Source organism: Pseudochaenichthys georgianus, chromosome 22 (genome assembly GCF_902827115.2).
Source record: "Pseudochaenichthys georgianus chromosome 22, fPseGeo1.2, whole genome shotgun sequence".
In the NCBI taxonomy this organism is placed as follows: Eukaryota; Metazoa; Chordata; class Actinopteri; order Perciformes; family Channichthyidae; genus Pseudochaenichthys; species Pseudochaenichthys georgianus.
The window spans coordinates 34,420,988-34,493,076 of record NC_047524.1 but is presented as its reverse complement, the minus strand read 5'-3'; the positions used below and the strand labels follow the sequence as shown (position 1 = coordinate 34,493,076).

Below are 72,089 nucleotides of genomic sequence, written 5' to 3'. Positions count from 1 at the left end.
CGGCACATTAGCATCTGCGATCTTTTCTACGTAATGCTCAAATGGTTAACATTGAACATTAAAAGATCAGGCAGTTCAGGGAGAGTCGAAGGAAGGCAGGCAGGCAGGCAGCTTTGCATGACATTTATTTATTTATTTATAGAAGGACCATGCATACAAAAACATTAATCTCAGCAAAGAGAAGAGATGCAATATGCCAGATTATAGCTAATAGCTCATTTCCATCTGTGGTCCATTCTTCTGGACGTGTTTCATTGTGATGATAGTGAGTCAATCTGTTTGTTGGAAAGACAGTAGTTGAGTGATTACTGATAGAACATTATTAAAAGAGATAATTATTCAAAGTGTTGTTACTTTAAAGTGTTGTTACTGACCTTTTTCTCTTTTATTTCCTTTCCCTCACCTGTAACTGCTGAGACCCTGAGGAACATGCACACTGGACTGACCTGCTCTGGCAACCTGATTTCCACTGTACGTAATAGTATTTGGTTATGGTATATTATTTATATACATCAAAGGCACAATGCACCCCCCAGAGACACACATGTATTGAGTGTGATATGTTGCATAGGTCATGTGAAATCATCTTTACATACTAGAAAACTGTAGGAGCGGCAACTTGTTTTGAAATTGAATTTTTAATATTCGATAATAAAGTTGATCTGTTTTCTTTATTCTTCTCTCTTCCCAGCTCCATCCATCACCATGCTCTGTTCCTGCAGGTCCTGCTTGCTAATCAATGCTCATATTTCTTTACACAATTACAAATAAAGTCAATGTATTGTATGACATGAAGTTGTGCTTCATTCGGAGTCAATAATACATTCATTCTGCCTTCAACTGCACAATGACTGTGGACTGCACCGACATCCATGTAGCTGCCCCAAGTAAGATGAACCAAGCAAAGAGGGTCGCCATCATGCCTAAGGACATCCAGCTGGCCCGCTGCATCCGCAAGAGAGGGCTTAAACTGACCTGAGACCAGCACACCCAAACACAACGGCTCTTTTAAGAGCCACCTACAGTTTCAAAGAGTTGCAATCCTACGTTATTATAATTATTAAACTGGTTCATGTATCACTTAGTTTACTGAACCGTGATGAATGAAAGAAATTAGTGAGGTAGTGGTTTACTGAAGTTACAAAGACATTAATATATGAGTAACAGGTCAGTGTAAACACAAGCTTCTGTCAATTATGGATCATTCAAACTATTTATATAAAAATATGTAATAAAGTTCTAAAACAAGTATTCGGTATATTCCTTGATAGCTTTTGGAGAAGGTTGTTTTTAAGTTTACTAAAATCTATCGTTTCAACGGTTTCACTTTATAAAAAGGGAACAGGTGAGTAGAGCATCATTGAGTTTCTTATTCTGTCAGTAAATTATCCAAATGAAATGTTTATCATTATTTTATTCAACCCTAAACAAATTGATTGTACCTTTTTAATAATGACCTTACATGGTCGGCAAAGTTAAATTAACTTCAGAAAATCAAATCTGTTGAGAAAAAACTAATAAATGTTTAAAGATAGGAACTTGCCATCCCACTGAAAAACAGTCCGTAGAGATTTAAAGGCGTAGTTGTAGTTCAGTCCAACATTTAATTTGGATTCATTTCGCCAACAGGCAACTATTTTCATAAAGAATATATATATTTTTCAAAGTCAACTTTATTGTTGAGAGATCAAAAAGACGTTTAAATAAAATTATACAATTTACAGATATGTATACAAATATATATATATCCTATATACACCATCATGTATAATGATGGTGTATGATGCAGAAGAGAGTGTGGTAGATAACAAGTAAATATAGAGTTACATACAGATCCATGTTACAGCAAAAGATGGAATAACTAAGAAGCACGCAGTATAATAATAATGACATGCAACAATTAAATAACTGCTCAGCATCTCCACCACAATCCCAATCTGCTGTCTCCTGTTTTCCTCCCCTCTGCATAACACCCCATCACACATACGAAACACAACGCAGAGTCTGAGGGTGTTAAGAGTATGTTTATTTAAATGTCCTCCCCTCTACTGGCCAACACAGTTCTGCTGGGTGTAGAATTTTTCCAGGAGGAGGAGGAGATTTCCATGCCATGCAGGGTCTTTGGGGATGGGGATGATGATCGCCTCCTTCGTGGTCCACACAACAAAGTAGCAGAGACTCCGGTCTGTGATGTGCAGCTGCCCTTGGACTGGTGCCAGTATGGGTGATATATGACCCACCCTCCTCACGGAGACAGAAGGATGGTAACTGGACTGCCTCCGCGATGGTCATGTTCATGTCACCAAAATCCTTGAATCTACATACAGCAAATAAACTCAAATGACACAACGAGATGTAAAAGGAGATCACACATACAGTATAGACTATACTGTATAGTCGATATAAAACTGGCCGCTTCAATCTGAAGAGCAACTAAAACAAAACACGGGAGTGTACCTTGTTCTTGTGAACACTAATGTTATCCACAGCATACACAGAGACCACGAAGTTCTTAAGGAGAAAACTAGTTACTGAAACAAAACACGTTAGTGTACCTTGTTAGCTAATGTTAGCTAGTTGACATTAACGTTACACATTGCACTCATATTACTCACCGAAACCTTGTAAAGCCGGTCCCGCTGCTCTTACAGAACCGACTAACTCCGCTTTCGTGTATGTACAGCTCTCAACGTGTCCAGACTTGTAGTGATGTTCACCTCGTTTTATACTTTTATTCTCATTCTGAAAGAAACAGGTGAAATGTGCTAACGTGACGTGCCGTCTTTGTGATGGTGACGCGTATTGTGCGAGACCAGAGACCTGTAGTTCACTCAGCGGTTTCACACAAAAAAAATTGTAACTTCACAGTTTTACGACACATTTTTATTCTTTTAAATTGACAAACATCATATGTGTCATTCGTGGCACAATTCAAACGGGATCCAAAGATAACCTTTCTCTCTCCATTGACTTCAATGTATAATTTTACGCTTCCGGGGTCCCATGGAGGCTCCCGGAAAGGGAGGGACTTCGCCTCTCTATAGTTTGTGTCATGACTGTTGTTTGAGAGATGTGTTATCATCCAATTAGCCTACTTTATAGTTAGCTAACACTAGCTAGCTAGCTAGCTAACTAACTAACTAAGCTAGCTAACATTAGGACTACTGTATCTACAGTATAATGTGTGTGTGTGTGTGTGTGTGTGTGTGTGTGTGTGTGTGTGTGTGTGTGTGTGTGTGTGTGTGTGTGTGTGTGTGTGTGTGTGTGTGTGTGTGTGTGTGTGTGTGTGTGTGTGTGTGTGTGTGTGTGTGTGTGTGTGTGTGTGTGTGTGTGTGTGTGTGTGTGTGTGTGTGTGTGTGTGTGTGTGTGTGTGTGTGTGTGTTGTATCATGTGATGAATATGTGTTATTGTTTCTCAGACTTCTGATGTTCTCCCGATATTTGTTGTGGATCACATCGGCCCTACAATATCAGAGGTGTCATCCCAAGAAGATTATTGTACACAGCTTCTGATACATGTACAGTAAGTATTATCTTCTTTTTTACCTCAGAAAATATGTAATTGGCTAGATTTCAGCAACATACTTGCACATGTAAGTATTGCTACTGTAACTAAGCTAGCTAACATGAATTATAGTGTGTCATTCATGACTATTGTTTGAATGAGTAGCGTATTAATCATGTATCAATTTAGCCTGTCAACTAGCTTGACAATATTTTCTGTCTTTGCAGTTTCTAAGCATGAGTGGAGAGTCACAAGGTAGAGAAGCATCATGTCAAGCCAAGGAGTCCGTTAGCTGGAAGCAGTGCATTATCTGCCAGTCTGATGATGACAAGAAAGGAGTCCTGGTGCAACATCCTAAATTAGAGTCCTATGGACTCGTACTGCAGGCAGTTCAAGAGAGGGCCAGTTTGAATGATGGGGACTACGTCCAAGTCCAAAGGCGACTGCAAAACTGCACACTAGAAACAACGAACCAAATACAACGTGCAAGAGACCGCAATGCACACGCTCTAACTAGAGGACACTACACTGCCAAAAAGTGTGGACAGAAAAGAGGAAGCACAGAAATTGATGATCCAGACCTCTCAACATTTAGTTTTTTATCGCCATTCACACGATCCTATACAAGTCCACTGAATAAGGAACAGTGCTTCTTTTGTCAAAAGGACGATGGCCAACAACTGTACCAGGTCAGGACTGAGAATGCTGGTAAACATCTTAAAGAGGCTGTGGAAATGTCCCATAATACTGCACTGAAGACCAGGCTGAACACCTGCATCTCACCAGGTGATGCACATGCGATTGATGCCCAATACCACAAAGTTTGCTGGAGAAAAAATGTGTTCCATGCTCTTCGAGAACCTAGCACTAGCACTAGCAAAACTGCCAAAGAACCTTTCCTACAAAAGTCAAGTCTGCTTGAGCTGATTATCCTTATTGATGTAGAAACACAAAACCAAGCATACCTTAGCATGGATGACATTGAAACCACATATATCAATATGCTTGGTTCAGAAGTATTGGAAACTCATCTACCTGCATTCAGTAGAAAGTGGCTGAAAGAAAGAATCCTCACTGCTTTGCCACACCTGAAGTCTGTTCGTCAAAAAGACAGAAGGAAGCCAGCAATCCTCTACTCCCCATATGCATGTGAAGAGGACATGGTTAATACTATGACAACAACTGATAAGAAGAAGGAGGAGAACAGCATGAAGACAATCTACAAAGCAGCACAGGTGATAAGGAAAAGCATTGCAACCTTCACCAAGGAGAGAAATGTCTTACAGGTATCTAGTGACATTACCGATGTTCCAGCTGAACTATACACCATGATCCATTGGATAATGGTTGGGCCTGCTGAAAAGCTGGAAACTGAAAAGAGGACCAGAGTTGTTGACCGAGCCACACTGACGGTGAGCCAGAATATCATGTATGGGTTCAAATCCAGTGCACAGGTAAAGTACAAGCCAAGCAGTGAATCAGCATCATTTAGGTCACCCCATGCACGAGAGAACCCACAGGTTTTGGGACTGGCACTGACTATCCACCATGACACACGCAACAAGAAGCTGATGAATCTGCTCAATGCTCATGGCTACTCTGTTTCACATGGTCGTACCCTTCTCATGGAAACTGCTCTGGCCAATGTTGTTGTAGAAAACACCAGAGCGCACCAAGGCCTCTATGTACCACCATTCCTGAGGAAGGGGACCTTTGTATTTTTTGCAGCTGATAACACAGACTTTGCCGAGGACACTCGTGATGGGAAAGGAACCACCCACGGGACGATCACTGCAGTGTACCAGAAGATTGATCCTTCTAAATAACCTGTTGCAGAGCCTCTCATCATACTGTAGGTGATGCACAGAGTCTATCAGTCACTCCCTACCATGTAGACATACTTCACTGTGACAAGCCAACACCGCAGCATGCCAAGAGGTCAGAACAGTTTGCCATCAGCAGGGGGATCTCAGAATCCTATCAGCTGACACATCTAGGATGGGTTGTTGCATCTGCATTATCCAGAATGAAAGCAGGAGAAACTTCCAGCAATATTCCAGGCTGGGCAGGATACAACTCACTGTTGTCTGAAAGCCTTCCCTTGACACAGGTTGGAGCCTTGCCACTATTGCCAGAGGTGGCACATGAGTGGTCAACTCTGTTGACTATAATCATGCAAGCAAGCTGAGGAAGTTGGCAGTTGGGGAAGATCACCCCACAGTCATTACCTGTGACATGGCCCTCTATGAGAAGGTGGTGCAGCTCCTAGATGCCAGACCTGACCTGAAACAGATGGTTGTTCCCAGACTGGGTGAGCTGCATGTCGTCATGGCTGCCCTCAGAGCTCTTGGTGCCTCCATGGAGAACTCGGGTATAGATGATGCCTGGATGGAAGCAGATGTGTATGGTCCTGCTACAACAAGGCAAATCCTGAAATGCACACACTATAAGCGAGCTCTCCATGCCCACATATACTCGTATGTAGCACTCTATGAAATGGCTCTGGAGGAGTTCTTCAAGGACAACCCACAACTGAAATATGTGTGCCTGAAGGCAACAGAGGGAGTAGAAGCTGCCTGCTCGGAGGGTAAAGACATCAAGGCTGAATCTGTGTAGCAAGTCAACAGGACCCTCCTGGAAGCCACTGCTGAAGTCATCACAGCATTCCAAGAATGGGAGGAACAAAAATCCCAGCATGCAATGTTCAAGGCCATGATGAGCTACCTACATCGGGTGGAAACAATCCTGTTCTTCGTAGCAGCAACTCGGAATGCTGACCTTGTACTCCATCTGCAGGCTGGAGAAGCACTGAGCAAGCTGTTTTTTTCCATGGATCGCATCAAGTACAAAAGACTCTGGCCAAGATACATCGCAGACATGCATGACTTGAGGATCAATCACCCTCAGACCTGGGAGGAACTACACGCAGGTAATATATCCGTCACCAAGAGTGTCATTCCCTTTGTGTCTGTTGGGGCAGACCACGCATGCGAACATCTGAACAAGCTGATGAAGATTCGCTCTGGGATTATTGGCATCTCTAACAATGCCAATGCCAGACAGAGATTTTTCATGGTCACACCAGAACTTTCACATCTGTCGAAAGAGTTCAAGAGTCAATTTGACATGGAAGCTGACAGAAGCACAGAGCACCATGAGCTTGGGCCAAGTGCAGTCAACAGGGCACATGGTACAATCGACAAGATCAAGGCAGCCATACTCAGTCATGGAAACCCCTTTACCACTGAAGGTGACAAGCTGTACAATGTAATCACACTTGCCTACATACAAGATGAGTATGTACCACAGATCTTGAATGCTGATGTCACTGGCCAGAAGTTGTATGAAGACTACGTGTCAGAGCGGATCAATGAAGATGTCAGCCTCTGGGCCCCTGTGAAGAAAGTGAACAATAAGATGTTCCTGTCTGGGAACAAGAAGATTACAGTGAAACTCAGAGACAATACTGTGGATCTGAAGGAGACCAAGGACCTGTTTGCAAGGCTGATGGTACTTGCCAGGTCAAACCGAGACATAAACCAGAAAGAGGCCATAGGAAACTATGAATTTACTCTAACACCAAGGGCACTGTTTGCTTCTAATGGAACAATCCTGCCATGCCATGACAAGTCCAAGTTAATCAGTCTCCTTGAGAAGCTGACAAGAGAAGATGTGCCCCATGAAGACCATCAGCTGCCTCAAACTGGAAGTACTACCCACCAAGATGCAATGGATACAGGATTCATAGACACCACATCTACTGATCAGCCAAGTCGAAAGATAGCACTGGTGGATGGCATGGTGCTTGTGCAGAGGCTGAGCAAAAAACCAGCCACTGTAGTGACAGTCAATGATCTGAGTGGCTGCTTTAATGACAGACTGATGTCACTAACAAGAGACTATGATGAAATCATCCTTGTGTTCGACACATACAGGACATATTCTCTGAAGAGTGCAACCAGAGATAAACGAAGACAAGGAAAAGCTATCCAGTACCAAGTCAGAGATGACACCAACATCAAACACATCCCACTGAGCAGGTTCCTCTCTCATGACCAGACGAAGGCCGATCTGACTGATTATCTTGCAGCCAAAATTCTAGAATACAACAGGGGATCCTCCAAGCTGATCATCACGTCAGCTTCTGGGAACACTAGGAGCAACAAAGACCTGCTCTTTGAAGAAAATAACCACGAAGAAGCAGACACGCTGCTGATCCACCAGGCTGTGCTGGCATCACACCGAAACCCAGCTGATGCACAGTTCTTCTCACCAGATACAGACATGCTAGTGCTAGTCACAGCAAACTATGATCTCTTGCTGAAGAACTCATCGATTTCGATGGCCTCTGGTGTTGTGCAGATTGAACCACTGTGGCGAGCTCTAGGTAAAGAAAGAGCAAAGGCATTGCCAGCTTTCCATGCATTCACTGGGGCCGACAACACAGGCAGATTCTCCCGCATAGGCAAGGCAACCTGGCTGCAGATCTATTTAAAAGCAGACGAAGATATTATCAATGCTCTGCAGATGCTTTTGGATGAAGCAGAAGTGGCGGAAGGAATGCTGTCCACTCTGGCTTCCTTTGTATGGGTATCAACATAAAGACAATCCCTGAACTACAATGGCATCTCTTCTGCAAACACAGGGCAGAGAGTGACAAGCTCCCTCCAACACTTGGAGCGCTGAAGCAGCATATTTTGAGGGTCCATGTCCAAACCAGGGTATGGGCACAGGCAGCCATTGCTCTTCAGGATCCGCAACTGGACCCCCTGCACAATGGGTACTTCAGAGACTGGGATGGCATGAAACTAACAACCACAGAGGTCCTCCCAGCCCCAAAGGCCATCATTGAGATGGTCCAATGCAGATGTAAATCTAATTGTTCTTCTGGAAGATGTTCGTGCAGAGCTAATGACTTAGCCTGTACTGATATGTGTCATTGCAGTAGCCAGTGCCAGAACGACGATGATTCCCAATTTGTTTCGTAGATTATTCGGGACAAGTACAATAACTTCAGTTTTGGTCATGTTTAACATCAAAAAGTTTAAGGTCATCCACGTTTTTAAGTCCTTAAGGCAGTCTTGAATTTTATTTAGATGATTAATGTCATCAGGCTTGATTGATAAATATAGTTGAGTATCATCCGCATAACAATGAAAGTTTACAGAATGATTCCTTATAATATTGCCTAACGGAAGCATATATAATGTGAACAAAATAGGTCCGAGCACTGAACCCTGTGGTACTCCATGGCTAACTTTGGTTTACGTGGAAGATTCATCGTTAACACGTACAAACTGAGAGCGTTCGGATAGATAGGACCTAAAGCAGCCTAAAGCAGTTCCCTGTATGCCAACTAAATGCTCTAGTCTTTGCAAAAGGATATCATGGTCGATAGTATCAAATGCAGCACTGACAAGTCCCTTGTCTGAGGCTATTAGAATGCCATGTGTGACTTTAACCAGAGCTGTCTCTGTGCTATGATGTGTTCTAAAGCCAGACTGAAAATCTTCAAATAAATCATTGTTTTTTAAGTAATCACACAGCTGTTTTGCGACCGCTTTCTCAAGAATTTTTGAGAGGAACGGAAGATTAGAAATAGGTCTATAGTTGGCTAAAACCTCTGGATCGAGGTTGTGCTTTTTAAGAAGCGGTTTTACCACGGGTACTTTGAATGATTGTGGAACATAGCCTGATAATAAAGACATATTCATAATATTTAATAAAGAAGCGTTAATTAATGGAAAAACTTCCTTCAACAGCTTAGTTGGAATTGGGTCTAACATGCACGTTGTTAAGAATGTCACGAGGCTCAGGACCCAAACGCACAACACCAGAAACAGATCAGAACAAGGTCTTTTAATTAAGGTCAAAACACAAAACGCTCACTTGGAGGATCAAAAACTCTAAACCAAAAAACATCTACATGGACTATCAAAAATATACTTCACACGATCAAGGGATGACTGGCAGGCTTGACGAGACAAGACGAACTGACACAAGACAAAGGAAGACGCAGACTATATATACACACTAGGTAAGGGGACACAGGTGGCAACACTTAAGGGAGGGGCTGACAATCACACTGGCGGGAAAAACACACCAGGGCAGGAATGCTCTGAAACGAGAGGGAAAGGTTACTACAAAATAAAACAGGAAATCACAAGACAAGGCAAAAGACAAAAGGACTGAACTAAATAAATTAACTTAACACAACTGTCTAGACACCACAGTACCCCCTCCTTTACGGACGGCTACGGACGGCCCAGCGAGTTCTGGATGGCTTTTGAAAAATACTTTATCAGGTTCTGGTCCACTATGAAGCTAGATGGGATCCATTCCCGCTCTTCCGGTCCATAACCCTCCCAGTCCACTAAAGACTGCTGACCCCTTCCTCGTTTTCTGACCTTCAGCAGACGCTTGACAGTGTAGACCAGACCTCCATCAATGATCCTGGGAGGAGGGGGGGGCATGGAAGCGGGAACCATTTTGCTTTCCTTGACCGGCTTGAGTTTGCTTACGTGGAATGTTGGATGGACTCTGAGTGATCTAGGCAGGCGCAAACGAACAGACACAGGGTTAATACACTTTGACACAGTGAATGGGCCTACAAATCTTGGTGCCAGCTTCCTAGAGACTACGTTCAGGGGCAAGTCTCTGGTGGATAACCACACTGTTTGGTGGAAGGATGAGCTTTGGTTCCTTTGCCGAGGGTTCAGGATCAAAAACACGAGAAAGTGCATCTGGCTTGACATTTTGTGAACCGGGTCTAAATGACAAGGAAAAGTTAAAACGAGTGAAGAACAAAGCCCATCTTGCCTGACGCGAGTTCAGTCTCTTAGCTTTTCGGATGTACTCAAGATTTTTACGATCCGTCCAGACTATGCTCCCTCCAGAAAGTATCTCCATTCCTCAAGCGCTGTTTTGACTGCCAAAAGTTCTCTGTTGACTACATCATAGTTGCGTTCAGCAGGTGTTAACTTACGTGACAGAAATGCACATGGGTGAAGTTTGCTGTCCTTGGCTGAACGTTGTGACAACACAGCCCCAACTCCATCATTGGAAGTATCCACCTCCACCACAAACTGCCGTAGTGGATCAGGAGTGATGAGAACAGGGGCAGAGGTAAACCGTCTTTTCAATTCCTGGAAAGCTTTGTCGGCCTGTAGAGTCCACAAAAACTGAACATGGGTTGAGGTGAGTGAGTGGAGAGGTGCAGCTATGGAGCTAAAATGTCTTATGAAACGTCTGTAGAAGTTAGCAAAACCGAGAAATTGCTGTACCTTCTTCCTGTTGGTGGGTGTGGGCCAATTTGCGACAGCACTGACCTTGCTTGGATCCATCTTGACCTGGTCCGGAGCAATGATGAAGCCCAGGAATGAGACAGAGGTCTTGTGAAAATCATATTTCTCAGCCTTCACGAATAGTTGGTTTTCCAGAAGGCCTTGGAGGACCTGGTGGACATGCTGAACATGAGACTCTTCATCAGGAGAGAATATCAATATATCATCCAGGTAGACAAACACAAAATGATTCAAATATTGTCTGAGCACGTCATTCACAAGAGCCTGAAATACAGCAGGAGCATTAGTTAGCCCAAATGGCATTACTAAGTATTCATAGTGGCCACTGGGGGTATTGAATCCAGTCTTCCATTCGTCCCCCTCCCTTATCCTGACCAAGTGATAGGCATTCCTCAAGTCAAGTGTAGTGAAGATCTTAGCTCCTTTTAACAGTTCAAAAGCAGTGGAAATGAGGGGGAGAGGGTACCTGTTCTTTACCGTTATATCATTCAGGGGAGAGTAGTCTATGCAGGGTCGGAGGGATCCGTCTTTTTTACCCACGGAGAAGAATCCGGCGCCAGCAGGAGATGACGATGGACGAATGAGGCCCGCCTTCAGAGATGAGTCAATGTAATCCGTCATAGATTGTCTTTCAGGACCAGAAATTGAGTATAGACGTCCCTTGGGAATGGGGGCACCCGGTAGCAAGTCAATTGCACAGTCATAAAGTCGATGAGGAGGCAACGTAGAGGCCCGAGTCTTACTGAAAACCTCCCTCAGGTTGTGGTAACAGGAGGGAACATTGGGCAGGTCTGGTAAGTCAGAGGTATGGTCATGAGTTACTTCCTTCGTCTCCACCTCCCTACCTGAAGTAACCCTTCCTACAGACAGCCCTTCAACTTCTCCTGGTGAAACCAAACATGTATGATTACATTCTCTTCCCCAACCCTTCACCCTACCAGAACGCCAGTCAATGTGAGGGTTATGTCTTTTCAACCATGGGAAGCCTAAAATCATAGGGTGTTGTGCGGAGTCGAATAAATGGAATGTCATGAATTCTGTGTGGTTGTGATTTATGATAACCTGGACGGGTTCTGTGTGGTGAGTGACTTGAAACAATAATCTTCCATCAAGGGCGCTGGCATTTAAAGGTTGAGCTAAGGGCATGGTGACAATGTTCAAGCTTTTGGCAAAATTCCAGTCCATAAAACTTTCGTCTGCTCCTGAATCAATGAGAACATTCTGTGTTAAGGTTTGCTTACCTAATTTTACTTGTATAGGAGTCAGCGTACGAGGAGAGTAGTCAGAAGTTAGTCGGCTCACCAGCGCCCTCCTCTTGCCTGGGGTGCCCCGTCTTTTAGTGAGCAAGCGGCCATCAGGTGTGCATGATGCCCGCAGTAGAAACACAGGCCCTGGCGGAAGCGCCGTTACCGCTCCTCCAGTGAAAGTCTTGCTCGGCCAAGTTGCATGGGTTCCTCTGATTTGGTGGATGGCATTGTCAAAGGAGGCTTGATCCAGACCCCTGGAAAAGAATCCTCCCCCATCCGGATGCCACGAGGAGGCCCCCTGGAGCTTGGTGAACGAACTGCAGGATGTTCTCTTTCTTTGTGTCTATCCCATAGCCTATTATCTATTCATATAGCCAGAGCAATCACAGAATCTAAATCTTCTGGAAGATCTAATGGGACTAAGTGATCTTTGACAAGGCCTGAAAGTCCATTTACAAAGGTGTCCAGCAAGGCCAGATCATTCCAGCCACTGTCTGCTGCTATTGTCCTAAACTCTATGGCATAATCAGACACTCTTTGATTTCTTTGCTTGAGTAGAGCTTTAGCCGCTTCTCTCCCTGGTGCTGTACGATCAAAAATCTTTTTAAGGGAATCAGTAAACAGTCCGAGTGATCTGCAAAGGGGAGAGTCTCTAGCCCATTCTGCTGTAGCCCACGCTGCTGCTCTACCAGTCAAGTGTGTTATCATGAAAGCTATCCGAGACTGGTCTGTTGGAAAAGCAGAAGGCTGATGTTGATAATGCAGGTCGCATTGGACTAAAAAAGGACGACAGTCACCTGAGTCACCGGAGAATTTCTCTGGAGATGCGAGACGAGAGCATGAAGAAGGAGTAGGTCCTTGGATCACAGGATTCACAGCCTCAGGCAGGGGTGCAGCCGCGGAAACAGTTTGAGATCCAACTTCCAGGTGGGCAAGGACACGAACAAGCTGATCTGCCAGGTGGTTTACTTGGCTGTTCACAGATGTTTGGAAGCTTTCTTGACGACCACTCAAGTCTCTCACTCCCTGGTCAATTGATTTCAGCTGATCGTCATGCTGAAACAAAAGCGTGCCTTGTGAGCGCAGAGCTGCTCTGAACCTGTCTGGGTCGGCTGGGTCCATTCTTTGGTCAGTTCGTACTGTTAAGAATGTCACGGGGCTCATGACCCAAACCCACAACACCAGAAACAGATCAGAATTAACAAGGTCTTTTAATTAAGGTCAAAACACAAAACATTCACTTGGAGGATCAAAAACTCTAAACCAAAAAACATCTACATGGACTATCAAAAATATACTTCACACGATCAAGGGATGACTGGCAGGCTTGACGAGACAAGACAAACTGACACAAGACAAAGGGAGACGCAGACTATATATACACACTAGGTAAGGGGACACAGGTGGCAACAATTAAGGGAGGGGCTGACAATCACACTGGCAGGAAAAACACACCAGGGCAGGAATGCTCTGAAACGAGAGGGAAAGGTTACTACAAAATAAAACAGGAAATCACAAGACAAGGCAAAAGACAAAAGGACTGAACTAAATAAATTAACTTAACACAACTGTCTAGACACCACACACGTTAATGGTTTAGAAGAGAGAATCATTGAATGTAATTGTTCAAGGTTAATGGCTGAAAAGCATTCTAGTTTACTATCTAGTGTAATATTAGAACTTACGTTTCCGGGAGCTGTTGATAACACTATACTGGTCAAAGGCAAGAGGTCATTAATTTTGTTTCTAAGAGTAATAATTGTATCGTTAAAAAAGCACATAAAATCATTACTACTGAGTGCTATGGGAATAGAAGGCTCAATGGAGCTGTGGCTCTCTGTCAGCCTGGCTACAGTGCTGAAAAGAAATCTTGCATTATTCTTATTCTCATCTATTAATGAAGAGTAGTAGCTGCTCTCGCTTTACGCAGTGCTTTCTTATATTCATTGAGAGTAATATGCGAAATTAAACGAGATTCTTCAAGTTTAGTGGAACGCCATATCCTTTCAAGTTGTCTCGACTTTTGCTTTATTTTGCGGGTTTCAGCATTATGCCATGGAGCTAATCTATGTTGTTTTATTTTCTTCTTTTTCAAAGGAGCAACAGAGTCTAATTTTATTCGCAGCGCATCTGTAGCACTATCAACAACATGATCAATTTGGGGTGTTGTACATTTTGTATACGTTTCCTCCCTTACATACAGACATGCTATCGAGTTAAGTATTGGTGGAATCTCTTCCTTAAATGTGGCTATAGCACTAACAGATAGGTTTCTGCTGCAGGAGCTTTTGACTAATGCTTTGAAATGGTCGGATAAAGCAGGATTATGCGGTTCGACTAATAGTTGCTCAATGTCAATACCGTAAGTCAGAACAAGGTCGAGAGTGTGATTATAGCAGTGGGTTGGTTTATTTACACTCTGACAGAAACCAACAGAATCTAATATAGAGTTACATGCAACAGTAAGGCTATTTTTATCATCGTCAACATGAATATTAAAGTCACCTACGATGATTACTTTATCTGTTTTAAGAACCAAAGTTGATAAAAACTCAGAGAATTCTGATAAGAATTCTGAATAAGGACCTGGTGCACGATACACTGTAACAAATAAGATTGGCTGCAAAGTTTTCCAGGTCGGATGCGTAAGACTAAAAACGAGGCTTTCAAAGGAGGTATAATTTAATTTTGGTTTAGTATTGATAAGTAAACTTGAGTCAAAGATTGCTGCAACTCCACCTCCTCGGCCCGTGCCTCGAGCAATATGAGTGTTGATATGGCTGGGTGGAGTGGCCTCATTTATGCTGACATATTCTTCATGTCTCAACCAAGTTTCAGTGAGACAGCATATATCAATATTATAATCTGATATTAAATAATTTACCAATATTGCTTTAGATGCTAGAGATCTTATATTTAAGAGACCACGTTTAATCTTCCTGTTTTGTTGCACTGTAGTAGTTGTTACATTTACTTTTATTAGGTATTAGGTATTTATTAGGTATGACACCTCTATTAGGTTTTACCTTAAATTGTCCTTGGGCAGACACACACACCGTTAATATTGAGTATTTTATTGGGTTCTGGATTCCTATGGATGACTGCCTAGGAGAGAGCGCAGAGAAGCGTGTAAGACTGCGACTCCGACTCCTGGTCTCAACTCCAGTTTGTCATGGATTAAGTCCACAAAGCCCTGAAATGTTTGCCGAAATGAGATCTGCACCTTCCAAAGTAGGATGAATGCCGTCTCTCTTAATCAGACCAGGTTTTCCCCAGAAGGCTGTCCAATTATTTACGAAGCCCACATTGTTTGCTGGGCACCACCAGGACAACCAGCGCTGAAATGATGACATGCGGCTTATACATGTCATCATTGATCAGATTGGGGAGGGGACCAGAGAAGATTACGGTGTCCGACATTGTTTTAGCATAACTACACACCGACTCCACATTAAGTTTGGTGCATTCTGATTGGTGTAAACGAACATCATTACCACCGACGTGAATAACAATCCTACTGTATTTACGTTTATTTTTAGCCAGCAGTTTAAGATGCGCCTCAACATCGCCCGCTCTGGCCCCCGGAATGCATGTGACTGTGGAGGCTTCGGTCTCTAAATTCACGTGTCTCATAATAGAGCTACCAATAACCAGAGTTGGCTTCTCAGCGGGTGTCTCGCTGAGTGGGGAATATCTGTTAGATACGTGAACGGGTTGGTGGGGACCTGCGGGTTTCGCGATATGCCCCTTCTGAACAGTCACCCAGTCTCCCTGCTGCTCGGGAGTTGCCGGGGGACGGCTAAGAGGAGCTACCTTTTGCCGGTCCGCACCGGCTAACATGGGCTTTACTGTAGCTGAGTTACTTTCTAAGATGCGGAGCCGGGCTTCTATGGCTATGAGTCCCGCCTCCAACCTAACAACTACACTACATTTAACACATGTATCCTTACCAGTAAAGGAGGCCGGGAAGTAACCAAACATGAGACAGGAAGAGCAGGAAATAACACCCGAGGGTGGGGAAAGAGCCATGGCTAGCTATCAAGCTAAAGTAGCTACCGTTAGCAAACCCGAAAAGAGTGTAGGCAACTGTGGAGTTACAGTCGCTAAGAGAAGGAGAGTTGTGAGTGCTTAAGCTTTAGTAACGGGTGATTACAACGGCAGGCAGTTGCCGTGATCAAGAGTTTTAAAACGATCGATTAAGTTAAGATAATAAGCTATCAGCAACAGAACAGGCACACGGGATACGGGATACCCGGAGATGACAACAACAACCGGAAGTTACAACATGCTTACCGCAATAGTGGTCCGTGTAGAAACAGTGAAATAAGCACTAATTAGAGGGTTATTGAGGAAAAACTCTCAACTAATGGCTTATTACTTGTAGAATATGGTCATGTAGAATAAGGCATTAATACATGTTTTATAATGACTAATAAAGAGCCAATATACTGCTAATAAACAACTAGTTGATGGTTAATTTGCTACCCAATATTTGTATGTTCCCGAAATCTGCCAATCACTTTTAAGCTTGTTATTACCAGAGATGGGGACTCGAGTCTGCGACTCGGACTCAAGTCGCACTTAAGTCGCACACACAGAGACTTCAGACTTGACTTGGACTCGTGACCAAAATACTTCAGACTCGACTTGGACTCGTGTGTTGGGACTCGTGAACAATCATTGTGTTTTCTATTTTTGGCGTATTAAAGGTGGGGTAGGTACATTTGAGAGAAACCGGCTCGAGATCGCTAGAATTTGAAAATACACAACCGGAGATAATCTGCTAGAGGCTGCTACTTCCTAATAGAGCCCGCCTCCTCCAACACACGCGAACGCGCACATGACCAATGAGGGCACGAGATAAGTTTGTGCCCAGATGGAAGGCTGACAGGCAGGTAGGCCATCCAGTTATTTTAGCCGGGCTCATTACGCAGACGTGCGCGCCTCTGTTACTACCTCGTAGTAACACAATGGCGACCGGCGGCACACCTGCGGCTGTACCGCTTGTAATTAGGTTCAACTACAAAAACTTCGAACAAAACGCTGGCGGCACCAACAAAAGGAGCGCACACTGCAAAGTCTGCAATATAAAAATCAAGGATGCTGGCGCAACAACGTCGAATTTCATCAGGCACTTGAAAACTCACCCGGAGAGGTCAGTCACATTAACGCATATGGACGGTTAGCAAACATGTTTAGCTCAGCATCAGCTATGTAATGTTAACTTAGCTTGCTACTAGCTTTGTATTTGTGATACTGATTTCTGATTCTGAAGTGTTTTGCTTATAAGTTGTGTGCATTTAGCTAAAGTGTGATGTTTTTCCTCATATTGCATTGCAATAGCCTGTTTAAAGTGATCATATAACAAACAACTAATCAGTACTGATACTGTATGCTAATAGATATAGGAGTGATAATAACACAGTAAATGATTTGAATTTCTTAGATATAGCTGTGCAGTATTCTTAACAGACTGGAGCTATCCATTGTCTGCTGCTAAGCAGACAATAGAAGGCTTATTACAACCAGAAGAGACATGAGGCTTTTATTTTTTTAGAGACTTGAGACTTGACTTGGACTCGTGACCAAAGACTTGAGACTTGATCAAGTCTCACCCCACAAAGACTTGAGACTTGACTTGGACTCGTGACCAAAGACTTGAGACTTGACTTGGACTTGCAAAAAAAGACTTGTGAACATCTCTGGTTATTACCATTGATTTCCAAAGGGGCTGCAACTCTCTTCACAAGGGCCAGAGACAGCATGCAGGGTTGTTGACAGAGTGACATTATGCAATGTTAGATGAGGTTATCCTTGAACACGGAGCTGTGTTGATCTGACTATATGATCATTTTTAAGGTTGGAATAGAAGGTACCTTACAATTAGGTAGCAGAGGTAAATGACCTATAGTTTAATCAACATTTTGAAAATGAAGTTGAACCTCAACCATACATTTAACAACACATATTGGCAATAATCAAATATTAAAATAATTTTGCAGGGCCACTTGTTGAGTTCCCTGCGAATAGAATGCTGTGTGTGAAGAAACCAGAGTGTGTGTATGGGGGAGATTGTGCTTGGAAAAGGAGGGATCAATACAAGTGACACAGTATGCTGGACTCTATTACCCCCCCACCACCCTAACCCTCGGCTGGGCAAATATGTAACAATGAGTAAGTCTGTGCAGATGGCATAACCTTATATAATGTTACGAAAGAGCCAGGTTGGACTGAACGAGTTCATCAACTGCTGCTGTTTGACCACTGTGTGAGCCAGCAAGTGGATCGGCTCTCAGAGACATTACAGCCCTGTCAGATAATAATGTATAGCACGTGCGACCTCTAAGAAAATAAAAGACATATAAAAGACAGGGACTAAATTAATATACGGTTAAACTTTTACATTTACAATAAGTGCTTTTTTATCATAAAAAGAACCGGGATATACCACACCCTTAGAGAAATTCAGTTTTGGCCACTACGGACTGGTTTTCTAATTTGGGGGCTAAATGTACCATCGGTTAGAGAGGAAAACATTTAGGGACAAGCAAAAACAACAAAACCGAAATTGACCAGAAACATATCGCACTTTGGCACCAATACATGTTTTTAGGTGGTTATGTATATATATATATATATACATATATATATATATATACGTATATATATATTATCAGCCACATATTCAAACAAGGAGACACAAACACACTTGGATGGTCAGCATTATGCTGCCACAGAGGGCATGAGTCAGGGGCAAAGTCTTGTTTTCACCCTGCTCCTCCCCTTCAGACCAGGAATAGCAGAGATCATCGTAACCAGGCCAGCCAGCCAGCCAGCCAGCCAGCCAGCCAGCCAGCCAGCCAGCCAGCCAGCCAGCCAGCCAGCCAGCCTCGTTTATATTTATTTTGAAATTCAGTTCCTGACGGACGCCAAAAAAGCCCGAGATTATGGAATTAAACCAATAAATAAAAGCAAGGATAATTGAGTGTTATTGGTGAGTAAATAAGAGTGTGTTATTTTGAAAAGAATAACAAATTAGAAGGAAAAAAAGATTTAAAAAATACAGATTTCAGTATCCTGAGGCTCTGAGCCCCATTTATTTTCCTCACAGACGACAACAAAAGTCCGAAATTATACGATTTAAAATAAAAGCAATAACTGTGGCTTGATATTGAGTAAGAACATGTTTTTATGAACCACACAGCTTCCGGTCTTCCACGACCCGACCGGAGAAAAAGACGTGCTGCAGCCTGCAGGCACGAAACACGTTGCCAGTAGAAATACATTGCTTTTAAAATCGTGCTGTGCAACACGAAAAAAAGGGGCAAATCGTGATGGTGAACACGAATCAATAGATTAAAAATCGTGTTGGTGAACACGAAATGCCGCGAGACTGGGTTGCTCTAGCAGGGACTGACAGGGGGTGAAAAGGTTCCCGAAAAAAAGTTCTAGTTCCAGATATTTTTGGTGTGAACGCAAAATCCCAGGAACTATCTGAACTATTCCTGGGAAAAGTACTTTGGTGTGAAAGCGCCTAATGATAGATTGAGGAAGAAGGGAAGCTTCCCAGCCCGGAGGTAGAGAACGTGGCTGAAGGCAGATGATCGATTGTGTTATTGTATTATCGGATTTACCCATGAGTGAAGAGAGAGGCCGAGCTGTCAACTGAGCACCATCTGGTGGTGAGTATCAAATCAAATCAAGTTTTATTTATAAAGCACATTTAAAAGCGATTTTTGGTTGAGCCAAAGTGCTGTAGGCCTACATGTAATAAAAACACTACAATCAGAACAAAAGACAATCATTTACAACAGAAATATAAAAAACAAAAACACAGGGAAAAGTCAGGTGTCATGCTCCACTCTGACTAGAAGGCCAGAGAGAAGAAGTGTGTTTTTAGTGAGGATTTAAAAACCCCTAGTGTCTCGGCCGACCTCACATGTGCGGCTTTCACACCAGCGCTTTTCACTTTCTAGCTCTGAGCTAGAGCTTTTCTGGTTCAGCTCCGGATTCCCTTTTCTGCTCCCGCTCTGTTCACACCGCCCAGAGCCCGACTGGTGCTGCCGCTGCTGCGTCATGACGTCACCGTTTACATCGCTGATTTGCTCCCCAACGGCGTTACGGTGCTCACAACAACAACTGCGTCGGGTCGATGATCGTGTTGCTTTTAATCACACGAAGCCAGATTAAATTAAATAACGACTTCTCCAACCTTATGCTTTTCCCCAGAGTGCCGTGGTTCATTGTTTATTAATGTGTTTCTGCGGCATTTACAGACCGCTGCAGTATTGGCTGCTCTTCCACGGGAATTTATTCTCCCGTTAGCTCCCGGTTAGCTCACACTGCAGCGGCCGCTCTAAAGTATTCACTGTCCAACTCACACAAGCAGCTGATGCATATCCCCTGTTCCCCTTAGCCTAAGTGAATGTGTGTCAGTCTGAATTGACGCTGTTTGGCATCACAACGCTGAAAGTTTCTCTGGTATAACACGGGTGATGTTAGCATAGCAACCGAAGCTAAACTGACTACTTGCTATTGCTATCCTATTGTGGCATAAACCGTTTTCTACAGGCATATTTTACCGGCGTATTTTTATTATGATTCTGTGATAGTCGGTCACGACAACCTGTGCAGCCCATGTATTGATCATCCGATAGCTGCTATAATACAAAACAACACGTGTCACGATTCTCATGTTATGTCATGTTTGTAGTTTTGTCTGTGTTGGTGTTTTTCTTGTCTTTGGGTTTCCTGTTTTATTGTGTAAAGTGTTCACCCCTGTTTCCTGCCTGTCTGCTTTCTGTCTGTTTCCCTCCCTGATTACCCGATTGTGTTCACCTGTTGTCCTTGTGTTTCTCCTCCCCTGCCCAGCTGTGTCTTGTTCTGTGATTACCCTTCTGTGTATTTAGTCTAGTCTTCCCCTGTGCTCCATGTCGGTTCATTGTTTCCTCTCCATGTTCTTCCACGGTCTGTGTTCCTTGTGTTGCTTTGGATATTTTGGATTCTGCCTTGTTTTTGCCACAGCTTTATTATTTAATAAAGCTCGCTTTTCGTTATTCTGCATTTGAGTCCTACCTGCTTCACCCATTCGTAACAACACGTCTGCCTCTCTCCACAATGATCAATAACAGTGAACGGATGGTCAAAGTAAGGTCCAAATAAACAGAATCACACGAAGCCTGGTTAGTGTTGCCTGACTTTATAAAGTGTGTTTATAAGCACACTGCTTGTAGGCAGGCATGACAGTCGACCCATGTTCAGGGGAGGTGGGTTTAGTTTCCTGCACGCCTCGACGTAAGAGAGACGTAAGCGACGCCACCTCTTAGCTCCGAAGCTCTTGCCTCTAGACCGACAATTTTTTGGAGCTGGAAATGAACCGGATTCCGGAGCTAAGAGCCGGCGCCACTGCGGTGTGAACAGGAGAAACCGGCACTTTTCAGGCTCCGAGCTGGAGCTGAAAACTCGTTGGTGTGAAAGGGGCAATGGAGGGGCAGAGTGTTCCAGAGCCTGGGGCGAGCTGCTGCGAAGGCTCGGTGCCCTCGGGTTTTGAGCCTGGTCTTGGGCACTACCAGCAACAGCTGGTCAGCAGACCTTAAAGCTCTGGCTGGGGTGTAGCGATGGAGGAGTTTGGCTGTATAGTTACAGAACCCAGTTTAGAAATCATCTTCTTTCAAGTATTTGAGTATTTTTAATCATTAGATATAAAGTAAAACAAAATTGTTTTATGTTTATGACACAATAAAAAATGAGGGAACGTTAAGGGCTACGGAAATGCAAATATTACTTGATTGTATAATACAATTGTAATTGTATAATTTAGAGGGCAATTACGCCTTTTTCCAAACGTCATACTTTTAGATTAGATTAGATAAAGCTTTATTGTCTCCCTTGGGAGAAATTTGTCTTGGGCATCGAGATAATAAACATAAAACATTTAGGACAATCAGTCATAGATACAGAACAGAGATCACATATCACATGGCAAAGAAACAGACAAGAAGCATACAGGTACAGAACTTTCCCTATTGCACATATCCCTATTGCACATACATAAATCAAATATTGCACTTTCCCTATTGTATTTATATACATAAATCGAATATTGCAATACTTCATGTCTTTTGTCCAAGACATTCCATCAGTATACCAAAACATAACCAACTCTCTTTCAAATCCAAAAGTACAGCTCTGACACTCAAATGTGTGATATCATGGTTTTTAGTTTTTATAAATGTTGTGCGGTCACAAACTGAATGTTCAGGTTTGTGGCTAAAAAGACTTCTGTATGACAGTCAGCACACTGACACTCTCGCAGTCCTCCACAGGACGATGAAAGGAACCATTCCTTCCTACTTCCAAGACATGATCAAACACTACGTAATAAATACAATATGTATTCAAATAAAAAAAAAATAGATTTAAACATATATTGATTCTTATTGTATTTTGTACTTTTTAGGAGCTATTCTTTTGTATGCTCATTGTTATTATGAATACATTACAATGAAATGACTATAACACAAAGACACACACACCAACTTGTACACATTAATAATGATATAGTCTGTGCTAGTCAGTGGCCAGGCACATCAGGCCATTGAATGATAACCTTGGGGGGACACGTTGACCATTCAAATCAAATAAATCTCATCCACACAAAATAAATAATTCTCTCCAGCTAATTTCCTGTGTGCCTTGTTGCTCCCTGTTGTCTCTATTTACTTGGATGTTTGCTGTCTGTCTGTCCTTTCAGAAAGGTCAATACACCTTCATACTCTCTGCCAGTGACCTAGCCAAAGAGGAGCGCATGAGAATTTGTATTCCTTTTGCTGGCCCAGAAGGTTTATTTACAGATATTCACAATTGAAAATGGAAAAGTGTATTCTATAACTGCAGTGTGTATATCTTTGCTCTTGTAGCCATGTCATTTCTGGTGTCTCCATGTCTGACTTCACAGTGGTTCTGTTTTCAAAAAGTGAGTGGTTCCCAAAGCAAATGGACACAGTTGATCGTTTTGTCCTTTCACTGTCTCTTTTCCCATGGCATAGGTCTACGGCCTTGGGTATTGTTGCTATCTCTGTTAAAGGTGGGGTAGGTAAGTTTGAGAAACTGGCTCGAGATCGCTAGAATTTGAAAATACACAACCGGAGAAAATCTGCCACTTCCTTATAGAGCCCCTCCTCCAACACACACGAACGCGCAGATTACCAATGAGGGCACGAGATAAGTGTGTGCCCCAATGGAAGGCTGACAGGCAGGTAGGCCATCCAATCCGGGCGGCTAAACGGATTGGTTGTACTTTTTACAGTATTACGGCTTCGACAGATGACATTTTTGTATGGATTTGTTGTCAAAGCACTTCAGATATTCATTGCTATGGGGATGTTAAGAGCATTCCATGGAATATAACAAAAAGTGTATCTCGAGCCGGTTTCTCAAACTTACCTACCCCACCTTTAAGGCAACCCTGTCTCCTAAAAATTACGTTCCCACAGAACTAAACTGCATTCTCGACTAGCGTTTACTTTATTTTCTACATATCTTCTAGAAACATATTTTCTCCCACGTTACGTTTGTTATGAACGTATCTCAAATATGTTTATTTTCTACATATCTTCTAGGAACATATTTTCTCCCACGTTACGTTTGTTATGAACGTATCTCAAATATGTTTATTTTCTACATATCTTCTAGGAACATATTTTCTCCCACGTTACGTTTGTTATGAACGTATCTTAAATATGTTTATTTTCTACATATCTTCTAGAAACATATTTTCTCCCACGTTACGTTTCTTATGAACGTATCTTAAATACGTTTATTTTATACATATCTTTGCCATTTATTGTCTTGCTTATAATAATGATAATAATCATTTATAAATATCATTTTAGAGCACACATTTGAAATCGACAATTGGGCTCGATATATGGTTACATTAAAATCAGTAGGCGAGGCTGTAATTTCTCCAGCTGTTACTCTCATGAGCGAGGCAGAAAATAATAGTTTTTAACATGCCAAAAAGCTGCTGTGTCGTTTATTGCACCTCAAACATTAAAACAAATCCAGAGTTACGTGTTTCTGTACTTCCTCTAAGAAGAAAGGACAGTAACAGAAGATCTCTGTGGCTTCAGGCTTGATCTCCGTTCAAATGACAGCGTTGGTTTCCCCAAAAGTGGGCGGGGCTGTAAAGTGATTTTACTCTCATCTATTATTCAAAACCATTCTATTTATTCTAACGTAAATTACATGCCAGTGTTTTATGTTTTTATTTAGCGATTTGTTTTTGCATGTTTACCTGGGAATGTTTTCATGTTGAACCGGAAGTCATCATCATCGGCGGTCACTCGTAGTCGAGTATGACTGTCCTCCTTCTTGGTCCTTGTGGGTCTTCAGGTGGGCATAGAGGCCGATTCTGGACCCGATTATTCTTGTGCAGTGTGGACAGGGGAATGTAGTGGTGGAGGGTTTGGGTTGGACCTGTTTGGTGGTTGCTCTCTCCTTCCTGAGTCTGCGCTTGTCTTGTGCAGCATGGCAGAGGTCATCATTATATAGTGCAGCACCCTCACGGACAAGGTTTCTCCAGGTCGCCCTGTCTGTTGCCATGTCTTCCCAAGCTTTTAGGTCTATGTGCCACTTCTTTAGGTTTCTTTTTATGTTATCTTTGTACCTCTTCTTTTGGCCTCCAGGGGCCCGTTTCCCTTTAGCAAGCTGGGAATAAAGGACTTGTTTTGGGAGGCGAGAGTCAGGCATGCGGATAACATGGCCAGTCCATCTGAGCTGGTTTTGGGCAATGGTGGCAGTGATGATAGGAATGTCAGCCTCCTCCAGGACGCTGGTGTTAGTGCTGCGATCCTTCCAGCTAATCCTAAGGATTTTTCGGAGGGATCTCTGATGGTATGCCTCAAGTGCCTTTAAGTGCCTGCTGTATGTGGTCCAGGCTTCTGATCCTTACAGAAGAGTGGGGAGCACCACAGCTTTATAGACCAAGATGTTGGTCTTTGCTTGGAGGTCACGGTTCTTAAAGACTCTCTTCCTTAGCCTTGAGAAAGCCCCACTGGCACAGCTGAGGCGATGGTGTATTTCATCATCAATAACAGCTTTTGATGATAGGAGGCTGCCAAGGTATGGGAAGTAGTCCACATTTTCCAGTCTGATGTTGTCAATGGAGATGTTTGGGGGTAGGACCGGCGTACTGCTGTTTGGTGGTGGTTGGTGGAGGATTTGGGTCTTTTTTATGTTGATGGCTAGACCAAGCTGTTTGTATGCTTTCGCAAAGGCTGATAGGATACCCTGTAGGTCCTCTTCCTAGAGGGCTACAAGGGCGTTGTCGTCCGCATGCAGCTCCATGATCGATATGGTGGTGGTTTGACCTTTAGCCCTGAAACGGTTGATGTTGAGGAGTTGGCCGTCAGTTCTGTACATAATGTTGACTCCCTGGGGCAGATGCTTGCTTGTGAGATGTAGGATAGCAGCAACAAAGATGGAGAATAGCGTTGGAGCGATGACACATCCCTGTTTGACTCCTGTGTCGACCCGGAAGGGTTCAGTTTCGTCTCCACTGCCACTGAGTACCATGGCTGACATATTGTCATGCAGCAGTCTCAGTACCCGGACGTATTTTTCTGGGCAGCCAATCTCTGCCAGTACCAGCCAGAGGGCCTGACAGTTCACTGAGTCGTAGTCTTTGGTGAGGTCTATGAAGGCCATGTATAATGGTTGATTTTGTTCCCGGCATTTTTCTTGCAGTTGGCGAGTAGTGAAAATCATGTCTGTACGGCCTCTGTTTGGGCGAAATCCATTCTGAGACTCAGGAAGAGTGCTTTCTGACAGGGGGGTGAGTCTGTTGGCCAACACCCGAGCTAGGGCTTTCCCTATGGTGGACAAGAGAGAAATGCCACGGTAATTTCCGCAGTCTACCCTGTCTCCCTTCTTAAATATGGAGACAATTAAGACATCCCTAAGCTGATCAGGGAGGAAGTATGTCACTTCACTTCAAGGGGGGATTTATTTTTAAAATATTGAAGTTAAAAGCATCAATCCGGTGCACTTTGAGAGCAAAATGAAGAGATCTATGGATACATCTCGCAACACCCATATGAAACAGAACTGTAAACAGATTTACTATTTCTTTATGGATATTTTACAAATCACTCCCCTTTTAAACTTTATTCTTTTTTTACTGTCATATAGTGTTTCATACCTGTTTTTCATTTATTCTCTTATTTTTTTATACCTATAACGGTATATGCAGGAATCCTGAAGTCAAATTGAATACCTTTTAAGACCTTTTTTAAGACCCTTTCCATACATTTTAAGACCTCATCGCTACATGGAGTTTTAACCGGTTACATTAGCGACACACTTTACCTCACATTGACTACAGTATTGATTGTCCTTCCTCCTTATCTTCCAACCATTTGGACGCAAATTTGCATTTCCCCATAAGATGTTGTTTAACAACCGGCGTAAACGGAGCAGTGAGCGTGCGATGTCCTGTTCAGATGACGTCAAATCCAACGGGATGCCATAAATAAACCTATCAGGAAATAAACACTGGAAGTGAATTGAAAATAAGTTGCACGTAATACAATTTACGGAAGACACTAAAAAAACACTTCCCAGTCCAACTTTACCTTAATTTAACATGAATGTCCTTGGAGTGACAAGCAGCTTTCCTTCCACAAGGTATGCAGCAAGAGGGGTGTAGTCATTCAGATTGTCAGGCTCGACAACCACAGTCACTGCAGGGTCTCTTCTGGCAAGTTGGAAACACCCGAGATGAATCACGAAGGCTGCTGTGAATAGTTCCATAATGAATGATATGCAGCAATCCACTACACAGATATCGAGTACTCTCCCAAAATCTGGCAGTCCACTTGTCCGTCCAACTCAGAGCACCATTCCTTTCGAATATTTTGTCCCATTTAAGTAAACAGTGGAGGTGAGAGAAACAGAGTTCAGATCTTGAAACTTACTCCTTAAGGCCTCTCTGATAGCAACATCTAAGATGTCCACAGATACGATTGATGATTTCCCAGTCTCAATGCTTGGTTTGAAAATTGTTGGCATCTCCAAATAATATGCCAACATCAGCTGATGTCTTGTGGCTAAAGTGTGCAGAATATTTTTGAAGTTGCCAGTATTGCGAACCACCTGTTTAAAGAAAGAATGTTTGGCCTCAAATCTTATTGTCCAGAACTCAATTGGTGGACCAAATTTCTTGATCAGTACAGGATAATGTTCAAGATAATGATGCTTGGGACGTAATCTTGTACCAGGAAATATTTCCAATAGCAACTGTCTGTGGTCAGAGATGTTTGCTTGTAGGTAGCACAGGGTTTCTGTTGTGAATGAGGGGCTGGATAGTAGCTCCACAATGTCTTTCAGTTCAAGGATCACAGACCAGGTTTTTTCACTTTCTGGAATTCGGTGGCCGATCAGCAGTGGAAGGAATCTCAAAAGTGCCCAGTTCTCATGTCCATTGCCACCAATAGTTCAATTTTTGGAAAAGTTTGCATGTATTGCTTGAGGCCTGTTAGTTTTGTCATTAAACTGAAAAGGGAATGATCCTATCCTTTCATTAAGATCATTCAAAGTGAAATACTTTTTAGCAATCAGATCTGAAAGACACATGCACAGTTCCACAGGTACAATTCCTTCGAACAAATCATGAAGAAAATCAGGTGGAAACCCTTTTGCAGGATGAAAGTGAGCAAGTCTTCTTAAAGGACAGTCTCTTTTTAAACCATCAACACATGAGGCATCAGTTGTCTTGAGCACATTAACAGCTTCATCATACAAATGTGGTGTTCTCAAAGTAAAAGTCCCACTTCTGACATCATACTTCTGAATATCTGCACGGCTAGCCAAACAAAATCTGCAACATTTCTCCACATTGAAAGACTCTTGGTATCCAGCAAGTGAGTGTGCACCTAAGTTATCAGCAGACACATACAAAACAGTACCTTTCACATAAGAACCAAGTCCTTGTACAAATATACCGATGGTCTCTAAATGCTCAAGATCTCTTATCAGTGGTTCCAAAACCTTACCGTAACCATATTGTTTTAAGTGTACAGTTTTGCACAATATAGCTAGATAAATTGATGATAATGCTGATCTAAATGTTAATGGTATGTTGGATAACACCCAATAAATGCCACACACTTTGTGTTTCTTTTTTGAAGTCCCCAACGGATTACAAACTTCAAAATCATCAATGTATAAGCCAAGAGCAATTCCTAATTCTTCAGTGAGAAGTTTGTTTTCTTTAAAGTATTCACCATCTTGAAATGAACTGTAATGACCTTCCCGTCTTCCCGTTGACTTCTGTAATGATTGAAGAATCTCAGTTATTTCAAACAACTTACTTAACAGCTCTAAAATAGGAACATAAACAAATGGGTTTTTTCTTGTACATTTAGCACATACTCGACTGGTTCAATGACTGTAAAGTTATTTTTATAAAATGACTGCCTTTTACGCTCTGTGCCCAAAGGTCCCTGTCTTGAAAGAAATGTCAGTGGGTTTAAAGATTGTATTTCATCAGACAATTCTGTAACAACAGAGGCATCAACTACACAGTTATTTCCCTCCAAAACCTTCTGTGTAATTTCTTTGATATTTTGATCAGCAAGTTCTCCAATGTCAAATAACTCATCAATTACTTCCTGTATTGCTGAATTAGAAACATGTAAAATGGTTTGTATGCGGAGGAATAAGGATGCAAACTTATTTTTAATGGTCTCTCTATTTTCAAGAAGACCTTCAGCAGCAGGTAGAGAATCATATGAAGGTGATGCCTCAGTATCAGAAACAGAATCCTCCCTGATTACAGTATTTGTATGTCCATGCTGTACACAAAGCCCTGGTCTAAGAATATTTAGGGTGGAACATTTATGATAGCGGCTTCTATGAGCAGTAAAGGTTGATAGTATACTCGACTTGAATGAGCAGTCTACGAATGGACATTTAACTGTTTCCCTGTTCCTCAAATGAGTCTTTAAATGAGCAAAATATGTGTTAATGTCACTAGGCTCTGAGAATGAACACAAATCACAGCATAATTTTGAAACACATTTGTTAGCTTCTTTAACATGTTCTTTGAAATGTTTTTTATGTAAAGCTTGGGTTTGAAAGCTGTTCAAACAGTCTTCATAAATACAGACAAGGCCTGAACACCTTCGATGATGTCCATGACGCTGTTTATAATGCTGAATTATTCTTCCTTGCCAATTGGAGGAGAACGTACAAAACTTACATTTCCACTTCATGAACTGGACATGCTCGTTCACACCTGTAACACAAAATAAATGCACGTTATTTACCTTGATATTGACCTTCCACAAATATATTGGTATCAGCATTTATGTTTTCATATCAGCAGAGATGAAAAAAATGGCTAAAAAAATTACAATAAAGACAATTATGCTCGGGGTGATTCAAATGTACGTTTCAGTGTTCAGGTTACATTTTTAATAGCAGTTGCCCCCTATCTCTTCAAATCATACCACAGCAGTAGCGAGTTTCATGCAGCAGAGCGGTCAAAGATGTCACTGTTTGTTGTGTTTTTAATATTACGTTATTATACAGGGCCGCCCCTCCCTATACGCAGATCACGCAGAAGCAGACTGAGGTGAGGCAAAATGTGGCTCATTTTGCGGAGGGAGCCTCATCTGAAGCGCACCTACAGCGCGCCACAGTTTCGCCGCTGTGATGGCCCCTACACAGCTGAGCTTGGGGAGTCAACGCGAGCAACGCGAGCAACGCGACCAACAACCAACCACATGAATGTCCCGCCCCGGACATACAAAGCAAAGCATTCATGCTACATCCATGCTGGCTAAATATACTGTCTATGCTTGCTCGCTGTCCATTCAAACGAAGTACACTGGATATAAACTCCCCAAACAAGCGAAAACCTACCAGTTTCACCCACTGTCTCTGCCACCTCCCCCCATGCCTGGCTCCTCCGGTTTGTATCCCTGTATGTAAAGAGGGACTGGTCATAGAGTACCGGGTGATTCCCTACCACCACGATCATTTTCTCCTCCTTTTGTTGACATATGGGAAATAACTGCGGTCTGGCTCTCCCAACATACACCCGGTTTGATTGGCTAGTGCTTGTACTGTCAGATTTACATACGAGGGATTTGATTGGCTGACGCCTCTGTCAAGGCGGCAAAAGTAGAACATTGCCCAACTTTTGCAGCGAGCACCGCGAGAGAAGCTACGCTTTGCTCCCACAATGCAGTTCGGCGAATCGTGACGTCACCCCATTCAAAGTGAATGGGCAGAAGCGTTGAAGCGGCAACGCACGCCGCCGTGTGTAGGGGCTGTGAGGCTCCACTAGCCCCCCTGACTTCCCGTGTACCTGCTGCTATCCCTCTCTCTACGCTCCACCCAGCTCCCGATGCTCTCTCATCTGCTCTTGGATGCCCACTAAGGGTGTAACGGTACACGTACCCGTACCGAAATTATTCGGTAACGGGCCCTTCGGTTCGGTACATGTGTGTACCGAAGTGTACCGAACGAATATAACGTTAAACGTAAAAAATTGAGAACGTGATCAACTTCTTGGAAGTAATCTCAGGTGCTGCGTCGCAGCATTCAGAGTAATTTGCTCCCATTGTGTTCAACGTGTCATAGAGCGAGCAAGTCATTTTATTGGACGAGCTGGTCAGAGGGATGCGTTCAAACGTAGTCAGTAATTTCAGGAACTGTCGAAATGGCGAACGCAGATAAAGTTGAGCTCGAAAATCCTCCAGCATCATTGAAGTCTCCGGTTTGGGAACATTTTGGTTTCGCAGTTACGTACAAGGATGACGGACAAAGACAGGTGGACCGAACCAAAGCTGTTTGTCGGCATTGTTCAACTAAAATTGGTTAGTGTGCAAGTTTGATGTATTCCCAGCCGCGTGGCTGGGAATACATCAAACTTGCACACTCATTTGAAAAGGCATCACCCGAACGTGAATATCACCGGTACCAAAAGACTGAAGTGCAAACCCAACTCCCACTAGCATGTAAGCCTCCACCACTCGCAAAAACTTCAGACCGAGCCAAAGCTATTACAAACGGCAAATATCCTTATGTTGCCATGTTAGCAAAGCGCTACCTGGCTGTATCTGCTACCTCTGTCCCTAGCGAGAGGGTGTTCTCCACAGCAGGAGACATTGCTAGTGCCAGCTGATCTGCCCTTTCAGCAAGCAATGTGGAAAACTACATTTATGAAAATACAATGACAAGCAAGTCATAATGTCAAACTGGCTGCTTAGGTACTAGTACAGTACAGTTCAAATACAGACTATTTCAGTTCATCGAAAAGCTGCACCTTAATGTTTATTTTATTATATTTTATATTTATTTGAGTGAATATTCATAGTTTAATAATAATTAAAAACCCAAAACTAATAGTTTATGTGTTGTGAGTACTAGTACAGTAAAGTTCAAATACAGATTATTTCAGTTCATCGAAATGCTGCACCTTAATGTTTATTTTATTATATTTTGCATTTATTTGAGTGAATACATTATTCACAGTTTAATAATAATTTTTAAAAAATATGTTATGTTTTGTGATAATTGTTTCTGCTGTACCGAAAACGTACCGAACCGAACCGTGACCTAAAAACCGAGGTACGTACCGAACCGAAATGTTTGTGAACCGTTACACCCCTAATGCCCACACACTACGTACATTACGCACCGCACTATTCCCGAAAAAGCTAAGCTACTCTCATGACATTTTGGTATGATACTTAAACTTATAAAGTAATAGTTTGAATATCAGACACACGAAAACCCAAAACAAATGTCGTCTCCGTGTCTCCTCTGCCCTGCCCCCCCCCCCCACACATACACAAACGCAGAGCGGAGAGAAAAAAGGAGACAAGGTAGATCTCCCTCCAAACATTTGAGTTGCCTCCAGGGTCTGCAGCATGCGCCACATTATTACACGTCTTTAAGTGTATACAGTTCATAATAAATTGTATTTTTTACTGGTCAATATTAAACCCAAAGTGCACGCACAGCCATTAAAAGTGACACAGTATGCTCCCTTATCCCTGACTGTGTAGCTAGCTGACAGCGAACATTGCTAATGGCAATTTAAGCTAGCAAACTTACCATTTAATTGTCAAAGCAAACCTAAATGTCGAAGTAAATTAATAACTTTAGTAGCTCATAATTAAAATCAAATATTAACAGTTAAAAACAAACCCATTTGCTTACACTTTAATATTTTTAGCTTTCTATCAATATTAGTAAGCACAACGTCCACAGATAACTTCATACTCTATTTGTTCAAACCGTAGTAGTAGCAGACAAAGAATTAAAGGTTTTGAAATCATTAAAACTTACCTCCTTACTGTCTTGCAGCAGAAATAAAATGCCCTCCGTAACCGTAACGGTCCTAGCCGGTGTTTCAGACAGTAGGGTAACGTATCACTCCGCCTCCGTTGGATCACCGCTGCAGGTTCACAGAGTTCCTCCGCCAGCGGCAGTAGTCCTCTCATTTAGATCAAAAATGTGTCATTAGTCCGAATTAAAACATGACATCTTTAGGATATACCAGTTGATTACATCCATGCTTAAACATTGCATTCAGTTTAGGGAGGAGGTTTTTTTTTTTAAACTCAAATGTGGAAGCATACATTTTGTTCTGTAGCTCTCAAACCTGCCTTCCCGCCTTTTTCTTTTGTTTCTTTTTTCAACTGATAACTTGCTAAGGCAAGTTGAGTCAATGTGACAAAATGTTTAAGTTGTCAAGACAGTGAATAAATGTAAGTTTAACCTTCTAAAACTAGAAAAGCTGAGTTGAAAATCAAAAACTTGTCAGAGCTCTTTGAATTAAAGAGACAATGTAACTTGACATAACTAAATGGGGCTGTGATGTTTTACAGTGTTCTTATTATTACATTATATGCTTATTGTGCTCATGAGATTGCTATGACTATAGAATAAATAGACACAATCACTAGTCCCAGGTTCTGATGGGTTATATACCAACGAGGGAAATAGTCAGAAGAAAGTTTTAGCTTGCAATAGAAAGTAGCAGAAGCCAGATGCAGGCCCTGTAGAAACAAATGAGTTATTGAGGCTATGGCCTTGGCCGCCTGGGTTAGCTCCGCGCCCACGCATAGCTGGGAATCAGTATAACCGAGATCCCACTTTTCTGTAGAAGCTTCATCAAAACAATTACGTATGATGGTGCCAGAGTACACAGCAAATTTCTGGAGTAAAATAATTGGTAGTTAGACAAAAAAGTGTGAAAGGGTTAGATTTTGGGAGTTTATTTCGAATTTAGACCGTTTGAGTTAAGGGATACTCTTGGGCGGAGTAATATTTCGGGGTTCATTCACTGGGTGTTCAGGAACGTGACACAACACTACCCTGGTGTGTATTCACAACTTCTCTGCTGCCGCGACCACGAGGCTTCACTTTGACTCCGTCCCGAGGAAGGTAAGTCCTGTTTTACATCTCAAACTATATTTTCTGTCATTGTAAAGTTAATGTGTTTATTTTCGCTAAAACAAACTTAGCAAGTTTAACTAGCTGCTGAATTGAATGCCCTTGAACATGGACATGATTTAGGCTAATGCAAATGAACTTTATAGTACTCATATCTGTTTATTTTGTGTTAGCTTAAAGTTTAGTTTGTTGTTCTTTCAACACCGAAAATGCCTTTTCCTTTGCATTAAACGTTAGACTGAACGGCTATGACGGTACCGGACGAGTCCCGCGAGCAACATTGAGGGAATGTGGACGAGGTGACTTACTTTCCCGGACATTTGTGTTGAGGTAACAGCTAGCTAGTAACACGACAAAGTAAATGGCGTCTTTATAAGTGTAAGGCGCAACAAAGCACGAAATTAGCTTGTTACTTGTATGGTCTTCGACTTTAACTATCTGCATGACGGGAGGAAAGAAAAATAAAGCAAACGTCCCTTTTCGCTGCGCTACACTCAGACTTAATGCAGGAGACGGGAGCAGAAATGGCGGAATAAAGAGGCTGGTTGAACCAACATTTCCCTCCACCGTGGAGACGACGATTCCCCGTTTCAACGGTGAAAAGAAAACGCGGTTGATTTTCAAATAAAAGAGTAGAAAACAGAGGTCGTTATGGTGCATCTCAGGTGATGTTACAGAGTAATCCAAAACTACTGTTACTAGTAGTGTAACTAATTACTTTCAGCAGTAAATAACGAAGTAAAGTAAGGGATACCTTTTTTTAAAGTAACTGTTAATATCTAACTCATTACTTTTTTCAAATAACTACCCCAAAACTGATCTTAATTGCCCAACCTGATGATGTAGGCTCGCGAATAGGCTACCTTAAAATGCTTATGAAATAATATTACCACATGGCTACCCAAGATCATTTTGTTAATGACAGTCAACATGTTGCTAAAGTAAGAGCGATCTCTTTTTTCCTTAGTTGGCCAATATGTTGCGGAAGGTGAGACGTGGAGGGACAAAAAAATATGTCAAACTGGACGAAGTCCACTTCTCAGACTTCATCAGAGCAGGTAAGTGTTGTCTGTGTTGTTAAATGCATTAAAGGGGTAGTAAAAGTCCTTTATTTAATTAAGTGTCTATTGTTATGCTTCAGTGCAACAGAAGTTTCTCATACCAGAAAACACAATGCTGAAAGTCACCGATGAGCAAGGCATAGAGGTGGATGAGGATGTCTTTCCTGAAGTGGCAACAGTCCAAGACATTTGTTTTGTCATCTACACTGATTATGGTAAGGTGATATTTCTGGGTTTTGTTTTGTTGCAAAAAATGCTATGAGAGATTTGTATTTTCTATGTGTAAAAAACTGATTTTTAATATTCTGTACTAGCCAATAACCAACAGCAATCACATCATTTAGTATTTTCCCTCTCCACAGTAACATCTATGTATCATGTGCATTTCAGACCTCCCACTGGCAGAATCATCCAAAAACATGGATGACTGCTCCAACCTGACAGAATCTGTTGACTGCTCCAACCTGACCGAATGTGTGATACTTACAACATGTGGTAGGTAGGGTTATAGTAAATGTTCATAATGAATAAAAAGTTGTTCTAATAAAATAAAAAGTAGCTCATTGGGCAAGTTGGGATCTTCCGGTAAATTGTAGTTTTTGCACATTGCAACTGGCACATATGTGATTTGGTATAATTGGCCATATGGATAATTTATGTTAATTGTGATCCCCAGATCTTACCAACCTGCAGCAACATGGTGAAGGTCCCTTTTCTCCAAGTTGTACAGATACATTGTCTGTCTCAACCTCAAGCGGCCTAAGCAGTGACACAAGTGATGCTGGATGTGAAAGGATTCAACCTATGAGGGAGAGTACCCGAGCAAGAAATGTAATTGTACTTAAATACACTTTACTCTTTACTTTGCCTGAGATGAAAAGCAAGTTTAAACAAATTTGTGTCATGGAATTGAAGAAGCTTTGTTATTGATGATCGATTTGATCAGTAGTTGGTTACAAATGATCTATTTTGTTAATTGTTTTTTGTTATTTCATATAAATTGGGTTTAGATGGTGGAGCAGGTTCTAACTTCTAAGCCGGCAGGGTTGACTGTGATCAAAGAGTACGACGATACTGGGAGTCTGAAAGATTCCACCAGGCGATTAATGGTGAACATCATTGTAGCTCACATGTGTGAAAAGGAAGGGTAAGAGCCTTGGCTTTAATGGCATGAATTATTCATTTATAAAGGGAAAAATCTTATTGTAAACCAATTATTTTTCTTTTGCAGGAGAGGTGTAAGTAAAGCGACGAAGGAGTTCCATGCACTTGGGATTGTGTCACTTTTCCCATCTCTTAAGGACCCTTACTCAACAAAAGGATATGTGAGTTTTGCATTGTTGCCATTTTTTTCACATTTAGGTTATTTGGTCTTTTGTGTACAAGCAGCAGCATATTTGCATTAGATCTATGAAAAACCTGATATTGTCTGCATTCTAACCAGAAGCGCTCTTTTCTTTTTAGGAACATTTCTATGACATTCAGAGCAACAAAGGTTTTCTCGAGTTGCGTCTCAAGACTGTGCAACCCCAATCCAAACCCACGTCAACGTCAACATTCCATGACAGAGTGGAGCTACAAGGAGGTCCAACATCATCCAGAAGTTTTGGTTCCATAAACGACCTGCAAACAGGAGACGACTGTATGGAAGCCATTTCTCTTCTTCACCACACCACTGACCATGACCTAGTCTTCCAGAAGATGAGAGAAACTTTCCACTATCGTCAACAGATGATCCATGACCAACAGCAATCTGCCAACATACTTCAAATGTTTCCTCGTTTCTTGGACACTAAGGGACTGGTACGTAACACATTTTGCATTTTGAATTCCCTCCTTGAAAAATACTTGGTTTACATTAAATGATTGTAATAATAATCTTACTTTCCTTTTTATTAGATTCTGCAAGATTTCTCATTGATGTTCGGAGCCGAAACTGCATCCAGGTTCCTGGAAAGATGGAACAGCGGTTTTAAAGACAAAGTCCTACGAGAGGCCAGGGACCTTAGAGAGACTCCTCTTCTGAAAAATCAGCTGAAATCTGCGCTGAATGAAGCATCTGACACCGATGAGCCAGGTACTTTCATACAGTCATACTCCATAAGTGTAGTAATATGGTCTTGAATATCAGGATAGGCATCATTTCTGATATTTTCACTAAGAAAAGCACATTAACATTATTTTTCACTACTAATAGGGATGACTTGATGTGATGTCAATTGAACTTTAACGTTCAATTGTACATTCCTGTCTGACAATATCATCTACGTCCTGTATGCTGTGCATCATGCTGTTGTGTATGCGGGGCCATCAGGGACATTATTCAGAAATACCGTTCACAAACAATTATGAAACACTCTCACATAACAGAAACAAAATTATTTAAAAACGACAACTGAATTTAAAAGTTATTCACATACACATATGAAACACTTTCATATACACCTGTAAAATGTGCTCTCAGAAACACGTGTGAAACACTCTCACACACGCATGTGAAATGCTCTCACACACACAAACACACACACACACACACACACACACTTGAAATGCTCTCATACACACATGAAATGCTCTCCCACACATGTTGTGTGGGAGAGCATTTCATGTGTGTATGAGAGCGTTTCCCATGTGTCGATACATGATTTTGGTTTCAGTTATGCGTGTGAGAGTTACATAATTATATGTGAATGGTATTTCTGAATAATGTCCCTGACATCCCCTCATAGTGGTAACCTTGTCCATGACAATGTAGAAATGTGAAGATGATTTCCACTGTCTGCAGAGTGGGACAGCGACATGGCTTCTCTTCTTGTCTTGCTGCATCTTCTCACTCCACAACCAGCTGGAAGGAAGCGGGCCAAGAAAATCAGTGTCAGAGAGGCAATAGATCATCTGGTGATTTTTCACAAGGTTTGTCAAGACAATGCGTTCCAATTCCAAATATTGTGGTTTGTCCAATCATTTAAAAACTAATGGCTTATATGAAAATGCTTTTCATTTTGTTTCAGTCCTGCAAGAGCCTTGAGGATCACCTCATGACCATTGAGGGAACAGGCACTTCAAAGGCACAGGTTTTCAGCTTCTACATCGTATTGGACAAAAAGCTTCTTCCTTGTCAGTCATGTACATCCTTGGGTGCATTTTATGAGCTTTTCAAGTCCCACTTCACTTTTAGTGTGACATATGATGATGCTCTGTCCAGCCTGTACACATTTCTGCAGACTACTCTGTACAATATTGACATTGGCACAACAGTAGAAACTCCAAAAGTCAAAGAGTTAAGAGCAAAGCTCTTGAACAAGCAGTAATTAATTAATGCAGCACAAATGTTTGGATGTTTCCTCTGTGCTTCATCTTTTGATACATCATTACTTTTGATCAAACACCTTAAACTAATTCATGGAATGTATCCTGGTAAAAACTTCAGACTAAATTGTGGGCAAACAGGATGTTGCACCCAGCACTTATTGCTCTTGTTGCTGAACATTATAAACATTGTGTTCTCTTACTCTATCACCAAAGGGATGACTGTGTATTTAAAGCACCTTATCATTGAACACCACCAACTCTTTAAATAACTGTACCCTTCAAACAACCTGATTCCAAAACATCATTTCATGGTCCATTATCCGAGGTGCATTCGGAAAATTGGACCACTTATTCATATTTGGACTATGAGATTCGAAGCGAAACACACATTTTTCAAAGATTGTGTAAAGAACTTCAAGAATTTGACAGTATCACTTGCGAAAAAACACCAGTTTGCATTAGCTTATCATTGGGAATGCTTGACTTTAAAACCAGTTCAGTCTGGTCCAGTTAAAATGTGTGTACTTGAAACACAAGACTATACAGAAGATATATCTGCATATCTCAGAATTGATCCACAAGCCACTGTCAACCTCACAAGCTGGGTAAAGTGTTGTGGGGTTGAATATCGAGTTGGCCTCTTTGTTTGTACACGCACCGATGAAAACATGCCGGTGTTCAGCAAAATAACCTGTATCATTCTTCACAATGGAAAAGTTGTTTTTGTTTTGGTCGAGTATGAAACGTGTTTCCATGACCATTTTCATGCTTTTCAATTAAGTGAAAAAATCCCCAGGAAGATACTGGTCCTTGAAAAAGAAGGATTAAGACATTTCAAACCTTTTGATTCCCAAATGTCATATGGGTGTGATTCACATTTTTATGTTGTGTCAGAGAGTTGTATTATTTAATTTGCCAGTATTGATTGTTTAATGGAATTTGTCCTTTCCATTTGTTCTTTGTACATGTCTGTATATGTTCTGTAATGCAATGTTTTGTACACTGAACCCGTTTGTCTAATGTTTGCACTTAATGCACTGAGTTTATGCAGCTTGAGGATTTCAACACTCGAATGTAAATTGAATGTTCGCTGTAACATGTTTACACTGTTTGTAAAAGCAACAGCACTTTATAAAATGTCCATCACCAATGGATTTTAAGAGTTTTCAAATAAAAGAAACACATTTGTATGAATCAATACGTTGTTTGTAGTCATTTTTATTGATTTTTATTTTAACTCCATGAGTGTTGAATTGTCAGGGACCAAGCAGTAAGACAACAGGACACAGGAGTGGTTTAAATAAACTAGGGTTTTTATTTACCCAAAAATCATATAAATAGCAAGGCCTATAAAAAAGGTCAACAGAAAATACCTCAAAGAAACATAACAGGTGTTAACTCAACAAACGGACCTGCTACAATGAAAAACCCAGGAACCTATATAGTGGCTTGGCCAAACCAAGTTGAACCCAAGGGATAATTAATAGTCACATCATACACAGGACACTGACAAAACCCAAATCCCCCCTTTGACATGGAAGCAGGTGGTTTGTCCCAATCTGTCCCGATTGGCTCCTTGCAGTATTTATGAGCCCTCAGCGCTCGGCCACGCCCTTTGCTGAACCAGGAAGTAACCTCCCCCAATGGACATGGTAACTCAAGAGACAAAGAATGTAATTAATACAAACAAATACTTGTGTTTTAGCTGTGCTAAAATGTTTGAAGTAATGTCAGATTACAATCAAATAAAGAGTTTACCATCTAGAGCAAATGTGTGGTGTTAATTGGCATGTTTTATTGTTGCTGCACTAAAGCAAAACTACTGAAGATGAGGATGCAGTGTAGTTGGTTTACCCTGTGTGGCTGTGGCCATCACACACTCCCCCCCCTTCAAGACTCTCGCTGAAACAGCGAGAGAGGTAGTCAGCTGTGACATTGTCCTTGCCTGGGATGTGCTGAATGTTAAAGCGGAATGGTTGCAGTGCCAGGTACCACCGGGTAATCCTTCCATTGGTATCCTTCATCCGTCCCATCCACTGAAGCGCTTTATGATCAGTCTCCAGGGTGAATTCTCTACCCAGGAGGTAATACCGGAGAGAGTCGAGGGCCCATTTGATAGCCAGTGCCTCCTTTTCCACGGTTGAATACCTGACCTCCCTGGGGAACAGTTTCCGGCTGATGTAGGCCACTGGATGGCGGTTGTCTGATGACCCCTGGAGCAGCACAGCGCCCAGACCCCTATCAGAAGCATCCGTCTGCAAGATAAAATGTTCATCAAAGTTTGGACTGTAAAGAACAGGTTTCTTACTCAATGATCCCTGGATGTCGTGAAAAGCTGCCATGGACTCCTCTGTCCACTGTATCTGATTTGAAGACCGGGATCCAGTCTGGTCTGTGAGTAGAGCTGCCCTGGCAGAGAATTGTGGTACAAAGCGGTGGTAGAAGCCTGCCATGCCCAGAAAAGATCGGAGCTGCTTCCTTGTTTGTGGCACAGGACATGACTCGATGGCCTGAATCTTGCTGACCCGTGGCCGTATCACCCCGCGTCCAATGATGTGGCCCAGGTACTCCGTCTCTGCAGCGGCAAAGACGCACTTCGATGGATTTATAGTCAGCCCCGCAGAGTAGAGGCGATCCAAGACGGTGTGCAGATGTTCCATGTGCTCCTCCCAGGTGGAGCTGTACATGACAATGTCATCCAGATATGCTGCAGCAAAACCAGATAAATCACAAAGTACCTGATCCATAAGCCTCTGGAAGGTCGCTGGAGCACCATGCAGCCCAAATGGCATGACCGTGAACTGGAAAAGACCCAATGGTGTTCTAAAGGCTGTCAGCTCCCTAGACCGCTCAGTCAGTGGAACCTGCCAGTAACCCTTGGAAAGATCTAATGTGGTTAAGTATTTGGCTTTTCCAAGCCGTTCAAGCAGTTCATCGATTCTTGGTGTTGGATAAGAATCAAACAAAGAAATTGAGTTCAGGTACCTAAAATCAATACAAAACCTAAGACTGCCATCCTTCTTTGGCACAAGGACCACTGGGTTGCACCTCTCGCTTTTCGAAATCTCAATGATCCCCAGGGACAGCATCAGATCGACCTCCTTTTTCAGTGACGCCAGCAGGCGTTCCGGAATCCTGTAACTCAGCCGTCTCACAGAAGCACCTTCTCTAACCACAATGTCATGCTCAACAATATCTGTTCTCCTAGGATTCTCCTGAAATAATTCTGACCTACAGATTGTTCTCACCTGAAGCTGTTTGTCTTCTGAGAGGTGGCTGAGGTCATGGCTCACCGTAGCCCCCCCTGGAGATAGGTATTGCTCCTCCACTTCCTCTTCCTCTTGCACATCCCTGATGAGCATCACTCTTGCTTCTTGTTCAGGTCGCGGCACCCACTCTTTCAAGAGATTTATATGTAGTACTCTACTGGAGCGTGGCTTCCCAGGGGTTGATACCTCATATGTTGTGGGCCCGAGTTGCTTCTTGATCTCAAATGGTCCCTGCCACTTTGCCAACAGCTTGCTGTTATCACTTGGGAGGAGAACTAGTACCTTTTGTCCTGGGTTGAAGGATCTTTGCCGAGCTGACCGATCATACCAGGACTTCTGCTGTTGCTGGGCCACTGCCATGTGAGATTGGGCAAGCTGACTCATTTTCTCCAATCGATCTCTCATCTGAACAACATAGGATACAATGTTAACAGAACCCTCCCTCGCCTTGTTTCCCTCCCAAATCTCCCTCAACAGTGAGAGAGGTCCTCGTACTTCATGTCCATACAAAAGTTCAAATGGAGAGAAACCAGTGGAGGCTTGGGGTACTTCCCTATAAGCAAAGAGGAGGTATGGCAGCCACTGGTCCCAGTCTGTGCCACTGTTGTTGACAAACTTCCGTAGCATCTGCTTCAGGGTTTGGTTGAAACGCTCCGTCAATCCATCAGTTTGGGGATGATATGGTGTGGTCCTCAGGCTCCGAATACCCAGCAAGTGATACACCTGTTTCAGCAGAGTGGACATGAAGTTAGTTCCCTGATCAGTTAATATTTCCTGAGGGAAACCTACTCTTGAAAAGAACTGAACCAAACAGAAAGCAACTGATTTTGCTTTTATGGATTTTAATGGAAAAACTTCTGGGTACTTTGTGGCGTAATCTGTTATGACTAGCATGTACCGGTTTCCCCCCTTACTCCTCTCAACAGGACCAACAATGTCCATCCCAAGGCGCTCAAATGGGGTGCCAATGATGGGTAAAGGCTGGAGGGGAGCTCTGGAGGGGGTTCTAGCAGATGTTATTTGGCACTGAGGACAACTTCTGCAGAATTGAGTGACCTCTCTTCGCAGGCCAGGCCAGTGAAAATAGCGTTGGATGCGAGCTATGGTTTTATGCTTACCCAGGTGGCCAGCCCAGGGGATAGAGTGCCCCAAAGAGAGAATGTTGTCTCTAACTGCTTGGGGAACCACTAGCTGCAACACCGACCCCTGCTGACGGTAGAGAATGCCATTTTGCAGAACATACTCGTCTTCATTGAAGTCCAGCTCAGCCCCTGGCTCTTTTTCCTTCGCCGTCTGAAAAAGAGAAACTAGGGATAGATCAGCTTTCTGCATTTCCATGATATTGGCTGGCATTTGAAACTGTAAGGTTACATCTGGCTCAGTGCTGGATGGTGGGTTCACAACTGTGTGTTGGAACTTTTCCTGCCTCCTCTGTCTGCGAGTTTTCCGAGGTCTCCCAGATGTTGCGTCAAGCTCCTGATTGAAAAAAGGTAAAGCACTAAGAGTCTCAGAGTGCTCATTTGGTGATTTTGCCTGTGCTCTAGTAACTACAACATTACATTTTTGGCTTTGCTTCCCCTCCAACAAATCAAACAGCACTGGAAGATCTCGCCCCAGCACCGCTGGATAAGGCAAGTTATCAGCAACCCCAATGTTCAAGAGGTAAGTTTGACCCTCTACTTTTATGTACATGTCAGCTGTTGAATAGCTTTTCTCATCTCCATGCACACAACAGATTGGGATCGTGTCTCTTGTGCTAATAATGTTGGGTGGGACAAACTTCCGGTGTACAAGAGTCTGACTGCTCCCAGAATCCAGCAAGGCCTTGATAATCTGTCCATTAACTTCTATGAGTGTCATCTTAATAGACTGGTCATCCTTACGCACATGCTCAATATGAGGGCGAGGCACAAAGCACATTTGTGTCATTTTGGGGACACATAGGTTTTATATGGCCTTCTATTCCACAGAGATAACAAATTGGCTTTTTACCAATAGGTTTAAATGGGCTGCTAGCTGACTGCTTTTCCCACATGGGAGGCTTACCCACACCGGAGGGTGCCTCCTGATCGTACTGTCGAGCTGGTTTGTGTCGATCCTTTGAACTCCATGAGTTATAGCTCCATTGCTGTCCTTTATTACGGGCAGCAACAAAGACGTCAGCCAGTCCAGCAGCCTCCATCGCCGATCCTGGGTCACGCTCTCGGATCCAGACTTGAAGCTCAGGGGACAACATTCTCAAATATTGCTCTAGTATGATTATTTCAGCAATTTCCTGTATGGATTTACCTTTTGGTTGGATCCATTTCCCATAAAGTTCCTTGAGTCTTACGTACAACTCCTTGGGGCTCTCGTCAGGGTTAAACTCCAAGGAACGAAATCTTTGCCTGTAGGTCTCAGGGTTGATGTCATACTTAGAAAGAATAGCAGATTTTACTTGGTCATAGTCAAGGGAATCATCAATGTCCATATGCACATAAGCACCTCTAGCTTTGCCAGTAAGCAATGGTAACAAGTGAAAAACCCAATCTGCTTTCTGCCACCGGCATGCTATAGCAATCCGTTCAAATGTAATCAGAAAGTGTTCAATGTCATCATTGTCCGTTAATCTTTCCATTCTGGGCTCATGGTGTGTGCGAGACTGACCTGCAAGGTTTGGATGGGCAGCCATGGTAAAAAACTCCGCTTGCACCTGAGGATGGTTGCTGGTGGATGGTAAGACTTCCACCTCTGATGGATCAGGATCTGCGGACAGAGAATCTGGTACTGGAGATGTTCTGGCCTGAACTTCTAACTGCAAAAGCTGAAACTGCTGTCGCATTGTTTCAAACCGCTGTTCCTGTCTTGTAGTTATTTCGCTCTGCTTTGCCGCTTGAGCCTCCGTCTGCCCCATATGAGCCTGAAGCAGGGCCACCAGGTCCGACATGGATGGCTCCTTACCTTCACCCTCAGTGCTTTCTCCCACTCCAGAGGCCCCATTGTCCTCCTCTTCACTACTGGCTTGCTTCTCCTGGACATTTGAAAGGCTTGTCGGTCCTCCCGGTTTCCTTGTAATTCTCCCTCCACGTCCCGGACGCTGCATCTTTTTTTTTCCTTTTTTTAAAAAGAAAAGGTGGGAAAAAAACACCCGTGTCCTCCACTGAATGATCCCACCACTGCCACCAATTGTCAGGGACCAAGCAGTAAGACAACAGGACACAGGAGTGGTTTAAATAAACTAGGGTTTTTATTTACCCAAAAATCATCATATAAATAGCAAGGCCTATAAAAAAGGTCAACAGAAAATACCTCAAAGAAACATAACAGGTGTTAACTCAACAAACGGACCTGCTACAATGAAAAACCCAGGAACCTATATAGTGGCTTGGCCAAACCAAGTTGAACCCAAGGGATAATTAATAGTCACATCATACACAGGACACTGACAAAACCCAAATCCCCCCTTTGACATGGAAGCAGGTGGTTTGTCCCAATCTGTCCCGATTGGCTCCTTGCAGTATTTATGAGCCCTCAGCGCTCGGCCACGCCCTTTGCTGAACCAGGAAGTAACCTCCCCCAATGGACATGGTAACTCAAGAGACAAAGAATGTAATTAATACAAACAAATACTTGTGTTTTAGCTGTGCTAAAATGTTTGAAGTAATGTCAGATTACAATCAAATAAAGAGTTTACCATCTAGAGCAAATGTGTGGTGTTAATTGGCATGTTTTATTGTAGCTGCACTAAAGCAAAACTACTGAAGATGAGGATGCAGTGTAGTTGGTTTACCCTGTGTGGCTGTGGCCATCACATGAATATACACCCTTTCAAGTGTTAACTATTAACACTATTATAGAGTTCACATTAAAATTAACTCTAAAGTGGTAGTTGTATTTAACTGCACTTGGGAGTAGTTTTTGACTCCCACAAGTGTTCAGGTTTAACTCGTGAAAAGGGTTAAAGATTAACTCCAAGAAAAGAGTAACTTTAACTCTGCCGTTGAGTTTATTTGATGGTCTCACATGTACACTCAAATGTAGTTGATTTTAACTCTGAGGGAGTTTATTCAAAAGGCCAGAATTTGCTGTGTAGGGAGGGGCTTCCACAGGCCGGCCGAATGATGATTGGAGGATCGTGTTGCCAAAAGACTCTATCTGAGTCTGTGCACCAACCAAAGAGAACCTAGTCTAAACCATGGTATCTCTTCAGCTAGTCTTGACCAATCATGAATGTACGGGCAACGCCCTGTGTAATAAAATGTATTGTCGCACGAGGTTCGAGGCTCTTGACGGATTTTGTGGTTACAGATTACAGCTTTGCTGCCTGTGATTCCCAAAGACGTGATGAGTCCTTGGCCAAGTAATATATATCTTTTGCTCTCTTTACAATAAATAGTTAAACTTAGAAGTTGTATGTCTTTTCTGGAATTCTGAACCCAACAGTTAACAATACCGTGTAACTGTCACGTTTGAAGGGACGAAATTGTGACGTCTTCACGTCTCCCAGCATGGTAAATCGTCACATGTTCACGTCTTGCCGTGATATCGGGTTGTTCAGAACGCTGCTGCACGTGTCCTCACTAACACTAAAAGAGTGGATCACATCAGTCCGGTTCTGAAATCTCTACATTGGCTTCCAGTCGGCCAAATAATTGATTTTAAAGTACTATTGCTAGTTTTTAAATCATTACATGGTTTTGGACCAAAGTATATTGTTGAACTCCTACATAATTACGAGCCATCAAGGTGCCTCAGGTCTTCTGGGACGGGTCTGCTATCGGTTCCGAGAGTAACAACAAAACATGGAGAGGCAGCATTTAGCTGTTATGCCCCGACAATCTGGAACAAACTACCCAAATCATGCACGTCCGCAGAAACGCTTACTATTTTTAAATCGCGACTAAAAACATATCTCTCAAACTACAGTATGCCTTTTAAACATGTATTGTATACCTGTGGTGTTTATTTTTATTATTTTATTATCTTTGCTTTGTAATGCCTGTTGTAAAATTCCATTATATAATGTGTTTTTACTGTATTTATTCCTAAAAAGTATTTTAATTTGTTTTGTAAAGCACTTTTAATTGTCGCGTACAGAAAAGTGCTATATAAATAAACTTGCCTTGCCCAGCGCCATATAGACTGAGAGTTACGACATCTCCGTTCACTCCAATGGACCACTTTTTTACAGCAATGGCGGATCGTGTTGCCTCTCAATCGTTCCTCGGAAGTTAGCGCCAAGGCTAGCAGAGCTGTGGAGTTGCAGCATAATAGACCGTTCGTGACGGACTTTTAAAGGTAATAAGAAGTTTAAAGATTTATATTGCGGATATTATCAGTCAGACCCGGCGGCAGACATACGTCTCTGGGCGGGCATTTGATTTACCAGGGCGGGCCCACCCCGAAACTTACATTTCCCGGGAAATCTCGAGATTTGTCAAGGGGGGGGGGGGAGGTTTAGGTTGCCATAAGGCTAAACCTAAACCTCAAATAATCCACTGATAAATTGCGATGTTAACAACCTCATGATGACCTCATATGTTTTTAACTTAGGATCAAACCTGTGTTTAGTCTAGAAAAAGGTAAATGTGTGCATTTTATTATAAAGTTGTGTGTATTTACAGACCGTTGCAAAAACTAAGAAGCTTATAAACATCAGTTTTAAAACTAAAAGAGCTTTGAAACACAATGAAAGATGTTTGGAGTTTTATTTGAGTTATTAATTTACATTTTTTGTCTAAGAGATGCTGATTTGAAACCGTTGTTACATACAGTTACGGCACTTCCTGTTTCTGCCGGAGAGAGGGGAGGCCGTCCCAAAGCTTGCTGCTGTGTTTACTCCCTACATCTGACAGGAGGAGCCTCATTGAGCTGCGAGTGTGGCTACAGACGGAGTTCACTCCATCACGGAGGGGTAGGGTCGAGAGAGTGGTTTGGGATTGGGCCTACATCTCTTCGGTTAAAATGTCCGGTCAAAATAATTTCTCTTTAGCGCAATACCGCTTCAGTTGCGCCACTTATGTGACAGACAAGAAGAGTATGTGACAGACAAGAATAGTCCATTTGAATGTCTAACACTTAATGTTGAGAAAGAGATGTCCTGTATGGGTTGATGGTGCGTTGATCTGTTGGTAATGCCTCTGGGTTCCGGTGGGCATGTAAACAAATGCATAATGCTGCGCTATACTTTGTGGCCTCACCCAGTTGCATAGCGACACTTATTGTTTAGGTGTCTTTTAATAAGCAGGTAGTCATATCCTTAGCTAGAACTAGCTGGATCTGATCGATATGGACATAAACGCGAGTGAAGTCTAATCTGACGGGAGAGAGAGATCAGCTGCTGCTGACGAGTCGAGACTCGACACGCAGCTCTGCATGATCACATGCAGCGGTGAGCGGAACAAAACACACACTTCAGGTTAGAATATCACACGTAGCTATTTTAATTACCTCTCAAACTACCTAAACTAGTTATAGATATGTTTAGTTTTACTGTCGGGTCACTCATTACTGGATCCGCGAGCTGCATGATACTGGCATAATAGATTGCCCGATCGGGCAACCAGCAGGTGAGGCTTCATTGCCCGAGCTAAATACTAGATGGCCCCGGGCCATCGGGCAGTCGTTAATGTCGAGCCCTGATACTTATAACCCCCGTTGCCATGCTGGCCGGCAAGTCATCTTCCTCCTCAATGTGTTTAAACACCCTGTGTAATACTGGTACTAACAGTTCCCTAAAAGTAATATAAAACTCTGCTGTTAACCCATCTAACCCGGACTCTTATTTCTACCCAACCCTACTATTGCTAATTCTATTTCCCCTGTACCAATCTCTCCCTCACACATCTCTCTATCATTATCATATAAAGTTTTGTCCATGCTTTCTATCACTGTCTCTACACTCTCTATCGGCCTCTTCTGTCCTAAACAACTCCCTGTAAAACTCCTCTACTCTTTTTGCTATCCCTACTAAATATGTTATTTTCCTACCATCCTTTCCCTCAACCTGTTTTACATATTTGTTCTCCTGCTTACTTTTTTTCCAATCCCAGAAAAAAAACTAGTGCACCTTTCCCCTTCCATAGCATATTTTGCCATGCTCCTTACAATCGCCCCCCTACATGTGTCCCTCTCTATACCTTCTAGCTCAACTTTAATCCTAGTTCTCTTAAATCCCTCCCTGTCTCTCTATCTACTTTTACTGCCTCCCTCACCAACTCTCCCTTCACCCTTTTCTCCCTTCTTCTGTCAAGCGTATTTTTTTCCTTACTGTGTTCTATGCTTATTTTCTTGATCTCCTCTTTTAATTCCCCCACCAAGTTACTATATTATTGCTCCTTGTCCCACCTCCCTCCCCTATACATTGTCTCACTCTTTCTTTATACACCTCATCATTCAGGAGTTTCGCATTCAGGCACCACACGCCTCCACTCCTCCCATTCATTTTCAGTCCCATCCTGAGACTAAGAACCATATGATCACTCCTATATTCAACTCTCCCAATCTTTTCAGCTACAGCTCCCGAGCACAGAGCAAAATCAATCCTACTTTGTGTGAGTTTACCTTCCACCACTTGTCTTCTAGAAAATTCCCTAGCATCCAAATTCCTTTCCCTCCACAAATCAATCAACCCATTCGCCTCATCTTTTTGAGTGCTCCTCTTGAGGAGTCATTCCCAAAACAAGCACTCGCAGATGCATCCAACCTTCACAAAACTAGGGCCACCAGGGTGGGTTGAGGGGGTCTAGAGGACGGGTTTGGACTGACAGCCCAGGAGCACAGCGGAGGGCCCGGAAGGGATCTCGGGCCCGGGGGGCAAGGCAGAGACCATGGTGGGGGTCTCGGGCGGACGGCCCGGGGGCAAGGCAGAGTGCATAAAGGGGCGAAGGCCACAGCGGGCGAACTCAGGAGGCCGAGCATGAGGGCGAAGGCATCGGCTGAAAGAGTCAGGGGGCCGGGCCCGAGGGCGAGGACCGCGGCCGGGAAAGTCAGGGGGCCGGGCTCAAGGGCGAAGACCGCGGCTGGAAGAGTCAGGGGGCGAGAAACCCGGCCGGGAGAGTTAGGGGGCCGAGCTCGAGGACGGGCAGGAGCTGGTGGAACCCCCGGCGGGTCAGACGTAGACGAGACCCTGGACGGAACCTGGGCTGGTGTCAGTGGAACCCACGATGGAGCAGGCGTCGGCGGACACCCCCAATGGGACAGGACATGGAGTTGGCAGGACTCCCAACGAAACCCCCAACGGAACAGGACATGGGGTTGGCAGGACCCCCGGGAGAAGAGTCGTCGGCGGAACCCCCAACGGGACAGGACATGGGGTTGGCAGGACCCCCGGGAGAAGAGTCGTCGGCGGAACCCCCAACGGGACAGGACATGGAGTTGGCAGGACCCCCTGCAGAGGAGTAGTCGGGGGGCCTCCAACGGCACAGGACATGGAGTTGGCAGGACCCCCTGCAGAGGAGTAGTCGGGGGGCCTCCAACGGCACAGGACATGGAGTTGGCAGTGTCAAAGAATATTTCTGTCTTTACTTTAGATATTTAACCGTATTGCCTTTTGACAACTAACCCTGATCTGTGACGCCAGCTTTAAGGAATGTGCTCCAGCACTTAGTCTCAGTTTTATGACCGGTCAACTCTCGGTCACAGAGCCTAAGAGTCAGATAAGTGATTCAGTGTCTCCAGGTGTTAATGCCCCATCCCCCAATATGTGGTTTAACTCTCTGTAAACTAGTTAAATGGTCTATCGAGAGAGATACTGGGCAGATTTGACATGACAACCCACCCGTGCAGTCAGAACCTTTGACTGTGTGACTTGTGATGTGAATTTCTCCGGCCGATGCTTGTATTAAAGATCCGTGTTTGACATCAAAGCTCCAACTCTCCTCATGTCTCTCTGAGTCCTAACTCTCCATTGCTGCAGAAGTTTCCCTTACAGGCAGGACTCCCAACGAAACCCTTCCAACGGCACAGGACATAGGGTTGGCAGGACCCCCGGCAGAAAAATAGTCAGCGGGACCCCCAACGGGACAGGACATGGAGTTGGCAGGATCCCCAGCGGAACCTCCAACGGCGCAGGACATAGGGTTGGCAGGACCCCCGGCAGAAGTGTCGTCGGCGGGACCCCCAACGGGACAGGACATGGAGTTGGCAGGACCCCTGGCAGAAGAGTAGTCAGCGGGACCCCCAACGGGACAGGATATGGAGTTGGCAGGACCCCCAGCGGAACCTCCAAAGGCACAGGACATAGGGTTGGCAGGACCCCCGGCAGAAGAGTCGTCGGCGGGACCCCCAACGGGACAGGACATGGAGTTGGCAGGACCCCCGGCAGAAGAGTAGTGGGCGGGGCCTCCAACGGCACAGGCCACAGGGTTGGCAGGACCCCCGGCAGAAGAGTAGTCAGCGGGACTCCCAACGGGACAGGATATGGAGTTGGCAGGAACCCCAGCGGAACCTCCAACGGCACAGGACATAGGGTTGGAAGGACCACCGGCAGAAGAGTAGTCGGCGGGACCCCCAACGGGACAGGACATAGGGTTGGCAGGACCCCCGGCAGAAGAGTAGTCGGCGGGACCCCCAACGGCACAGGACACAGGGTTGGCAGGACTCCCGGCAGAAGAGCAGTCGGCGGGACCCCCAACGGGACAGGACATAGGATTGGCAGGACCCTCGGCAGAAGAGCAGTCGGCGTGACCCCCAACGGGACAGGACATGGAGTTGGCAGGACCCCCAGCGGAACTTCCAACGGCACAGGACATAGGGTTGGCAGGACCCCTGGCAGAAGAGTAGTCGGCGTGACCCCCAACGGGACAGGATATGGAGTTGGCAGGACCCCCAGCGGAACCTCCAACGGCACAGGACATAGGATTGGCAGGACCCCCGGCAGAAGAGTAGTCGGCAGGACCTCCAACGGCACAGGACATAGGGTTGGCAGGACCCTCGGCAGAAGAATAGTCAGTGGGACCCCCAACGGCACAGGACATAGGATTGGCAGGACCCCCGGCAGAAGAGTAGTCGGCAGGACCTCCAACGGCACAGGACATAGGGTTGGCAGGACCCTCGGCAGAAGAATAGTCAGTGGGACCCCCAACGGGACAGGACATGGAGTTGGCAGGACCCTCGGCAGAAGAATAGTCAGTGGGACCCCCAATGGGACAGGACATGGAGTTGGCAGGACCCCTGACGGAACAGGTGTCGGCTGGACCTCCAACGGCACAGGACATAGGGTTGGCAGGACCCCCGGCAGAAGAGTAGTCGGCGGGACACCCAACAGGACAGGAAATAGGGTTGGAAGGACCGCCGGCAGAAGAGTAGTCGGCGGGACCTCCAACCAGGGTTTCCGCTAGGATTTTTTCTCGCCGGTCAAATGTCCGGGCAGAATTTATTTTACCGGACAAATTTGAAACTTACCGGTCATATTTCAATAATAATAATAAGAGTTGTGTAGCAGAGTTTCCGTAAGCAGGTAATTACCGGACTATGAGCAGATATGCTGATGTTTAAAACTCAGTTCACGGGGGCTCATTTTTATATTGCTTCAGTTTATAATCGTAACAGATCGAAACAATTCAGATTAATTTTTCAATACATTATTCCACAAACAACAAACAACATAATTATTACATTCAAACAAACTACTTGTAGTAGATAACGTACATTATTCAAAAGTTTACATTACATTTGAATAATAACACGGGAGAAACGGATCCTCTCTTTTACTCTCTCCCTCCCTCTCTCTCCTGACAGCCCGTCAGTTTCTCATGCAGCTCCTGCAGCTCGCTAAACAGAGGGCGGGGCTTCAGGTGATTATGCAGAGCTGCGTGTCTCGGTCAGACTCAGCAGCTGATCTGAGCTCTCTCTCGCGTCCGGTTACACTTCACTCGCGTTTATGTCCATATCGATCAGATCCAGCTCTCCTGATCGGCCTTCATAGAGAGCACCGATCAAACTATTAAGAGTGAATATCGGCTGATAATGACCGGCGGCCGATCGATCGGAGCCTCCCTAATTATTACCAGACATTTTGTCCTGTGCCTCCAACGGCACAGGACATAGGGTTGGCAGGACCCCCGGCAGAAGAATAGTCAGCAGGACCCCCAACGGGACAGGACATCGAGTTGGCAGGACCCCCAGCGGAACCTCACACGGCACTTGAGTAGGGACTTGAGTAGGGACTAGAGAAGGGACTTGAGTATGGACTGGAGAGAGGGCTTTGTGGGCCGGTTCTGGAGCCTGAACCATGGCTGCCGGGGCCAGAACTGGGGCTGGAACCATGGCTGCTGGGACCAGAACTGGGGCTGGAACCATGGCTGCTGGGGCCGGAACCATGGCTGCTGGGGCCAGAACTGGGGCCGGAACTATGGCTGCTGGGGCCAGAACTGGGGATGGAACCATGGCTGCTGGGGCCGGAAACATGGCTGCTGCGGCCAGAACTGGGGCCGGAACTATGGCTGCTGGGGCCAGAACTGGGGATGGAACCATGGCTGTGTGGGCCGGTTCTGGAGCCGGAACCATGGCTGTGTGGGCCAGTACTGGAGCCGGAACCATGGCTGTGCGGGCCGGTACTGGATCCGGAACCATGGCTGCTGGGGCCTTTACTGGAGCCCAAAACATGGCTTCTGGGGCTCGGGCTGCTAGCCCGGGCTTGCGACTCCTTCTCTTAGGAGCCTTTTGGAGGCTCCGTGGATCTCCAAAAGCCAGACGAGTACCCGAGAATGGCTCCTGGACAGGAGCAGGAAATGGGGAAGAAGCAGGGGTTGACTCCAGACGGAACACACCGAGACGTATGGTGTCAGGTTGGGAATTTGGAGGCAGGGGGCTAGCACGCCTGGGGCTAGCAGCACGGGAATCACATGTCGACAGGAAGTCCAAAATCCAGTCAGGTAAGAACTTCACTAAACATGGATCCACTGTTTCCACCTCGTGAGCCTCTGCCAGAGCAGCCTCTTTCAGCAGAACACTGAACGCTCCCCTCCACCTACCATAGCAGCAAGTCAATGAAAAAGTAAAATTGAGTAAATCCACCTCAAATGGATCTGCTGGGCCCATCTTTGGTTAGATCGTTCTGTTACGGCCCGTCCACACTACAGCTTCGACAGCTTCAAAAACGGTTTCCAACGCGTCTGCCCATTCATTTTGAATGGGGTGACGTCACTTTTAGCCGAACTGCATTGTGGAAAGCAGAGTGGAGCTTTCCTGGCGTTTCAGGCTGCAAAAGTTGAGCAATGTTCAACTTTTGAAGCTTCTGAAGCTTTCGGTGGAAGCGTCAGCCAATCAAATCATATGCCAGTACAAGCTCTAGCCAATCAAACCGCTGCTTGTGTGTCAGGGGCGGGAGATTCATGTGATTGGTTGTTGGTCGAGCTTCAGACAAACCCAGCTCCAAGCTTTAGGGTGAGTGAAGCAGGCAGGACCCACATGCAGATTGAACAGAAACATACCTTTATTTCAAGGTTTAGGTGACAAAACAGAACACTACCCTGTGAACACAGTCACAGACAAAGAACGATCTAACAAAGACAGACAGAAAAACCAGAACTAAAATACACACAGGACTAATCAAGGAAACAAGAGACAGGTGAGGAGGCAGGAGAAAACACAGGGGCACCAGGTGAACACAATCAGGAAAACAGGTAGGAGGGAACACACAGACAGGAAACCAAAGACAGATCTAAACAAGACAAAACACAACGCAGACAGAAAACCAAAGACAGATCTTGACAATATGATACTGGCCTCACATCAAATTAGCGCCCGGTCTCTTTTGATCTTACTTTTGAGACCATTGCCAATAAAGGAGGAAATAGTTGCCATTAAAAGGGATGTTATTAATATAACAGTCCTTTGGATCATTACCTTCAACTGATGTATTTTCCGACCTCCCCTTCTGTTGAACTCACTCCTTTTCTCTGTCTCCCTCTCCTTGTCCGCTTTGCGTTTCACAGTCAGCCTGGCGTTCTCTGATGAGGCCCTCTTCTCCTCATCTCTGCCTCTCCTCATGCCCCGGGCCCCTCGGCTTTCCATTAGAGCATCCAAAGACCATGGCGCCCATAGGACCCTCCCCCACGTCAGGCTCTCCCTCCTTCCACCACTCCAGGACTCTGGTGCTTTCCCCCCCCCCGCCGCTGCTCCCATCGGCACCTCTGCTGCTTCCTTCGGCGTCTCCGCTGCTCCGCTTGGCACTTCTCTTAGCTCCATCCCCACCTCCCGCCACTCCTCCACCACTCGACCCTCCATCTCCACCACTGACCTCCTCAAAGGGTCTTTTCTTTGCTCCTTCCACCTCTTCCTCGTCCTCCTTGCCTTCCTCCTCGTCTTCCTCCTCGTCTTCCTCTTCGTCTTCCTCTTCATCCTCTCTCTCCGCCCCAAACCTGCACTCTCTGACAGACGTGTCCTGTCTCTCGCCACACTTAAAGCACTTAAATTCCGGGCACATGTGACCGGGCTTGATACACAACCTGCAGACAGGAACCTGGCGATTGTGCAGAACTCTGAAGTACTCCGCCCCCATCACTGTATCCAACTTCGTGGAATAAGGGAGGGAGCGGACCTTATCATTGGATCTGACTCTTAAAAATCTGGTGCCGGAGACTTCCGGTGGCACCATGCCCACGTAAAACGCAAGGTTTTGTGCTCCGCGGATTTAGTGCCCTACCTAACGATATATGTATCAAAACTCAAATGAACGCCCAACTACACTCTGAGCATGAGCCCTAGTGAAAGAACAACTAGAAATCAGAAATCATCTAAAAACGAGAAGAAATCAGTGAAAACAACTGCCGCTAGCATTAGCGTGCCTAGTATGGCTAAGTCTGTCGTAGCAAGCAAAGCAGAGGGTGCTGCTGGGACAAGCATGGAGGACATTCTACGATCAATAGAGAAATCGAACCAAGAAATACGAGGGGACATTCTACTGATGAGAGAAGATGTAAAAGAATTCAAAGGTCAAATTGAGTGAGTCAATCAATCAATGTTTATTTATATAGCCCAATATCACAAATGTTACATTTGTCTCAGTGGTCTTCACAGTGTGTACAGAATATCAGTATGACAATACGACACCCTCTGTCCTTAGACCCTCACATCGTACAAGGAAAAACTTCCAAAGAAAACCCAGTTTAAAGGGAAAAATGGGAGAAACCTCAGGGAGAGCAACAGAGGAGGGATCCCTCTCCCAGGACGGACAGACGTGCAATAGATGCCGTGTGTAAATTGAAAAGATAATACATTTGCAACATAGGTAGTCCAAATGTTTGGAAATGCATGTGTGTATAATAGGAAGATGAATCCACGAGGATATCCATCCAGGACCTATGATCCAGGACCACAGCCACGACTCAAGATCCAGCGCTCGCGATCCAGGACACAGGACCGCAGGATCATCCATGACTCCGGATCCCAGCGTATATAGACACCAAAAAGAAAGACATTTGGGGAAGCTGGGTTAATCGGAACATGAGTGTACACGGGTATAGACAGAGAGAAGGAAGAAGTAAGATGTCCCCCGACAAACTAAGCCTATATCAGCAAAACTAGGGGCTGAATCTAATCAGCCCTAACTATAAGCTTTATCAAAAAGGAAGGTCTTAAGCGCACTCTTAAAAACGGATAGGGTGTCTGCCGCCCGAACACAAACTGGAAGCTGATTCCACAAATGTGGAGCTTGATAAGAAAAGGCTCTGGCTCCCATTGTACTTTTAGAGATTCTAGGAACAACCAACAACCCTGCATTCTTGGAACGCAATGCCCTAGTAGGACAGTAGGGTATAATGAGTTCTTTAAGGTAAGATGGCGCCTGCCCATTAAGGGCTTTGTAGGCGAGAAGAAGAATTTTAAATTCTATCCTGTGTTCTATAGGGAGCCAGTGTAAGGCAGCCAGAACAGGAGTAATGTGCTCCCTTTTCCTAACTCTGGTTAGTACACGAGCCGCAGCATTTTGAATCAGCTGAAGCGACTTGATTGACTTCTTGGTACTCCCTGATAATAAAGAGTTACAATAATCCAGCCTAGAAGTAACAAATGCATGGACTAGTTTCTCTGCATCGTTTTGAGGCAAGATATGCCTGATTTTTGCAATGTTACGTAGATGGAAGTAGGCGGTCCTTGAAATTGATTTTATGTGGGCGTTAAAGGATAAATCCTGATCAAATATAACACCAAGATTCCTTACAGTCTCACTGGAGGCCAAATTAATGCCATCCATAGTTAGTATGTCTTTAGATAATTTGTTTCGTAGATTCTTCGGGCCAAGTACAATAACTTCAGTTTTGGTCGTGTTTAACATCAAAAAGTTTAAGGTCATCCACGTTTTTAAGTCCTTAAGGCAGTCTTGAATTTTATTTAGATGATTAATTTCATCAGGCTTGATTGATAAATATAGTTGAGTATCATCCGCATAACAATGAAAGTTTACAGAATGATTCCTTATAATATTGCCTAACGGAAGCATATATAATGTGAACAAAATAGGTCCGAGCACTGAGCCCTGTGGCACTCCATGGCTAACTTTGGTTTGCGTGGAAGATTCATCGTTAACACGTACAAACTGAGAGCGTTCAGATAGATAGGACCTAAACCAGCCTAAAGCAGTTCCCTGTATGCCAACTAAGTGCTCTAGTCTTTGCAATAGGATATCATGGTCGATAGTATCAAATGCAGCACTGAGATCGAGCAAAACAAGAATAGAGACAAGTCCCTTGTCTGAGGCTATTAGAATATCATTTGTGACTTTAACCAGAGCTGTCTCTGTGCTATGATGTGTTCTAAAGCCAGACTGAAAATCTTCAAATAAATCATTGTTTTTTAAGTAATCACACAACTGTTTTGCGACCGCTTTCTCAAGAATTTTTGAGAGGAACGGAAGATTAGAAATAGGTCTATAGTTGGCTAAAACCTCTGGATCGAGGTTGTGCTTTTTAAGAAGCGGTTTTATCACTGCTACTTTGAATGATTGTGGAACATAGCCTGATAATAAAGACATATTCATAATATTTAATAAAGAAGTGCTAATTAATGGAAAAACTTCCTTCAACAGCTTAGTTGGAATTGGGTCTAACATGCACGTTGATGGTTTAGAAGAGAGAATCATTGAATGTAATTGTTCAAGGTTAATGGCTGAAAAGCATTCTAGTTTACTATCTAGTGTAATATTAGAACTTACGATTCCGGGAGCTGTTGATAACACTATACTGGTCGAAGGCAAGAGGTCATTAATTTTGTTTCTAAGAGTAACAATTTTATCGTTAAAAAAGCACATAAAATCATTACTACTGAGTGCTATGGGAATAGAAGGCTCAATGGAGCTGTGGCTCTCTGTCAGCCTGGCTACAGTGCTGAAAAGAAATCTTGCATTATTCTTATTCTCATCTATTAATGAAGAGTAGTAGGCTGCTCTCGCTTTACGCAGTGCTTTCTTATATTCATTGAGAGTAATATGCCAAATTAAACGAGATTCTTCAAGTTTAGTGGAACGCCATATCCTTTCAAGTTGTCTAGACTTTTGCTTTATTTTGCGGGTTTCGGCATTATGCCATGGAGCTAATCTATGTTGTTTTATTTTCTTCTTTTTCAAAGGAGCAACAGTCTAATTTTATTCGCAGCGCATCTATAGCACTATCAACAACATGATCAATTTGGGGTGGTGTACATTTTGTATAAGTTTCCTCCCCTACATGCAGACATGCTATCGAGTTAAGTATTGGTGGAATCTCTTCCTTAAATGTGGCTATAGCACTAACAGATAGGTTTCTGCTGCAAGAGCTTTTGACTAATGCTTTGTAGTCTAGTAATAGTACTTCAAAAGTTACTAAGAAATGGTCGGATAAAGCAGGGTTATGCGGTTCGACTAATAGTTGCTCAATTTCAATACCATAAGTCAGAACAAGGTCGAGAGTGTGATTATAACAGTGGGTTGGTTTATTTACACTCTGACAGAAACCAACAGAATCTAATATAGAGTTACATGCAACAGTAAGGCTATTTTTATCATCGTCAACATGAATATTAAAGTCACCTACGATAATTACTTTGTCTGTTTTAAGAACCAAAGTTGATAAAAACTCAGAGAATTCTGATAAGAATTCTGAATAAGGACCTGGTGCACGATACACTGTAACAAATAAGATTGGCTGCAAAGTTTTCCAGGTCGGATGCGTAAGACTAAAAACGAGGCTTTCAAAAGAGGTATAATTACATTTTGGTTTAGTATTGATAAGTAAACTTGAGTCAAAGATTGCTGCAACTCCACCTCCTCGGCCGTGCCTCGAGCAATATGAGTGTTGACATGGCTGGGTGGAGTGGCCTCATTTATGCTGACATATTCTTCATGTCTCAACCAAGTTTCAGTGAGACAGCATATATCAATATTATAATCTGATATTAAATCATTTACCAATATTGCTTTAGATGCTAGAGATCTTATGTTTAAGAGACCACATGTAATCTTCCTGTTTTGTTGCACTGTAGTAGTTGTTACATTTACTTTTATTAGGTTATTATGTATGACACCTCTATTAGGTTTTACCTTAAATTGTCCTTGGGCAGACACACACACCGCTAATATTGGGTATTTTATTGGGTTCGGGATTCCTATGGGTGACTGCCTAGGAGAGAGCGCAGAGAAGCGTGTAAGACTGCGACTCTGCCTCCTGGTCTCAACTCCAGTTTGTCATGGATTACGTCCACAAAGCCCTGAAATGTTTGCCGAAATGAGATCTGCACCTTTCAAAGTAGGGTGAATGCCGTCTCTCTTAATCAGACCAGGTTTTCCCCAGAAGGCTGTCCAATTATTTACGAAGCCCACATTGTTTGCTGGGCACCACCAAGACAACCAGCGCTGAAATGATGACATGCGGCTATACATGTCATCATTGATCAGATTGGGGAGGGGACCAGAGAAGATTACGGTGTCCGACATTGTTTTAGCATAACTACACACCGACTCCACATTAAGTTTGGTGAGTCATTTAATAGACTGGAAACATCGGTCGACGGTCTAAGTACTGTTGAGAGCTTCATAGTAAGTAAATACTTAAAACGAAAGTTAATTATAAATCATATATGATCAATCATATTCTTGTATGAACCCATAATGAGAATGCTTCTTGATGGTTTTTGAATATGTATGTATGCTTACAATTTTAGTTGTTGCTGTTTGATAACTTTACGTTTTAAAAAGAGGGTGTTGAGAGCTTCATAGTATGTTGAATACTTAAAACGAAAGTTAGTTATAATCAAATATAATCAATTATATTCTTGTATAACCCACAATGAAAATGCTTCATATTTTAGGTTTTTCTATATTTACAGCATAAACAAAACAAAGTGGTTTGTTAAGTTGAGTGTAAGACCTATAATGATTTATGCCCTACTCTCTGATAAGAGAGTAGGCAGGTTCTTCCCTCTCCTCTCACAGCAGGGAGGGGGGCTCCGGACTTAAGGAGAAACACAGTGAGGCCTCATGTCATAGCCATAGAATATGTCTAGTCACAGGGCTGCCAAGTTTCAGTAAAAAGTAGGAGTGAGACTTTTGGGGTTGATGTGTTCGACGGCGATTTTTTTGTGGCCTTTTTTAACGTCGATTTAGAGGAATATCTCAATTTAAATTAACATTAAGACTGTTGTGATGTCTTCACCCCCATGCCAGCTGCTCTCCCTGCACTGTCGGCCTTCTCATGCTTATATAGTGTTAATAATTGACCAGCACAAGTAGAAATGAAAACAATTGTAACAAGAACAAGTTTAACAAATAAAATACATTTATTTATAAAATGTCAATATAATGAAACAATAGCAGCCTTTTAAGAACCAATAGCAGCCTTTTCCTTTAGTGCATTCTTTCTTTAAGTGTAACAACATTAGAACCTGAATAATATATTGATATAATATATATTATAAAAAAATAAAGTGCATGTCTTTGTTTATGTTTTTTTCTTTTACATGACATGTCTCATGTTGTAGGTGTTTGTGGCTGATTTTGATGCCTTGATGACAGAGGGAGGGGGCTCCCATTTGAAACACTGTGGCTCAAGGTTTGCCATCTTCACAGTCATGATGGATGACAGAGTTCCATCAAGAGCCAAACTGTTTCGGGTTTTGGTTTTGTTCAGTCCCACCACAGAGACCACTCGTTCAGCATCAGCATTTGAATGCGGAAGTACCAACACCAACTTGGCAATACGAGAGAGCCTCCCAAATCTGCTCATCCCGGTCACCTTTGAAAAATGTAGGAAGCCTAATTACTCAAGTATTTTTGTATAGAATTAAGTTGATTACGTCAATGGGTATTTCAAAGGGTGCAGAATAATTCTTACCTTATTCTTCATTGATGCCATGTTCCCCCAAAAGTTCTCTATGTCGAACGTGGCTGGGTCTTCGGGCATGGCAATGTCCATGGATTGGTAGTCCAGAAACTCCTCACCCAGTTTGTCACGCTCATCAGGTCCGTTGTATGGGAGAAGTTCAGGAAACCTAAAAAGAACACAATGTGCACTGATCTGGTAAAGTAATGTAGCTGAAACAGGTTGTTTTTCAGATGTGGTCATTAAACTTTACAATCTATTAAGAAAATGTGCCAATAGTCTTTAACCTGCTCTACTTATTAAGTATATTGAGATAACTTGTGTTGTGATTTGGCACTATAGATAAATGTACTTGACTTGATACCCCAACTAACCTGTCGACAAAGTACAAGGCGTCTTCCACTCCACACTCTACCCTCTGCTGGACATCCAGAAACATGGCATGTTTTATGAGGGGCTCTCTCATGGGGAGTTTCTTCATGGCAGACTCCACAGCCCTCACCAGAAACGCCACTGCTGCCTGCTGGAACCTCTGCACTTGCTGCGGTGTAATGTCTCCTGCATCAAGGAGCCTGTTGAGTGTACCTCGAGTAGTGAAGCCGATCACCAGCTTTTCTCCTACGAGAGACACAATAAATCAACAACGTCACCTCATTAAGGTGCTGTATGCGATTCTGGAGAAAGATTGATGCAATATGTTCTCATTCCCAACACCAACATGTCAGTATGAGACTGGGAATAAGACCGGTGTTGAGTCACTTTAGCAATCATCAACAACCACAATAGCTAACTTGAAAGCACCCCTTTAAGTATCTTCATCACATCAGTGACACAAGGTACAGGCACTCATTTGGGCTAAAAGGATAACATAGGAAAGTCCTGTGGACTTGTTTCCATTGTGGTCGTGTGTGATGAGATGAGATGATCAAACTCATAACTTGTCTGCACAAGCAGCCCTCTAACAAACACCACCAGTACGATGTGAGTGAGATCAGTGAGTGGATAGTGTATGTGCATCTGCTGATGTGAAACTTGGAGGATTACCTGGCAGTTGGTTTGATGGGTCCTTATAGAGGATTTCATGCAATTCCTGGTGCTGCAGTGCTGCGGGCTTCAGAAACTTTGAAAGCAACTTGCGGATGAAACTCCGTATCTACAAATTTGTATTTCAGAAAAGATTTTCAAAATTAAATGTAACCTAGAAGTAGAGTGCTAATGAAAAAAGGAACAAACATAGTACATTATTACTAGCATACTGTATTACTAGCATGCTGTATCCCAACCTTCCCAATGTACCTCATCATGTAGAAGGAAGATGGAGGACTTCTCTCTCTGGAGGAGGAGGTTGAAGGTGGAGAAGACTGGCAACGTTGCTTGATAGAACAGCAGGTACACCTCTGTCATTGGGTTAGAGAATGCTTCCAACAGCCTCCTGAACCTTGGTTGTTTCTCATCTGTAAATACAAAAAACACAGGTTGTGCATACTACATACATTTACTTTTCAGTCTGTTATAATAATCGTTCGTTCATTTGGATCATTGAAATGTGATGCCTACCTGATGACTTGAAGTAGCTGGCCAGTGGCTCATACTGCTGCAGGATACGAGTCAAACACCTCTCCAGGCTCAACCATCGAATGGAAACGTGCATAAGTATTTCTAAATACTCGCTTCCATGGAGCTCACAGAATTCTATGACAAGAATGGAACATCTTAATTTCAATTTAATTTAACTCTTCTGCATTTCATTTGGACTGCACATACCTGTCAGGTAACCTTTACGATTGGTGCTTCCTTTAAACCAGTATCCCACATCCACAGTCAGATCCTCTGGATCAAATCCACACACCTGCAATACATGATGATTTATAATCACATGACACCACAGCATAACAAACAACCTGTTAGACTTGACATTAGGCCTAACGGATATGGTTGGTCATAGAAATCATACATGATTCAACTCACCTCCAAAAAGCCCAGGCCAGCCTGTTTGGCAGTGTTGTGGATGACGTGACAGGGCACCCATGGATGTAGATGCTGCCATGTTCTTTAAGAATTCTGGATGCGATGGAATTTCTTGCTCCTGTATTGACAGGTGCATTATCAACAGACAGACTCACACAGTTTCTCCATGGTATGGCGTTTTTTTGCAAGGCCTCGTCCATCTTCTGGTATATCACTTCAGCTGTGCCGCAGCTTGGCCCGCTGGTGGGGCACATATCCAGAAACCTGTGGACAACTTTACTGGTGGAACTGTCATATACCCGCACAGTGAGTGGGTTCATCTTCTCTCTTCCTGCAACGATATGGTACGTATATGTCAGATTAAGGTACACATCAGACTGAAATTGTGTGTGTGTTCTATGGTTAATAATATATCTAAAATGGGTGCTGGAAAGTGTGGAAAGTGTAATGACCTGTATCATTTGATCCATCTGTGATTAATGTGAAAGGATTGGTCCTCATCTTCATGACCAGTTCCTTTCTAAAATGTGGGGCCACTGCTTTATTTATTATGCACGATGTTTTTGTGCGGGCGCACTTGTAGTTCTGTGCAGTAGGGGAATCTTTGAAGCATTCTTTTAGCAATGGGCTGAAGTGATCTGCTACTGCAAACGGCACATTGTGTTCGACCACTGACACTGCCACCTTTACCTCAGCTCTCCTTGTCTGCAGCAGAAAGGGGGTCATCAAAGAGCAAATCATGTAAAAACATTCCATAAAACATTAAGTGTTTTTGGATTGAATAAATGCATTTATTGCCGACTCAAGGTCCCTAGAAATACACAATTACATACAACAATAAACATAAATAAAAAGAGTCCAAATTAACATGTTAGACAAGGTATTTGTGACAGTTTGTTTCATTTACTATTATTTATGCTGATATAACCTACAAGTGCAATTCAGCCACTGCCACTGTTCATAATATATACCTTGGCCTCTTGTGCTGTCATGCCACCAACAGAGACTGGGGCATAATAAGGTGCAATCGTGGTTGTTGACTGTATTGCCTGTTCTTTGGCACGATGCCCTTTGCTTTTCATATGCCTGATGACATCTGCCTTTCCTTGATGGGCACAGCTGTTCTCATGTCTGCATATAGAGCACCAATAGTAGGAGGTGGTGGTGCCTATAGTGATGAATGGCCATTCTGCTGTCCACTCCCTTTTAAAAGTGCACCTGTAGGTGGCTGCTCCACTCTTAACACTCTGCTTTTTCCCTGTTTCTACTCTCATCTCCACCGTTTCCTCTGCTGGCTCTTCTGTCTCATCCTCTGTGTCCTCTGGAGCCTTAATCTCTTCTACATCATCATCATCTTCTGTCTCCTCTGCAGTCTCATTCTCTGTGCCCTCTGGACACTCATTTTCCTCCGCTCTGTCATTCACTGAGAGATCCAAAGCCTCCTCCACTGTTTCCTCTGACCTGGCAAGTTTGGCAGGGGGTGGTTGACCCTCCACTGCCCAGAATGACAGCAGATCTCTTTGCTGCTTCTTCTTCTTCTTATCAGACATCTTTCAGACTTTCAAACTAACAGACAAACATCAGACAGAAATCGAAGTACAGTTAAGGAATGAATGATCCAGTCTTAAAAGATAGCTACATGTTACTGTTTGATTGATTGAATATTTTATTATACAGAAATGCAAACAACACAGGTACAGTACTGTAAATTCCCTTAGCTTATAGCAAGCATCCATTAGCTCACACACGCGTGATGATTTAACTAACACGGCTATAACTCACGGTTGTTTGTTGTTAAACCCACCGCAGCAACCTGCCACACTGCTCACCAGCAGCTTGTGTAACGCTCACGTAGTCAGACTCACCGTTGACTTCATAACATGAAGTGATTACCTACCGTTTGACCTCCCGCTTCAGATGAAAATGGGTTCTTCATAGGATAGAGACCAGACGCAATGACGCGCCCTAAGCTGCCTCTGATTGGTTTGTATACGGTGCCTTTCTCGGTCAGCCAATCGGGGGCAGAATAGGGCGGGCTCACCCTATCCCTGACTCGAACTACGGCAAACCTCAAGCAACAAGTTATGAAAATATATCATTAAATAAAAAAATAATTATAAAGTAGTGAGAGGGGGGGAAAAGCGTGTGAAATGGCATGTGTGGCGTGAGGCGTGTGAAGAGGTTAAATTGCGTGACTCTCACTCTCAAAGGGTGAGACTTGGCAGCTCTGTAGTCATGTTTTGTTTTACACAAACTTGGGAAGGTGTGTCGTATGCCAGAGCCAATAGAATATGTTGGTTGGATATAGAGGAGGTGTTTTTGGGGTTTTCTATCCGGTTATTTGAGCATAAAAAGACTGGCTTTTTTGGATATCGGGGGGGAGAGAGGGGGAAACCCCTGGTATACTCTCTCCCGGTAAACTCTGGCTCTCAGAGCTGGGTTAGATGGCTCTCGGGAAGATATGCCTGGAAGGCGTTATTAGAAACATACAGGAATCTTATGACTATTTAGATCGACCTGGAAGGCGTTATTAAGAACGTACAGGAATCAAATGAATAACACTATTTAGATCTACCTGGAAGGCGTTATTAGAAACGTACAGGAATCTTATGACTATTTAGATTGACCTGGAAGGCGGTATTAGAAACATACAGGAATCTTATGACTATTTAGATCGACCTGGAAGGCGTTATTAGAAACGTACAGGAATCTTATGACTATTTAGATCGACCTGGAAGGCGTTATTAGAAACGTACAGGAATCTTATGACTATTTAGATCGACCTGGAAGGCGTTATTAAGAACGTACAGGAATCAAATGAATAAGACTATTTAGATCGACCTGGAAGGCGTTATTAAGAACGTACAGGAATCAAATGAATAAGACTATTTAGATCTGGGAAAGATGAGGAATAAACAGATTAAAAAGAGTTGTCTGAATAGAAACAGCAGTTAATTGAACCTGGTTCTTCGGGGAGTTAATAGAGGTGAGATCTTGCTGACGTTGGTGGATCTGAGCCAAGCAGTAAACTCACATAGACTCAGTAACTTCGGTCAGGTCAGTTAGTAGGGTCAGAGTAATTTACCGGAATAAATTATCAGGACCTCACCTGCTCTAAACAGTTTGCTTTAAAAGAAGGAACACTCAAAACAACCAGGACGAGGGTTAAACAATAATCTGTTTTAATTATAAAAGGTAATAATGCAATACAATATAATACATTACCATACAATATAAAATAATATATCGTAATGTAAGGAGTACTCCTGCCCTGGTTCACGTGCTGCTTCGACCCTTCGGTTTTGGCAGCCCGAGAAGAGAGAGCGAACCCAAGGCCGAAGAGGCTTTTATACCAAAACAAACAGGAAGGGGTTGGGTCAGCTGGTCATCTTTTCAGGTCATCTCATTGGGAAATGCAAACGTAAATCAGCGCGTGCCAGCAGAGAACCAAACAGTTTCAGTTTGAAGCAAAACATATCTCTTCATGTAGCTTATCACACAATAGTCATATTTTTTTCTTTATGAAAGCCATACTTGTTGGGAATTTACCAGTCATCATCTCATGACCTCCTCAGGACCAGCTAACTAACAGAGCTTAATTGTCCTCATTCCCCCAGGGCCTCTCTGAACTTCCATCCACCCGAAGTCAGCTTGCCCAGAATCAGAAGGACCATTGTCTCTCTAATTGTGTGTGACCCAATCGTCTCCTGCTCTTTATGAGTCTTGAAATGAACACACATACATTTCTCTCATTAACCAACACTTAACATCCCATATATCAGGTGACATAAAAATGAATATACCAGAATTACGCTGTATTAAACTTTTTGCCATAATACTTTACATCAATTTCCACAACTGTGATACGCAGCATCCAATTTGCTCAGGTAATTGGCAGGTGCATTCATATACAACAAATCACCATAGTCCAGCACAGGTCAAAAGGTCACAGAGCCTTTTCCTGGCCTCAAGCGAGAAACAGGACTTGTTTCTGAAAAAGGACCCTAGCCTAACCCTCAGTTTTTTAAGCAGGTTATTGACATGAAGTTTAAAAGAGAGACAATCATCAAGCCAGATACCAAGGTATTTGTAACAGGCAACAACTTCAAGTTTTGTTCCTTGCGTAGTTACAATATCCAAAACAGGCTCTGGTGTCTTTTTTGCTTTTGAAAAGAGCATTACCTTGGTTTTATCCACATTTAAAAGAAGCTTTAATTCAGAGAGCTGAGTCTGAATAGTGTTAAAAACAGCCTGTAATTTAACAACAGCCTCTTTAATGGAGGGACCTGCACAGTACATCACAGTATCATCCGCATACAAATGTAAAGTAGCTTCATCCACATTATCACCTACACTGTTGATGTAGATGGAGAATAAAAGTGGTCCTAAAACATTAGAAATGTTTAACCACTCAGAAGACAGTCCATCAAAATGAACACATTGGGACCTGTTTTTGTTACTCTTTACTCCTTTACAGCTGATAGGACTGTTACAATTTATGACCCTGCACTTCACATCTTCAGTTTAATTAGAAGGCCCTGCAATGACAGCAAGGACTAAAGGTAGACCTATATTGGATAGTATAACTGTAGTTAGTTACAACATTAAGGGATTGGGAAATCCTATTAAGAGGAAACAAATACTTTCTCAGCTTAAGGCTGTTACAAGAGACCCATATGTCTGAAGTTGAGCATTTAAAGTTGAGGAGAGACTGGGTGGAACGGGTTTACAGTGCATCGTATAAGGGTGGGAGGAAGAGGGGGGTTGCGATCTTATTCAGTAGGTCTGTGTTCTTTACCAGTGAAAGAGTAATTCAGGACGAGGAAGGCAGATATGTCATGGCACGATTGGGGAAGATAAATTCACATTTCTAAATGTATATGCCCCGAATAAGGACTGTCTTATTTTTTCAAGAGAATTGCTTCAAAATTGGCAGAGGAGCGGGAGGGAACTATTGTGATAGGGGGGGACTTCAGTTGTGTATTAAATTCGAGCATGGACAGATTGCCTGCTAAGAAGGGACTCGGATCTAGGAAAACAACCACTGCCCTGGGGATGTTAGATGGACTGGGTTTGGTAGATGGACTGGGTTTGGTAGATGGACTGGGTTTGGTAGATGGACTGGGTTTGGTAGATGTCTGGCGATGTCTCCATCCCAAAGATAAAGATTATACAGTATACAGATCTCTAGTTCATGGGAGTTACTCTAGAATAGACATGTTTTGCCTATCTAAGGTTGACATGCATAGAGTAACTTAATGTAAGATAGAACCAATAACACTGTCTGACCATGGCGCCATCACAATGAAAATGAATCTAGGTCAGGATAGACAATTCAGATATTGGAGGCTTAATGTCTCAATATTAAATGATCTCCTGATCCAACAGGAATTACGTGACGGCCTAAAGGAGTATATTGATATAAATGATAATGGTGAGGTTACTCCTTCTATTTTATGGGATGGTTCTAAAGCTGTAATGAGGGGAAAGATCATTCAAATTTCCTCTAGATTAAAAAAACAAAGAGAGGCGAGGAGACTTAAATTAGAGACTGAAATAACTAGACTTGAAAGGGAACACAAAGTATCGAGGGACAGGGTCACACTGGATTTGCTAAAACATGAAAAACTAAAATTAGATGATCTACTTACCTATAACGCTTAGATTTTTAAAAAGAAAGTATTATGAAATGGGTAATAGAGCGAGTAGGTTATTGGCCTTTCAACTACGCAAGGCTCAATATAGCCGAGTGGTTTCTAAAATTAAACATCCAGACACAAAGAAAGTTACATCTCAGTCTAAAGAAATAGCAGAGGCATTTGCTGTGTATTACAAAAAGCTATATGAGGGCCAGGAGGTACAAGGGAAAGAGGATAAGATATCACGTCTCCTTGACTCGGTATAATTAAACAAATTGTCACAGGAGGAGGCTGACATGATGTGTTCCCCCATTACAGTAGAGGAAATAATAGATAGTATTGGTAAACTCAAGAGTAACAGATCTCCCGGTATCGATGGGTACTCGGGGGAGTACTATAACGTTTTTGTGAATGAGTTGGCACCAGTCCTATGTCGGGTATATAATTATCAATCAATCAATCAATCAATCAATGTTTATTTATATAGCCCAATATCACAAATGTTACATTTGTCTCAGTGGTCTTCACAGTGTGTACAGAATATCAGTATGACAATACGACACCCTCTGTCCTTAGACCCTCACATCGTACAAGGAAAAACTTCCAAAGAAAACCCAGTTTAAAGGGAAAAATGGGAGAAACCTCAGGGAGAGCAACAGAGGAGGGATCCCTCTCCAAGGACGGACAGACGTGCAATAGATGCCGTGTATAAATTGAAAAGATAATACATTTGCAACATAGGTAGTCCAAATGTTTGGAAATGCATGTGTGTATAATAGGAAGATGAATCCACGAGGATATCCATCCAGGACCTATGATCCAGGACCACAGCCACGACTCAAGATCCAGCGCTCGCGATCCAGGACACAGGACCGCAGGATCATCCATGACTCCGGATCCCAGCGTATATAGACACCAAAAAGAAAGACATTTGGGGAAGCTGGGTTAATCGGAACATGAGTGTACACGGGTATAGACAGAGAGAAGGAAGAAGTAAGATGTCCCCCGACAAACTAAGCCTATATCAGCAAAACTAGGGGCTGAATCTAATCAGCCCTAACTATAAGCTTTATCAAAAAGGAAGGTCTTAAGCGCACTCTTAAAAACGGATAGGGTGTCTGCCGCCCGAACACAAACTGGAAGCTGATTCCACAAATGTGGAGCTTGATAAGAAAAGGCTCTGGCTCCCATTGTACTTTTAAAGATTTTTGCAATGTTACGTAGATGGAAGTAGGCGGTCCTTGAAATTATGGACTGGATGAAGGAGACCCACCGAAATCCTGGTCAGAGGCAATCATTACGGTTATTCATAAAGAAGGGAAGGACCCCACACAATGTATGGGTTATCGGCCCATAAGCCTTCTCTGTCAGGATTTTAAAATCCTGATCTCTATTCTGGCTAGTAGAATACAGAGGTGCATTAGGAAGCTAGTACACCCAGACCAAACGGGATTCATTGCTGGGCGCCATGGTACTAATAATGTTAGAAGAGCTCTCAATTTACAATCACTTGCAGCCGGGAGGAAAACCCCATCAATGCTTCTCATTCTAGACGCTGAGAAAGCATTTGATAGATTAGATTGGACATTTCTGCAGAGGACACTGTCACATACGGGCTTTGGTCAGACCTTTATTAACTGGGTCAAAGTGTTTTATAATAACCCAAGATCGAGAGTTAGAGTCAATGGCCACTGCTCGGATTTATTTGCGTTGGGAAGAGGGACGAGGAAGGGAGATGCTTTATCCCCAGCCCTGTTTGCCCTTAGTATTGAACCTCTTGCAGAACTAATTAGGAGTAATCCTCATATACAGGGAATACAAGATGAGGATGGGAATCAACATAAGGTGGGTCTATACACGGACGATATAATATTATTTCTGGAAAATCCAGAGTCCTCTGTCCCAGCCCTCCTACAAAATCTGGAAGAATATGGCCTGGTATCTGGATATAAAATGAATCCCACTAAGTCAGAGGGAATGACGATCTCGGGGATGTGGCCAAGTCAACTTGATAGTACAGTGTCCTTTCATAGGTCTGGTCAGGGATTTCGATACTTAGGGATTGCACTCACCCCCAAAATAACACAGTTGTTCCAAGCTAATTATAAAAAGATATTTGAGGTGTTTAAACTGACTTAACTAGATGGGATGTGCTGCCGTTGTCACTTTTGGGTAGAATAGAGGCTGTAAAAATGAACATATTACCCAGACTTTTGATTTTGTTCCAATCTCTGCCTATTCAATATGTTGGATAAGCTTATATCTACATTTATATGGCAGAATAAGAGGCCGAGGGTGAGATATAAAACACTTACTCTTGGGAAGGACCAGGGCGGGCTCAGCCTTCCCAACATAAAGCACTACTTTTGGGCGGCGCAATTAACAGCAGTGGATTCGCAAAGACACAGAGACAAAAATCGAACAACAATATTCAGTTTTATCGTTAATGTCCTATAACATAATCTTCCTGTGCCAGAATTAGAGATGTCCCGATCCGATCACGTGATCGGGGATCGGAGCCGATCATGTGATTTTTAAAAGATCGGAATCGGGAGAAAAAAATCGGGGATTGGGAATTCTTAAAAAAAATATTTTATTTAATGTTACAAAACAAAAATGACCATGTTCACGTCTTAAAGTCATCCTGAGGCCTTAGGTTTGGTTTAAAATTACACAACATCATGTATGTGTTGCTTCTTTTGGGCTTGTTTTCAGACCTAGTTGCTTATTTCTCTCAAATCTGGCAACAGAGTGGGCGCAGTGTCTATAGTAGCAGTAAGCTAACAAGAGGCTACGTTTAGCTGGTGACTCGGGAGTCGGGACAGAGCAAATGTCAGGAGTTTGGAAGTATTATAAAATTGAAAGCGAAGGCAGTGTAACAGCCAGATGCAATGTTTGCAAGGGGGAGGTTCCGCGTGGTGGAAAGAACAGAGCTACGTTCAACACGACCAATCTAATACGATTGTTTGTTTTTTCATTTTTTCCCCCGGTTTTTTTTCAAATTGAATTTACTGAAATCTCCAATATCAACGTAAGAGCTTGTGCCTCTTCGGGGGGTGCTAACACTTAACCATAAACGTTATCGTTTACTTTCTATATTACTTTTCTCCGTTAATCTCCGTCACGTTGTTTCCAAAGCAACAACAACTTCCTGTCAACAGCGCTACCTCTCCTTCAAAATAAAAGCATGTCCATAAATAGGAAGCCAAGCCAAATTACACTTAAGACATATACAACTGCAACGAAAGTAACAAACACAATGCGATATCCTTTTCAATTTCAAAGAACACAAATTGGGTTACATTAACAAATAACTATAAAACAACAATACTGTAGAATAACAAAAATAAGTGGTTTGCTGCTGATTACTATTGAATTGTGTTACTCCAGTAAGATGGAAATATAATACTTTGTTTATTCATGTTATGTTAAGCTGCTGTTGTTCATTGCATTATTACTAGACTAGGTAGTCTTAAGGCTAGAATTCTGCACTAAGCCACATTTTTATTTTATTTTATTATTTGTGACTGAATGTGAACTTGTGAAGCTAGTCAAGCTACCTCTTTCCAGTAGAGTTGTTTTTGTTTTGTTACTGCACTATCTGCACTCAATTTGTTTACATGGTTATTTTGTGGTGGACCACTGATAAGCTTTATTTTGTTTTGATCCAATGCTGCACAACTGAACTGATCCAATGCTGCTGTGAAAAAAAGAAGCTATATCCATGTTGGATAGAATGGATAGTTGGGTACTGTCATTTAAATAAAAAAATAACCTTAAAGGTGGGGTAGGTAAGTTTCAGAAACCAGCTCGAGTGCACTAACATTTGAAAGTACACAGCTGAAAAGAATCCGCCCCTTCCTTCAGACTTCCTTACAGAGCACCTCCTCCAACACACATGAACGCGCACATGATGTCAGCAGACTGGTGAAAGTGGCCGCCTGTTGCTGGCGAGTCATTGAAGTACTGCTGCAATGCACGCCCAATGAGGGCACGCCCAATGAGGGCATGAGATACATTTGTGCGTGCACGATATGGAA

The 72,089-nt window shown here is 43.2% G+C and overlaps 2 protein-coding genes across 2 annotated transcripts; both read right to left on the bottom strand.

Annotated features, from left to right (window-relative positions):
• Positions 1 to 39,710: 39,710 nt before the first annotated feature.
• LOC139436065 (uncharacterized) lies at positions 39,711 to 41,996 on the bottom strand. Its single transcript, XM_071207253.1, has 2 exons — positions 41,454 to 41,996; positions 39,711 to 40,157 (listed from the first exon to the last, which is right to left on the bottom strand). Exons 1-2 carry the CDS (start codon positions 41,913 to 41,915, stop codon positions 39,753 to 39,755), a joined length of 867 nt encoding a protein of 288 aa, XP_071063354.1. The 5' UTR covers positions 41,916 to 41,996; the 3' UTR covers positions 39,711 to 39,752.
• An 18,080-nt stretch (positions 41,997 to 60,076) lies between these two features.
• LOC139436033 (uncharacterized) lies at positions 60,077 to 62,381 on the bottom strand. Its single transcript, XM_071207178.1, has 7 exons — positions 62,207 to 62,381; positions 62,000 to 62,134; positions 61,739 to 61,896; positions 61,487 to 61,595; positions 60,817 to 61,060; positions 60,455 to 60,611; positions 60,077 to 60,355 (listed from the first exon to the last, which is right to left on the bottom strand). Exons 1-7 carry the CDS (start codon positions 62,331 to 62,333, stop codon positions 60,077 to 60,079), a joined length of 1,209 nt encoding a protein of 402 aa, XP_071063279.1. The 5' UTR covers positions 62,334 to 62,381.
• Between the last annotated feature and the right edge of the window lie 9,708 nt (positions 62,382 to 72,089).

What these genes read in the sequence shown, in the direction of transcription:
- LOC139436065 (XM_071207253.1), bottom strand. Translation starts at nt 41,915, where the DNA reads ATGTCCACTCTGCTGAAACAGGTGTATCACTTGCTGGGTATTCGGAGC. An exon ending in CCTTCAACCCAGGACAAAAG is followed by an intron (nt 40,158 to 41,453) that starts GTACTAGTTCTC and finishes TTTATCTTGCAG; the next exon opens with ACGGATGCTTCTGATAGGGG.
- LOC139436033 (XM_071207178.1), bottom strand. Translation starts at nt 62,333, where the DNA reads ATGCTGTGGTGTCATGTGATTATAAATCATCATGTATTGCAGGTGTGT. An exon ending in CAGCTACTTCAAGTCATCAG is followed by an intron (nt 61,897 to 61,999) that starts GTAGGCATCACA and finishes TTGTATTTACAG; the next exon opens with ATGAGAAACAACCAAGGTTC. An exon ending in TCTTCCTTCTACATGATGAG is followed by an intron (nt 61,596 to 61,738) that starts GTACATTGGGAA and finishes ACAAATTTGTAG; the next exon opens with ATACGGAGTTTCATCCGCAA.